The sequence below is a fragment of the Ceratosolen solmsi genome, unplaced genomic scaffold (genome assembly GCF_000503995.2).
Source record: "Ceratosolen solmsi marchali unplaced genomic scaffold, CerSol_1.0 scaffold10, whole genome shotgun sequence".
Lineage (NCBI taxonomy): Eukaryota > Metazoa > Arthropoda > Insecta > Hymenoptera > Agaonidae > Ceratosolen > Ceratosolen solmsi.
The window spans coordinates 22,894,923-22,967,011 of NW_011948412.1; the positions used below are offsets into that span (position 1 = coordinate 22,894,923).

General features: G+C 23.1%; 1 protein-coding gene and 4 non-coding genes across 5 annotated transcripts; 4 read left to right on the top strand and 1 right to left on the bottom strand.

Moving 5' to 3' along the window:
* Positions 1–36,347: 36,347 nt before the first annotated feature.
* TRNAP-AGG (transfer RNA proline (anticodon AGG)) lies at positions 36,348–36,419 on the top strand. The gene has a single exon. It is a non-coding gene; the product is annotated as a tRNA-Pro (tRNA).
* Positions 36,420–38,168: 1,749 nt separating this feature from the next.
* TRNAP-UGG (transfer RNA proline (anticodon UGG)) lies at positions 38,169–38,240 on the top strand. The gene has a single exon. It is a non-coding gene; the product is annotated as a tRNA-Pro (tRNA).
* A 1,612-nt stretch (positions 38,241–39,852) lies between these two features.
* TRNAP-CGG (transfer RNA proline (anticodon CGG)) lies at positions 39,853–39,924 on the top strand. Its single transcript has one exon. It is a non-coding gene; the product is annotated as a tRNA-Pro (tRNA).
* A 1,554-nt stretch (positions 39,925–41,478) lies between these two features.
* TRNAP-UGG (transfer RNA proline (anticodon UGG)) lies at positions 41,479–41,550 on the top strand. The gene has a single exon. It is a non-coding gene; the product is annotated as a tRNA-Pro (tRNA).
* A 17,569-nt stretch (positions 41,551–59,119) lies between these two features.
* On the bottom strand, positions 59,120–60,420 carry LOC105366161 (homeobox protein Hox-B4). The gene is made up of 2 exons (XM_011504493.1): positions 60,090–60,420; positions 59,120–59,730 (listed from the first exon to the last, which is right to left on the bottom strand). Exons 1-2 carry the CDS (start codon positions 60,418–60,420, stop codon positions 59,120–59,122), a joined length of 942 nt encoding a protein of 313 aa, XP_011502795.1.
* Positions 60,421–72,089: the final 11,669 nt, after the last annotated feature.

A 72,089-nucleotide genomic window follows, 5' to 3' on the forward strand; every position in this document is an offset into this window, starting at 1 on the left:
CAGCGGGAGGCGCGTCCTGCAGGATTTCATTGATTCGTGTGCAATGGCTCCTTCCTTCCTCTATTTGCACTTTAACTTCTCTTTGCATTCGCGTTTCCAAGTATCATCGTGGCCTCGGCGCGAAAATTCCGTGTGAATGGACGCTGGAGACATCACAGACTTTGTAATGATGCTCTTGCCAGAATCAATTGTAATTATGTGTAACCGGAGGCTTTTCATGCGTGCCAACGAAATTGCCTGAGTACTTTCCTTTATTATGTATCCTTCACTCCACGTTTTTCACACTGACCTACGCGCGGACTTTCAGGTGGATCTTGACTTTCGAGTGCTTTCATTGCTAGTTTCACGAGGTGTCTTTGAAATTTATTTAAGAGGTTTTTGGGAAATGTAAAGTTTTGGAACTGTGCCACGTAACTGTATGAGTCTTTAAAATTAATAATGTTGCTTACAGCGGGAATTTATATTACTAGAAATACGCAGAAATGCCATGGACATTAATGGATATATCCGGGCAATATTTTCATATATTTTTTTATTAAATGTGGTTCATTCAATATATAAATTATTTTTATTATGACTAGTTTTTGCTAAGAAATTTTCAACTCCACATAGATAAAATAATATTAAAGAAAAAAATATTATGTAAAATTTCTCTAGAGTGATATACAAAATACTCATTACCTGACTCAGATCGAAAGTATCATAAAAATATATAAATATTCAATTAGTTTTGTTATTATTTATAACAATATAGTACAAATTTTAATTAGATTGATTTACTAACAGTTCATCTTCCATTTTTTTATTATTATAAAGAACAATAAACTTTTATAATATTATAGTTATACCTTTTTAAAATTAATCATGCACATAACATATGAAATTAATAAACATATTCAAATGTTATATTTTATACATAAAATAATTATTAAATTTATATCTATAATAATATCAAATGAACAATGCCTTATTTTGTATTTACTCTTAAATACTTGAATATTATATTATATACATAACTAGCTCCAATATTGAAAAAAAATTTGCTAATGAAAATGAAAATTCCTACAATCCAATATAAATTCATACATCCAATTGTGTACTATATATATTACAATAATTTCGCTATATAATTGTTTTATTATTTTGGTTATTTTAAAATAACAAATGGAATTATTTTAAACTAAAAAATATGTATAAAATTTGTTTACATATACAAATATCAGATAAGAAAGAATATATATGATAAGAAAGGTTTTTAATATTCATTGAACTACATCGAATTAATAGTATATTTCATCAGATTCTTCTTCTGACATGAAATGTATCCAGGTAATATTAAAAATTATCCATTGGGTATGTTACGTGTCTACATGTATTTTTTACACTGCTGAATAAGGATAATTTAAATGAATTATTTTACTCTGTCGATTAATGATAAACGTGAAACAAGGAAATCCTAGGGAATGTTTGTATCTTTATATCGGAGATTTTATTTTAGAAGAATTAGGTTTTTACTCACTTCATATACATGATTCATAATACTTTTGCTTTATTTGGCAATGAAATTTGCAATATACACTTTCATATAAATGGAATTTAGCAACACTATATTGAATTCTTGAAAGAGCTTTTACATATTAATTATACAGTTATACAACGTTAGAAATGCTTGATTTTCAGTATTTATTATTATAATTTTTTCAAAATAAATACAATATTTTTTGGTTTATTCCATCAAATTTTTAATTACAATCCTATCTGTAATAATTGACGTGTATTTTATAATAAAATAAATTTCGAAATTAATGAATACCTAATATTTAGATAATAATTGTCATCGATTAATCATTCGTACAAATATAATATATATATATATATATATATATATATATATATATATAGAGAAACAAGTTTTTACATAGATGTTTTAGTTAATTATTTAAAGAATAAAATTAAACAACAAAGTTATGTATATTTAAAACACTGGAAATTTTAAAAAAACCACTCAAATAATTCTTATTTTTGTATATATTACTAATTAGATGAATTATTAATAAGATTATACATTCTCTATTACACACATATGCATCTGTATAATATACATCTATACTACATTATACATAAAAAATTTACATTTTTCGTAATTTTCTTATACATATTATACATGTTATGTATACCTTATAAAAAAGTTCAATATATCTATAATAAAAAATATTAAATAACTATTTAATAAATATGTAGATTTTTATATAAGTAATAAATTATAAAATACTCAATACTATTAAATTTAAGTTGAACATTTTAATAATTTCGAAATATTTAATATATAGTACATAAATTCAGTTTACTTTATTAATTATAAAATTTAATCTATTATTGGGGGAATAAAAATAACATTTTAGAAATCAGAAAATAATCAGAAAAATTCAAAAATACAGAATTTGAAGCAGTACATCACTGTATTTATAAAGTAGATATTAAATAAATATAAAAATTTTTACTAAATTATTAATTGCGTATTTAATAAAGACGAAATAATGAAGTATATCTTTCTTATCTTTAGTTAACTCTCTATTACTTCATTTTATGTATTTTATAATTTTAATTACAGGTAAAAATTAGTTTTTACAAATTAGTTGCAAACTTTTTTTTAAATATATTGTAAAACGTTCGATGGAAAATTGTATCTAATTGAATTGAATAATAATTTTTTAAATAATATTTATTTTCCATCCAAATATCTGAAAAAAGCATTATTGTAATATTATACCAGTAATTATTATATTTTTTTATTTTTTTTTATTATACCAGTAATTATTATATTTTTTTATTTTTTGTTGTAAGGATAGAGAATTTTTTGTTATTATCTAATCTTATAATTTTCCATTGAATCTTTACTCATCAGATTTTCTTTTTTCGATTTCGGTATATTACTTCAGTTACAAATTTCTAGTGTTTCATATATATTTAAGTCAGCACCTAACAAATCACATTTTTTAAATCTAAGTAAATAATACATAAATTTAAAAGTTAAAAATTGAAGGAATTAATTATAAAAATAGGAATCAAAAATTATAAAAAGCTAAGCAATTAGAACCTATTAATTATCGACAATACTATACAATATTATAAAACTATTTACAAGCATCAAGAAGATAATCGAAAATTATGATTTTTAATTATGGTTAATAATTTCTTTAAGTATACTTTTATGCTTATAAATTTATTGAAGTTTATCATCAATTTTAATATAAGATTTTATATATTTTTATAGTATACTATTAAATATTTAGATATTTAATTGGCTTTTATCTGAAAGATATTTTTAATCTTATTTTCAATAATGATTTGCATAAAAAATTAATTTACATATGGTTTAAAATCGCAATATAATAACAAGATTTGTTAAAATTAACTATCTGAGAATTTTAATAAATTATAAAAACTTTTTTTACGAAGATGTGTTCAAAATAAATTTCAAGAGGAAGTACAAAATTTATGCATGAATAATATTTTTTGTTATTATTATAATTCTTATTAATTAATTACAAAGATATATTTATATTTTATTATTTAAATAATAAATAACTAATAGCTTTATTAAGTTTTTACAAATGATTATCTTAAACACAATTATAAATATAGTATTAAGATGTAACAAAACAAAACTACTTGATTGAAACAACGTGTAAGTATTGAAGTAAAAACAGTTTTAATTCTTAGCGTATAAGATAGAGAATGTTAATGATAGTTCTCTTTTATACACCAGTAAAAGGGAAAAAAGTTTAAGCACTGTCTACCAATTATTTGTTTTCAAACAAATTATTTAAGTATATTTACAAAATTCAGATGTTTTAAATTGAATAAATTACCTGCCTGATGCAGAATTTTTTTATTTCAATTTTTTATTCAATATAGAAATTGTTATGTCAATCAACGCACTGAAATAGGATTGAAGCACACAAATCCTTAAGAAAGTATTTAGAGTATCAAATACTATTAGTTACATCTATAAAGAAAATCGATAAAAAATTCATCATTTTTTTTCTTTTCGTTATTAACGATTGCATTTGATAAAACAATTGGTTCAACTCTTTCTTATGTAGTATTGTTATCATAACACATAAAGTATTAATACCACAAGAAATTAAAAAATTTATCTTTTTTTGGTGATATATTTAGGTCATTAAAACAACTAAATTATGATATAAAGATATAAATCAAATATGTTTATTACTCAACAGCCATCTAATAATAATCAAATATAAAATTTATAATGATTTCAATTTTTTAATTTATTAATTTTTAAATAGTATTGGAATTTTAATTTTACATATTATAAACTTAAAATCTACTATTTGATATTCACATTATGCATGGATGATTCAAATTAATAACAATAAACTAATTACGTAATAATCAATAACATTTACTCATAAATAAAAATTTGTTTAGGAGGTTCATAAAATGAAGAACTATACCAGGCTGAAATATTGTATTACTTAAAGATTCAAATATTTATATTACATTATACTATTATTTTTATAGTTTTTATTACACCGAGATTTTATATAATTTTTAAATTTCCAAACAAATCATGTATTGATATATACTTAGTAAAATATATTTAATATACATTACATTATAATTAAAAAAAATTAATACCTAAATAATATCATTATTATTTTAATATTAATATATTCTTATATTGATAAAATACAAAGAATAGACAAATAATTAGATTAATATTTATTCATTTGCTTATTAATCTAGTTATTTGAAAATAAAATGAAAAAAAACTATATATATGTTTTATATATGAATATTTTACTTTTCAAAATTGAGTAAGTAATATAAAATCAAAATATAGATTTAATAATACAATATACAAAAGTAATAAATTACCAAAATATAAAAAATAAATTATATATATAATAAAAAAGATAAAATAACAAATATAGGATAAAAATAAATGTTTCCAAATTGTTTTAGTAATTACTAAAAATATTATTATTGTTTTTAGATATTGCATTTAATTTAATATAATAACCATTTAAAAGATGTGTTATCAATATATATATATATATATAGTATAGTATAGTATAGTAATAATAAATGATAATATATTCATAATAATATGTATATATATATTTTTTTTAATTGTTAGGTAACTATTTTAGAATCGAACGAATTTCATATAAAAATAATAAAAATCATTAAAGACTGAATAAATTTTGACTTTCGAAAAATGATCTCACTTTATATATAAACTAAATTTATCAAATTTTCAATTATCAATTTCGATTATCAAATTATTTTTATTTGGCAATGAAATTTATTAATTTTATTTGTTTTTTTTTTGTAAATAACTTTTTCTTAATAATCTCTGTTTGAATATACTATTTAAAAGCATTATGAATTTGATTGAATCTTCATAAATTAAAAATAAAAAAATAAGATAATAATATATTTATTTTCATTTTTGTACAATAAAAAATTGCATCTAATAATAAAAATTTTGCATTTGTATGGATAACTAATAATGATGGTATGTATAAAATTTTAATAGTGTGAAGATTGTTCATTATAAACAAATGTAAATGTATAATTAATTAGTGTTTTTACTAATAATAGATTTCTGTAAATTATTATACATTTCTGTAGTAATCACAAGAACATTCTAATCTTGTTTTGGAATTCTAATCACAGTTTTGCATATTTACATCTACTTTTACAATTGTTAAGATTTTTGGTCAACCTTTGTATTGAAATAATACACAAATATTAAGCATATGTATTCTACTTTTTAAATTGTATAATAAGTTTTTAACTGGGTAGTTAATTAAGGTACTTAGAAGTTTATTTTGTTTTATATAAAGTAAAAATGAATAGAAACATTTCAATTTACATTAATTCTAAAATTTATATTTCTTTCATGAAATTATTGTAACCATTTTATATAATTTATTTATATAATTAAAAGTTTTACAATATATTAAGTATACTATTAACTTGCCACTTTAGCGCAAATAAAAACGCTGTGAACTTTTAAGTAATTCAATTATAAAGATGAAGATCTTTTTGAAGAAGCAATGAGATTTATATATACAGAAGTGGTGAAATCGTTTTTGTAATTAATAGAACAGTAAATTAAAAAAATATCCGAACATTTAATTCAAATTTAAAGTTAAAATGTATTATATTTTTCATTCGCATCTTTATTTTTGAAAATTACTTTGGATTAATAATGTTCTAAGCTTATGTATATGTAATGGCATTCTTGAATTTAAGTCTTTTTTTTTAAATTGTTCACCTATCTTAGATGAATATAATTTTGTACGTGTTTATCAGTATTTCAATTAATATAGATCCAAGTCATAACAGCTATATAATAATTTATTAAATTATTTAATCTTAATATATGTTTGAATAGTATCGTTAATGCCATAAATTTCAGTGAAAGTTATCAAGCAAATACTTTTTAATTTTCTATATATTTTTAATTTGATACAGTTAAAATGTATACTTCGAAATTTAGTTTTCATTAAACTTTCAATTTTAACTTCAATGATAAATTTTATTTGTAAATAGAAATAATATATTACATGCTCATTTTTTGTAACAGAAAGTAAAAAGAATTTTTAGAAATATATTTAATAGATATACTAGTTATGCAAAAATTTTCAATAATTTCTATATTGTAAAGGTAATCGAATAAAATATTATACAATACTTAAAATGTTACTGTAAAAATAAAATGAATTCATTAATGACGTTGAAATGAATGTAAATGTTGAAATTAAAAATATGTAAGATATTTATATCGAAATTATTTATTATTTAACTATTCTTGTATAAATATATATAAAAGTTGTATTAATGACGAATAAATTAGTAATGAAAATTCATTAACTTACTAAATAACGAAATCAAACAATTGTGTGTATTTAATAAAGAGTTCAACGTAATATATCTAATATTAGTTAACATATTAATAGAATATTAAAAATAATCTATGCATTGACAATTAGATTACATTTTCTTATACTCGAAATCTCATCACTTAAACATGTCGAAAAAACATTCAAAGTGTTGCTCACCTAACTGCAATAATTTAGGTACTAAAGTTCGAGCATTATTTATTACAATAATAATCTTTAAATTGATAAAGTATCTTCCAAAAAAAAAATGTAAACACTGGTCAAATTTTCTTCATGGTTACGTTACGGCTGAAAAGACACCATCTATCGTATTAATTAACGGTCGAAAATCATCCTCCTGTCCTCTTTTCCTCCGCGGCGTCAGTGACCCGGTCTGCCTGGCCATCGCCTCCCATTCCAAATTATGTCACGCCCACCTCCAGGTAGTTTGACTGCCAGGTGTTACCGTGGCTACACGAATGAGCCCGAATATTTGGGCTGGAAATACAGGTTATTTTACTCAACGCCTTTTACCTCATTATGTTTGTATGAATTCAAAGAAAGAGTGAGAAGAAAAGTGATATACTGCATTGCCAATTCTTTTTGACTTTCTGTTTTCCTTCTTCCTGCTGTATCCGAATTTTTTGAATATTCAATTGATTTTTCTTCTTAAATATTTATTTATTTATGTTTTTATCTTTTACATTTCTAGAATTTCAAGCATTAATTAATAACATTAATTAATTGTTTACACAAATGTATATTTGTGTTATTTCTATTTATTTGATATATTTTGTTTTATATTTGTTGAACGGTATAAGTAATATATGACATAATCAAATCATTTCTACTACTACATTAACAAAATATAAGTATAAAATAATAACGATTATATTTGTTGAACGGTATAAGTAATATATGACATAATCAAATACTAGCCACATCTTTTTGCAATTATATAAAGTTTCTAACCTTAATGTTTAAATCTTTATATTTATAAATGGTATTTATTATTTTACTAACTGAATTCTTAATTTACTGTTAATTAATGATACTTGCAAGGAAACTCATCGAGTTGAAAATATTTCTGTGCGTCTATATTCATCGTAATCCGAATTAAATTCTATAAGATATAGAATTTGTAGTAGTACATATTTTACTATTTCATTCTTTAATAATATTTAATTAAAATATTATTAGATATATTATATTATATTATACTAAACAATTTTAGATATATTATTATGGTAATGCACTATTGTTTTATTATTCAATCATCTATGTGAAACTGATTGTTTTAATGCTCTACAAATTTATTGCTTATACAAGATAATTTTATATAGGCTTGGATTGCTAAAGTAAACAACAAATACTCTTGAATGAAAATTGTGCATGACAAGCTGAAGCGACAAATATTAAAGCTTGCACAGCATAAATATAAAATGAGAGGGAGATAGGTATGGAAAACTATTAAAGCTATAAGTAAATATATGAGTCAAGAAAAGAAAAGGAAGAGAATAAGGGTCACTACTAGACTCTTTCCATGGCTTTATTTTTGCTATTAATAAATTGGAGAATAAAAGACGAAATTCGCATGCGCCAAAACCAATGTCCTTTAACAAGTTACGGATTTGTCAACCATCGGCAAATCGCGCACTCATAGTCACCGTCCACCCCGTGGATAATCCGAGGACGCGCGCCTTTATTCGCCACTTGAGAATTCCTCGCATCCATTTAACGACAATATGGCCCGTCACGCTTGATTCAAACCTTACGCGAGTTGGACAAAGTCGCTGAAATATTGCGGCCAACCACCCTGCGGAATTTACCGACAATTACTCAAAGGTGCTCAAGGTCTTAACGAGCAACCGTGTTATTCATGATGCTGTTGCTTTTACTGTTGATGTTGTTCCTTTTGTGGTTAAAATAAACTCGAGTGGCAGCTGGTTGCCATTGATCAATACAAATCTTTTTAAAATAAATAGCAGCGATTAAAAGTATTATCAAGGAAACGGATGCGATATAAATTGTTATGAAATAATGTTTCTTATAATTATCGCGTTGTCTTTTAATTGAATCTCGAATGTTTCATTAATCCAATAATTAAATGTTCGAAGAATTTTTTAAACGACATAAATAAATGTGTTAAGAAATAATTTTTAATGGAAAAGAGAAAATTGAAATTAAATATACTTACAGAAAGTTTTAATTTCGTTGAATAACATCGAAGTTTTAAATGAAATATTTTATGTATAATTCATTTAAACTAAAAAAATTACATTAATTTTAATAAATAATTAAAATTTAAATAAAATATTATAAAAAAAATAAAATATTAAAATAAAAATTTAATTAAAAAATAATTTTTTATAACTTTTATAAAATACCTAGTTTATGTATTTCTGGAATTATATTTTATATTTAACAAGGTTTCTAATAATTGTGTTAATAGAACTTTTTCATAGAATTAATTGTAAAAAAATGTAATAGTTTAAAAATATAAGAGTGCATAATATTTTAAAATAATAAATTTGGATTTTTAAGATAATGCGATAGAAGCAATTGTAAAAATATTCCTTTAAAAAGGAAAATTACAAAAATTCTAATATTACAACTTCCCTATCTTTATTATAAAGTTGACTTTAAAGATAGATATTAAAGCCTATCAATTGCTTCTATTCGAATAACTTGCATTATTATAATTATAAAAATAAGGAAATTTGAAGTTATAAATATATAACAAAAATTTCAATATGAAATGTTTAATTTATCATTCACGCATACTCAACCATCATATTTTGTACCAATTTCATTTAATTATTCATAATAATATCCCTTTGCTTCGTATAAAACATTCAATAAAGAAGTGAGAAAGTTTTGTTAATTGCATTTGGAATTTCTTTATAGATATTATTATGAATTTTATAAACTTGTTCCTAATAGGACGTCAAAAAATCATACAAAAAATATAAAGAGATGTACATTAAAATTTGATCATTTTTTTTAAAATTACGACATCAATTTAAAAAAATACACTAACTATATAAATAGTTTTTATAATAGATATATAAGTATATTTATGATTGAGATATGTACATTCTTCTTAAATTGTCTACCTCGCTTAAACGCTATTAATTTTTTTTTATTATTAAAATTTAAGGTCCGTTTACGTTTCTTTACTAATAAAAATATTCTCTTGATTTATTTATGTTTATGATACATTAATTTATTTTGTATTATAAATCCTTCAAAAAATATCCATTTATATTTTCAACTTAAAATAATTAACAAACACATTCTGAATTTTTGTATGAACTTACTTTATTGTAGCTTTTGACACATAGAGTATGTTACAATATAAATTAATTCATTTCTTCTTAGTTTTATTGCTTTATTGTTTGATAAATTTATTATTTCATACATACTTTACTTGAATACAGTTCCAGATTAGTAAATTATATCGAAGAACATGAAATTTATATTACGAGCAAAATGAACTAAATTGTGGCTATAATACTATAAATTCGATTAGTGCAAGAAATTACCTTGTAATCACTATAATAGTCTGACTTACATTTAATTTTTATTGTTCATTTTTATTTTTATTGATCATGAATTAATGTTATATTTACAGTCAATACCAAGTATTTATCAGACAAAATATCCATATGTATATTTTATCCATATATATAATGTATATAATATATTTAAAGTATGTAATAATCTATACATATTATTTTCACATAAGTCTTTAAAAAATAACTCGACTATTAAACACTTATTTTTGTCACATTTTGAAAAGAAATCAAAATGATTTCAATCCTTATCATAATTTAAACATAAAAATATTCACTTGCTTTATTCATTACTCTATCTGCATAGTCATGCAAACTATTAACTGCTCTATTCTTTATAGTTTTATACTAATCGTTATTGAAAATACTAAATATAAGTATGCGTAACTTTAGTAGAATAATATTATTGAATTTATAATCTACAATAAAAGTATAATTATTTGTATTATACATCTATTTTATTAATGAAATTTGTGGAAAGTTAGATTACCTAAAATACATATTTATACAAAATTTTAAGTATACGTTCTTTATAGGGATATATATATATATAGATATATTACTTTGTATTTTCTATCAAAAATACATATCAATTTTTATAGAATTTTATCAAAACTAAAAAATGCTTATAGATATAATAATTACAATTTAGTAAGTCTATTGCGAAGATTAACTTCATGATCTGTTTAAACTTGAGAAAACTTGGAATAAATTAAGTTAAGTATTAATAATATTGTGAAAAAATATAAGATATACTCTAATAATTATGGATCCTTCCTTATAAATTGTTTGAAAACCAATTTATATAAAATTTGGAATATCTTGTATACATAAATATAATAGTGACATTTGGTATGTAAAAATGAAACGGATACTGAAATATATAGACAATTTTTTTGTTAACGTGCGACGAATCTTCAGAAAACATTACGCTAGTAATGTAACGCGAGTATAGGAATGTTAGTAGAAAATACAAGCAGAACTGCATCGATCGCAGAATTTCAGGTCATATTCCCATCGGCGCACGCGAAACCAAACAAGGAATTCCCCTTCAGATCTGGTTCCCCGGATTCTTGAGTACACAATGATCGATTAGCCTAATAAAACTTTCATGGCGCGCGATCCCCGGCGAAAAATTAGCTGGCGCAACATCTAATAACGTTAATCGCGATGAAAGCGCGCATAAAGGGAAGGCCGGGGGCTAGGCAGCATGAGCGGCCAATAATATCGTGATGCTAAAATCCAATCTGTAAAACTCCTCCCCCCCCCCCTGAAATCTTTATATGCATTATTGCGTTAAGTATTTGGGCACACAGGCTCGGCAGTCGTACACGTAAGCATTATCTTCTCCAGGACAATGGCGGAGGGTGGCCCTGATCAAACAACACCCGTGCGGGGGCTTCTAGGTTCAAAGCTACGTTCTAGCATCTTCGACACCTGGGCGATGTCGAGTTGTGGGATCTTCATTTGTCTTCCAAGGTTATCGTAAGCTTGGATACTAAATCTAGCTTCAACTTCAAGATTGTTTCATGGCAGGCTAATGAACGTGTATAAAGCAGTAATAATCATATTAAGAGTAGAATCTCAATTTTTTTATAAAAGATATTCGTTGTACATATTCTATAGTTTATAGCACTGTTAATTCTGAATGAAAAATAAGAGTAATCATCGGCCCGTTCGTGTATTAAAATGATGCATATATATGCGCACCCTCTTTCGAAACATGTACTCAATTCACATGTGAATGTTTATATGCGAATTGTACCACGACTGTCGGTACTTTAGAAACCCGCTCTGCAGCTTAAATGCTACGTTTGATGATATTATGTGGGGAGAAAAGGATCACTTCTCTATAATAATTAGCTGCGAATCTTTATAACTAATAGAAGCCACATAAGTTGCCGAGTGTGGTCAATAATACAACGAAATCTTTTGTTCGACTGGTTTTTGAACGAACGTGTGGATCAGGATTATAATGATTTTGTATGTTTTCAAGATAAATGATCACTTTTTATTTTTCATCTATAAAGACACCATTTTTCAAAATAAGGAAATCGAAGTTTTATTAAAAATTAGTACTAAAATTTCAAATATTATCCGAAAGTTTTTTTCTAACTTATATGTAAATACAAACACATTTGCTCGCAAACACAGCCACACACATTTGTACATATATGATTTGTTTTTAATTAAAAGCTTAATATTCAATTGTATAGTGGTATATGATATTCTCACTTTTTAACTCTCGAAAAAAATTTAATAACAACAATTATATTTTAATTCAAATTTAGTACGAATATAAAAAATTACTTTGTTTAATTAAATACCAAGAAGTGATACTGTTATAAAATGATAATCAGCAAAATTTTAAGTATTTAATTTAAATAATTTAAATGCAAATTTTTTATATAAATTGAACGTTATGTAGTACATAAATCGAATGGTTTTCTATTATGCCTTAATTAATTTTTAATTTTATTTATAAATTATTTGTATCACAAATGACAATATCTAAATCATAATAATATACTTAAAAGTAAAATTTGATGATACAATTGCATATATAAATGTATATATTTAAAAATTCTTTAATATTTTATTAATACAAACTGTATATTTTTCTTGAGTACATATTCATTTTATATTTGTACGTACGTTTTATTAGTATTAATAAATATATATAAAAAACTATTGAAAAATAATTGCTTCTATTAATATATACAGAGAATTATTTAATACATATTTTTACCGTACGTACGTGTTAATTAGTATATGAAATCTGAATATACTATAAATGATAAAAAGTGAAAATATTTTCAACTATTTGTCTTTGCTTTCATTTCTTATATAATGTCATTAAATTAACAAATTTACAATAAAGAAATACAAAAAATGATTTTTATCGTAGACTATATAATAATAAAATGCAAGAAATCGTAGTAACAAATTTAAAGATTCTTATTTTTAATTATTATTTTTACAATAAAACTAAACCAAATTCTTTTTGATAATTCATTAATATTATATTGATTATAACATATTCATATTAATATACTGTTGTTTACAGTAATAATAAATAAATTTAAATTCTAACAATCGATATCTCTTTTTATAAATAGCCTTATGTCTTTTCAAACAAACTAAAAAAGTATTGAAATAAGTAAATAAAATTTATTAAAAACAAATTGTAAAATTTAAGTAAAATATCTAGTGGATGTATATTTAATTAATGAATATTTAAATTGTATTAATCATTTATAAAACAGTGACAACAATAAAAATATTTGTGTCAGCAGTTTAGTTTTAACATTTACTGTACTCGCTTTTGTATAGTCATTAGTTTTCATTATTATTATCTGTATTATGCATATAATATATGTAGTATCTCTTAATTCTTGCCTAAAATATTATAAATAACTACCACATCTTACAATGTTTAATTCTAATTTTTATGCTGATAAAATAAATTTAAACAGATAAAAGGTCATTCGATTACATCACTACTGCAAGAATAAAAATAAATTAGGGATATTTCTTAATTATTTCTTAAATATGTTAAATGTTCTTAAAATATACTTAAAGTTTAATAAACCATTCATGAATAGTAAACTATTCATTTTATTAAAACCTTATATTTGAATTAAATATAAGGTTAATAACGAATTAAATAATGGAAAACAATTATAAAAGCTAAGCCAATTAATTAAATAAAGATTAATTTCTTTTAATATCCTTCGATTTAATATAATATGAAATATAAATTATGACGTAATTAGATAGTAATCCAGTAATAATAATATTGCTCGGAAGTTCAATAACATTATATTTACTCAGATATTCTACAATAAATAGAGAAAATTCACTTATATTTCTAGACAAACTTTATACAAAACATTGTATAATATAGGCTTTGACCCGCAATTTGTATTATCCCCTTTTATCGACAATATAATAATTCAAGAACGTAATTTTCGTTTGTTTAGGTTTGAATTGCTAGGTCGCTCGTGAATGCTTTCATAATTTTTCAACGCGGAGCTCGTTCGACTTCCTATTGTATGTGAACATTGGTGCGAAAACTTTGATATTACATCCGTATGATTCTTTTGGCCGAAGGCCACCATAAACGTTGATGGCCGCTTCTTATCCTCTAACTATGGAAAAACCAAGAAATATACAATACTTTAGTAGCCATCTAACCACCTTTAACGATTCCTTAAAGGGACTTCATTTGTGGCACAAAACTCTACTGTCGTTAAGAAAGTGCACACCTTTTTTTATAACATTTGTGCATATTTTGTTTCTTTTCGGGTGAATCTGAAGCTCATTTTACTGAAGATTCAATTTAATAGTAACAACTACTGGATTTGCTTTCAATGAACTAGTCTGATAATGATAAATATTAAAAGTGATATGCCTACATAAATACTTTATATAAAATGGAATAAATTTCAAAAACTATTTTATGTACTTCAATATATATATATATATATATATATGTAATATATGTATATGTATATATAATAATTATATATATAATAATAATAATTATATAATTATATATATATATATATATATATATAACATTATAATAAAAATAGTACAGTATATATATATATATATATATATACTGTACTATTTTTATTATAATGTTATTGTTTATAATTTTATTACATATATTTTATTACAATTTTATTATTTTCACAAAATATGAGTAGCTCAATATAATTAGCGAATAATAAGATATAATTTTATAAAATTAAATATAATTAATAAAAATAAAAATCTGAACTATCGTTGAAATAAATAAATATTATTTGGCAATTTAATTTTTATTAACAAATTATGTGTTTGTAAATTTTATAAGTTTAGTTACACAAGTAATTAAAAATTTAATGAAGTAAAATCTATAATTTTGTCATTACAAGTGTTTTGATGATTTTACACACTTTTAATTAATAAATAAATTTTTTTTAAGAAAATTTAATTTTAATTTAATTTCATTGCTATCATTTCAGATAAAATTACATTTTAATAATAATTTAAACAATATTCTATATATAAAAAATATTATTTATTCGTCTTGTTTTTCTGAATTGAATTAACTGCTTATATAATAATTTTTTTATTATATATAATAATAACTATATTTTATATTTATTATATTATAATATTATATTATTATATATTATATATATATATATATATATATATATATATATATATAATATAATATTATAAATTAATAAATATATAATAAAAAATATAGAATAAACCTTTAATAATAACAGTGAATACTATAATACATTTTTAATTTGTATTTTTTAATAAGTATTTAATATCTAACTATATATGTCTATATATATCTATCTTATTTCTTTATAATAAAAATTATTTTACCAATATTAGAAAAATATCATATATTTCAAATATTTCAAATTATATATATTTAAAATAAATTATTTTTAAAAGTTTGATTTTTTATTAATGTATTAAAAAAATTTTTGTTAATGTAAATTTAATATATTTAATAGTTTCCCCAGTTTTCTTTTTATTTTATTTGTTATTGAGTGAAATTAAGTTCATTAAGTTAAATTCAAAATGTTTCATTGTAAATAATTAAATGCAATCGACTATTTTTTTAAAATGTTACGTACTCTTCTTTACACTATTGGTGGTTAAAAGTGTTGACTCTCCTTTATTTTTATACAAAAAATATAGATCTGATAAAAGAGAATCTTTAGATTTTGTTAAAATGATATTTATATGAAAATGTAATGATCAAATAAAAAATGAATTAGTTCTAAAGATAAAATACATGCTAATAATTTTAATATATATATATATGAAATAAGTAACGTAAAACTTCAGTAATAAAACTATGCAGATAATCTTAAAAAATTTATAATAAACTTTAAAATAGTTGCAGCGATTGCACTTTTTAACAGACTAATTAAAAAAGTTGACTAAATAATCTAATATATTTAATTGTTAAAATTAGTCATTCGACATGAATATATTAAAATGCATTCAATATTTAACTTGATTGCTCATTGTGTTAATAGTTACATACAAATTATAAATATTTCTTTTTATGATTTCATTTTTTTATGAGAAGATTAACAAATTTTGTTATTTAAAAGAAACATATTTACTGAGTTGTATATACTATATCCAATTATGTAAGTATTCATAAGACATTAACGAAACTTATTTAAAAAATATCATTATTTATATCTACAAATATGCATATTTTTGTATTCGATTCAATACTGCGTTTGAACGTTTATTGAATTATAAATAAGTAAATAAATAATATAATTTATGTTTCTTAATGCTAAATGTAATAATTTTAGAAAAATTCTAAGTAGATAATTAGGTTATTACATAATTACATTATTATATTAATACTTTTTTGTTAATTTTATACTAATTACTGAAAATGTCAAATAAACGTTATAAAAAATTCCTTTATTCAGTTTCCATTTTATCTATTTAAGATAAGATGAATTAAAAAGGTTTTGCACATTAAATTATTGAAAAAAGGAAAAATATTTATAACGTACGTTGATAAATACAGTTTCATTTTATGTTAAAAGAAAAATTACGATTTAATTTAATTGTCTTCATAACTATTCTTATGAAATATTTATTTTCTCATTGAATTTTCTAAATTTGTAAATTTATTGTAATAATTTATTATAACTATTCCTAATTTTAATCAATTTATAAGAATGTGAATAATATTTAGATTTTTTTACTAAATAATAACTTATCCTGCTCTTTCAATAAATATATTGGACATCATATACTAATTTGTTTGATTTATTATCATCCTTTATTATCATCATATTCTATTGTGAATTTACTTTAATACGTCTATGAAATATTTTCATGAAATACTAATTAATTAATACTAATAATTAATAACTTATTTCATCCTAATTGCATTATAACTAACTGTGCAATATATTGATATAAAATCAGCCTCCCTTTTGTCAATCGCGACGCTATGAATGCTAAAACCGCCTCTTTTTTCTTCAGAGCAAGATCAGGCTCAATACTTCCTAATACTTCCTTTTTGTATCTCAACGCTAAAATTTTTATTAAACATTTTTCGGTTGATAAATACAGAACATTAAATATTTATCCATACATTTTTTGTAATAAATAACTGTTGTATCACTGGTAATGTATATATTGTGGCATTGTTTCATACGAGTCTGCAAAAAAATATGATATTGTTAATACTAAAATTTATTCTTTATTTTAATTCATTTAATAAAATTAGTACCCTTAGTTAGATTCTAATATTTTATTAATAATTTTATTAATTAATATAATAATATTTTTGTAAATATTTCATAAAATAATAAAAAGAATATTTTATAATAAAAATATTAAAAATATAAATAACTTATAGTATAAATATAATGTTATTAATAGTCCGAATGTAAATCACATAATATATTAGGGGTATCCAAACATAGTGCAGTAATCAGATTTATGATTTTATATAAATTCAATTATATAAATTAATTTATCTATATAAATAATACGAAAATCATGATAAAAATCGTACTTCAATTCTTTTCTTTAAGTATTTTCAATGATACAGAAGTATATATAGGATAAGAAAATTTTCTACAATGGGGTTAAATTGCGGAATATAACAAATTCAACAGAAGGATTCACTATTATTATTCAGCCAACATTAGTCGACTTATAGGGATTTTGGGTTACCATCGTTCTACACACTCGTCATTGATGGTATTTGGAACGTGTGCCCTTCCGTGGTCTACAATACATATACCGTTGCCTTTGGCTATGTCAGCCTAACAATAAGATATGTAACGCTCAATAGATTAGGGCTCTTGCGACACAATAAGCGCCTATTTTTCCTTCAACTCGTCCTCGATTGATTCGCACCCCCGATGATACAATTCTAAAATTCTTTCTAAAATCTCATTCCCATCATTCTTTTTTTCGACTAATCACGATCTCTGACCTGAGGAATGGAAGTATAATCATACGGTCTCTTTACCTTTTTATACAGTAACGTGTTTGTCATGCGTTTTATTTTGATTTGTAATACCACTTTCTTATTTGTTAGTTCCGATTGTTACGATTTGCGTTTTAGAACTTAAAGGGGTTCAATTGATCGATACTAATTTCGATATGTAGTTTTCAGTTTATCTTCTGGGAAATGGTGGCACATGTCTTTTTTAAGTTTATCTATAACTAACAATATCCAATTCTTGACGAAAAAATGTAATTATTTTATTATCATGATGTCTTATTTACTTCAAAGTGATATCGACGTGTTTATTTAAAAATTAAAAATTTAATATTCTCTGTCTGGTTTTTTTAACTAAAATAGTTTCAAATGGCACTTTAATGAATAACATTAATGTACATGCATGCGGTAGTTTACTAGTTTTAACAATTTCATTTTACAAGTAGTTATCTGAATATTAACGATATAAATATTTCTTTTAAAAATAAATATGCAATTTATTTAAAATCATTTTCAATTTGTTTAATAAGAACCAATTATCAATAAATATTGTTTTATATTGTAATATTACGAATTTTTTATATTATATTATATGTTTTGTATGAAATTGATAATAAAATATTCAATTAATGAGAAAATGATAAACTGCATTTTTTATTGAGTCATTAAAATAAAAATTGCTCATCTCTATTCAGATATCTTCATATATCTTAAATTAAATTGTTAAAATTTAATAAAGATTAAAAAATGAATAGATATATTAATCATTTATGCAATGAAAGTTAATATGTTCAAAATCTATTCAAACAACATGAAGTATAATAAATAAAATAATCAGAAAATTAGGATTAAAATTCAATAGAAATTACAAACACAGAAGTAGAAAATGATGTACGATTTCAATAGATAACAACATGCCTCGATATATTAATTCAATAAAATTGTACGTATTTATGTGTGTATGTTTTTATGCGTATGCCTATATGTATTTACATATATTTATTTCATTTGTTTCATCAATAGTCGATATTATTAAAAAGAGCTTCTATTTACATTTATATTCAAGTGTATTGCTGTACTTATTAACTTAGTTATATATAAATCAATTGTTAATTTCTATTAGCATTAGATATCATTTTATTGTTTTATAAAACTATTAAATCAATATATATTAGTTTTTTATTTATATAGTATGGTAAAATATGAAAAATAAATTATTGTATGTATATATAATATGTATTAAAATTATTTCGTATTTATGAAAATCAATTAGAAGTATTTAAATGATATAAAAATTATAAATTAAATTAATGTATTTAATTTTTTATAAAAGTTAAATGCAGATCATAATTTATTTCAATTTTAAAAGATGTAGAATATTCAATGTAAATCGGATATTTGTTTGAATAATAAAGTCATGATAATTTTATACAAATTGTATTTATTCAGAAAATTTATTAACATTTACTATATTGACATTAAAAAAATTTTTATGTGTCATATTTATTATTCGATAAATTATAAATATATTATAATTAGCCATATTAGCTTAAATTATTCTCATTAACTTTTTTACCTCGTAGACTAAGAATATTTATTATTCATTCATTTCTTGTATATAAATATTCAAATAAATAATATATATAAAAAAAAGAAAAACTTATATCAGCTTTATAATTAAAATATCTTCTATTAAACTATAATTTTTCTTGAACTAAATATTTATATTAAATTTGCATTTGGTATATAATAATAAATAGTATATAATAATATTACATATTACCACAATTATCACCACAATTATATATAAAATATATTTATATATAAAATTTTATATACAATATTAAACAATAATTTTAATACAATCTTTGAAAACTTATAAATGAAACTTATTAATTCTTTTCTAAAACTTATAATTTCACAACTTATGAAACTTTTAAAATTATTTTATAAAATAAATTCGTTACTATTTGTAACTTATCTTTTTAAGTATTTTAAGATAAGTTTTAAGATTTTTACCGTCAAACGACACTATTGATTAAATAACTAAATATAATAATAATAATATAAGAAATTAAACAAAAATTATTTGAAATAAATAAAATTCCATGTTAAAACTTCATAAGAGAAATTTTAATAATTTTACCCAAAAATAAATACCTCACCTTTATTAGTATCACCTTTAAAGTAATACCTTTCAAATTTTTAATATTCACGAATTATTCCAAGCGTGTTACATCAATTACAATATCTGTTAATAAAATGTCAGGCGTGAGAGAATCAATGACATGCTAAACTTTACATAAAATCGCATACACTTCCAATTGTATGATCTCCAAGGATTGCGGATAGAGGGACGACCGTAAAGGGATAGAAAAACCTATTGATTTAACTTACATGAATAACTTCGAACGTTTGAGTGTGTCAACAAAGTCTAGTTACTGACCTAAAAATAAATAACAGTGTTTATAAATCTGATTATTTTTTATTGGGTATTTTATATGAGCCCTTAGCGTTGAATTACAATTTAATTAATATTCTATTATATTAATATATAATTATAAATTAAAACATTTATAAATTACTTTATAACCCTTAGTAATAAATATATGTATATTTATTAACGCAAAGTGAATATAAAATTTTGATAGACATTGATATGAAGAATATGGAAGCAGAATATAAGTATCAGGAAATTATTCCCGTATTATTATTGTCTTTGAGAATGTTTTATATATAGTGTACAATAAAACGTTGATTTCATAGTTACTGTGATAAAATACTATCAATGTTTAGTAATTTATGCTGTAAATTAATTTAAATTCTGTAAAGTAAAATGATATTTATAAATATATAATTGATTTATTTGACTTTTAAAATAGTTGTAGTTTTAAATTATTGCATTATTCATATTAATTAAAAAATTTATATTGAATGCGTTTAACTAAACATAAGAATAATGTTTAAAATGTTAATACTTTAGATTTTGTTATGTAAAAGATCGAAAAATTAATAACTATCATTAACAATAGCAATCAATAACAATACAAAATCTCGTCCAGTTCTATTTAGTATATAAATTACTAAAATTGGGAAATGATATATATATATATAGACAGAACTATTAGAGTTATGAGAAGCTTATTAAAATAAAATCTATACATTTTGATCGTAGGTGAAGATTCACTATACATTAAATTATTTACATATCTGACATTCGAGATTGAAAATAATATTGTATATATTACTAATGTTTATAAATTTATGAAATTTGTAGAGTTTTATATAAAAATTTATTGAATATTTCAATCAATTATATAAATGATGGTAATACTTATGTAAATTGATTACAAAATAATTTTAATCAATTTCAATTTTACTACATAATATGTATATTACATTTATTGAAATAAAGAATGTGATAAAAAATGTATTTTAAATTTAAAAATATTGAAAATATAATTAAAATTTAATATGAAATATTTTGTAGGAATAATTATGTTATTAAGTTTCTTTAAGCTGAAAGATATCGAAACATTTTAGTGATTTTTATTAAAAAAATTAAGGAAAACAAAAATAAAAATAGAGATATATTACAATATTTTTAAAAGGTATCTCTACATATATATTCATTGTAGATATGTAATAAATTTAAATAGTATAGAAATACGTTTAAGCAAATAATTTACTTATTTTTATTAAAATAGAATAGTTGTCATAGATAAGATATATTTAGTGAATTATTGCTAATTAGAAATTTAAAGAAGAAGTTATATTCAACTAATTTTTACTTATAATTTCGAAAATGCATAGCAGCATTAATCAAAGACGCGATAAAAATTATGCAGTTCGATGACCGTTGTGTTATTTAAAAATTACTTTCATTGTCATTCAAATATTTGCTTTATTGTCATTTATAAACGGCCACACTTCACACGTAAGTATTTATGCAATTTAACTGACACTTCTTACTTATATTGCAACTTATATATTATACGAAAATATAATATTTACAATGAAAATTTTTAGAGAATTATAATAAGACGGTAAGTTAGCTCAAAAATAAAAATGAGTCATCTAAGAATTGCCCAAATAAAAAAGTCCCCGTGTTGTGTTTTATACTTACTTCATAATAGTAGATGTTCGAAGTGATAAGATGAAAATCACAGAAATATTGATGTGACACCACATTGTGATCCTTTTTCACATGTTATCATGTACTAAGTACCGACCTTTATCTAATTCAGGATATACAAGGGAGCAAAGCATAATGTAGGTTGGGGATTCATTCATCAATGTCTTCTTGATTTACACATATATTCGGTATAATCTGTACTTCATGGAGCAACGTATTGCATCATTACGTAATTTTAATATATAGTGATGTAGGAGTGATGTACGAAATCTAAAGATAAATTATTTAATTAAAGGAATCAATCTTCACCTTTTGAATATTGGTTGGTAAGTTATTTTAAATTTTTTGAAGCTCTAAATAATAACATAAATTCAAGTTAGTTTGTAACGGTGTGCGATTACCTTGTGCTATCGTTGAATAAATATTAAATTCGACTATTTGAGATTATATAAATTTTCAACTGGAATACATATAGCAATAATAGTTGAAATTTATTAATTGATTAAACTCTTAAAAGCTATCATTATAGGGAAGATTGAAATAATAATGAGTTTAATATTAACAATGTTAATTAAAAGTTTAATGGAGCTATTGTAGCATATACTTTCTTTTCTATTTCTCCAACTTATTTCAGAAACTGCAAATTTTATTGCTATTCTTTGCAAGAGATCACATTGTTCTTTTTACGAAAAACAAAGAATAAATATTTAATCTTGACGTTCTTTGTAAGAGAATCTAAAGTGTTGTGATATTATACGAATTTGATTTATTATCTCTTATTTTGTCAAATTCTTAAACTAAACTGTATTTAAGATGTAGAAAGTTCGTGAATTATATTTAAAAAAATAATGATAATAGTTGCTGAAATTTTTATAATACTTCTATACTCGAACACATTGAAAATTGGTATACTTATTTTACAAAGTGTAATTTATATATGAAACGTAATTTTACAAAAATATCTGTTAAATAAGAGATTCACTAATTTTATAGTGAGCAATATTATAAACGAATTATGTTCTAAATTAAAATTACCAATCATAATTTTAAATTTGTTGCTAACTTTATTTCTACTAATATTAATTGATTATATTCTATTGATTCGAGATATTTCAGTAAAGAACTATATTTTTGGATATGATAATTTTTTTAAGTTGAATTTATAATTTAAAAAACACTATACGTGTTGGTGTTTATTAAAATGAATGCAAATTTAATATGATATAGACTGATTAAAATGTAATTATGTAGGAAATTTGTATTTTTATTAATTATCTTCTCGTCAATTTTGTAAATTTAAAGAAAAAATTAATCCCCTAGAAAACATGAATAAAATATGTTTTTATTTACTCATAAAAAAATTAAGTAATTTAAGAAATATAATAAATATATATGAAGGTATAAAAAATACATAAAATGAAGAATCATAAATACTTGTGGAAACCTGATACTTGGGCTGCTATTATGCATTTATTTTAAATTTACAATATTAAGTAATTTTATGTAATTTTAATGATTTAGATTTATTGCCATTTTATGATAAATACGAATGAAAGCCATTTAATAATTATGCATTAAAAATATTAATAATAACTGAATTTAAATAATCTACATACATAACTCTTATATCATATATAATATAGATATCAAATAATGAAAAATTTGTAATTTTTAATCTCTACACCATAGTATAATGAACTAAAAAATAAATGCTTAGAAAGCTTCATTCAATGTAATACGACCATTCAGAAGAATTAAATAGAATAAGAAGAATTAAATAGGTAAAACTATAGGAAATAAAAATTTGTACAGTGTTTTAAAGGTTAATCAAAATGTCTATATCAAATGCTTATATACATCCGATTTATATATTCATATTTTCAAATTTTAAAAATAAAATCACTGTGCTGTTTTGAAATTTCAAATTATTAAGATAAATTTGCCGGTATCGATTTACTTTTAGTATTTAGTCTTTGTCACTTTTTTTTATTCCAAACTCTACATTCATATTTGATATTTTAAATTTATTAATCCTCTTGATATGCTTTATTTGCTTTTTGAATACTTTTGTAAAAAAAAAACTCGAATCTGACAAATTCTGCTCCTTATTTAAAGTAATCGATATTTTATACGAATAAAAAGTTCCTTCAAATTGATTATTGTATGTGTTATTTTGTTTTTTTCCTTTAATTTCATTTATTAATATAATTCATCACAATTGATAAAAATTGAAATTAATAAAGTGACGGTCTCACTTTTCGTCTATTTTTAAAAACATCTTATACAATATAATTCCATGATTATTAATAAATAATATAATATAATTGGTATATAATATAATCCTATCTATTATGTTAAGTAAAAAGGCACATAATGAAAGTTTTTTCAATATTGTGAAATATAATTTTTTAATAGATATTTATTTAGTAGTAAAATAAAAAACAACTATTTGTATCAATATTTAAAAAAATAATATTCAAAATCAATAATATAATATATATATAATACATTCATAATACAATATAATACAGTTCTTAATTATACAATAACATAAAAGTTATAAGCATAAGAAATAAAATATTTCTCATAGGATCATTTAAAATAATATATGTATTTCTTCACATCATTCAAAAAATATTTTTAATATTTTATATTTTTAAATATTTAGTATTTATAAAACAATTTGAAATATTCAAAATTGTACAATAATTCATAATAATTTATTGCAAAATATTAAAATTAATTCATAGAATATTGTTTAAAAATTGAAAGCATATTTAATATGGAATTATTATTAATGCTATTATTTATATTTATAAATTATTTTAACTATTTCTTAAGTAATGAAATAATTTATTTGGATCCATTGAAATTAAGTATTGTTAAATCGTATTCGAAAGTTTTAATAAAATTCTATTTTATATAATAATTTGCTATGAATTGTGTATTATAGTATTATTATAAAAAATTTAAATATACTCAGAATGAAATAAAATTAATATTTTAAAGTATATGAGTATTTCAACTTGTACATAAAATGTTCTTGTAGAAAATAAATAAACAATTATATATTTAAATTTTATTTTATATAAACACTTCCATTTTCAAAACCTAAAATTTATGACTATTAAATATTAATTAGATGACAGTGTGATAGAAAAATGAAGGTTTTCTTTATCGTAAATTTGTATTAATTAAAATAAATAACTAAATCAAATTAGAAGAATTTGAAAACATCTATATTGTGTATAATATATTTACTTAATATCACATTACATAATTAATGCTATAAAATAATTTACTGATATATTTCTTCAAAAATTATGTTTTCTTGTACTTCAATTCAAAACAAATGTTAAATAAAATCAGAATAATAATTTCTTGAATAACATTTATTGTATAAAATAGAATAGAATAGAATGAATTCTCATAAAATTAAATAACTGTGATTATTAAATATTTATAAGAATATAAAGTAGAATTTACAAAGTCTCAATAGAAAAATAATATCGAACATCAAAATAAGTATAAAGCTCTCTTTTCCAATACTTTTGTATATTTTTAATTACTACGAAAATAGGAAATTTATCGATTACATTAAAATGATATATTTAGCGTCAATTTAATAAACTTTCTAGTTTAAATAATAATTATCATAATTATTACTCATTACTCCTACCTATATACATATGTTAGTAGAAACAAACATTTTCTAAATAATTTGAAATATTGTAGTAAAACAGTATTAAATGAGATAATAAATTTTAAATCCTGTATACAAAGAGTACTCAGTTATACAATCTAACCAGTTGAATAAACTGGAATGAAATGGAACATATTTGTGAATAAAAAGTAGCATCAGTTATGTTAAGATTATAATATTTAAAGAAATATATAAATTATCGTATAATAGAGTATGTTAATGGAATTTTAAATGTTGTCTTAATTGAATTTATAAAACTTTTTGGTAAAACATCTAATATAATCCTTTTCAAATTAATAAACTGCATGATAATAATTGTTTTACATATACTTAATATTTTTTGAGCGATCTAATTAAATTAAGCGCTAAATTTAATTTAATCATATAAAATTAAGAATGAAATCAATAAACAATAAATATAACGTACACTTTAATTTTTAAATTTATATTGGTATTAACAAAAAAATTGAAAATATCAGACACTAAATACTTACAAATTGGATATTTCAATAGTATTATTGAAATCATTTATTATTTATAATATTTTGAGAAGACTCAATATAAAGTGTACTTAAAATATCAATAATTTTTTTTAGTATAAAAAAACTTACATATGAGAAGCATATCATCGAATCTTTATAGATATCGTACAATTGTTAGATATCATGAAGGTAAGTTTAATGAATAAAACCAAGAAGCCAGTCAAATTCTCACATGATTGAACATCATAGTATACGATGAAAATATCATTAATAGAGACAACATGATCCAAGTTAATAACTAAATGTTGAAGAAGGAGGTTGAGGGTCCGAGGAAAGTATATTCCATCCACTAATTGAATTAAACCGGGAAATAAATCTCTAAACGAGATTCGAAGCCGCTTCGATTAGTTATACACTTTATCCTGGACTTTGGGGACGATTGTGATTGCAACCATCGAAGTGGATTTTTTATTAAAGCAAAATTCTATTGCCACATTTAATTTCATCCCATTCTAATTTAAAAGCAATCAATCACGCATAGAGTTGCTTAAGACCAAATACCGCAAAGTAAATGCTGCTAATTTATACGCTTTCAAAAGAAACTTTTTTCGTAACAATTGAAATTATTATTCTTTGTACTCTTCTTAGCTTTGCATTGCGAGCGATTAAATTAAATGTGACAAATAGTCCATCTATAAAAAATTAGATATTGTATTATTACTACAATGTTAAGTAGTATTATAATTACGTAGATTTTTTAAAGCAATATTATTAAAATTTTATATTAAATTTTTTAAATTTTGATGTAGACAAATATTAACATAAAATAATGTGACCTATATTGTAATAATTTTGTTCATCTTTTCGTACTCAACTCCTCTTCTCTAATTGGTTTGGACCTCTAATTTGTTTGGAACTGAAAACGTTAACATACTGATGTCTCGTGAATATCACCCCTCTGAATTTATATTGCATCCAGCAGGCACAATGCATAACTTATTGTCTATTTCTCTCCATCTTTCTCACTGCTTTCCCATCCTTCTCCCTCCCCCCCTCTCTCTCTTTCTCTCTCTCTCTCTCTCTCTCTGTCTCTTTCTCTGTTCGTCTATCTCTTTCTATATATATATGTATTTAAAGAAGCGTACCAACTGTCGAACTTATGCGTATCTTCAATTTGCCTGGTATATGAATACGATTATTATAATCCCGTACATATTACTAATAGCTCTAAGTTTCATTTGAAATAGAAAAGATGGAGGAACATATATGTAATTATTCAAAATATGTTTTCATAATGCTTATTTTGTTGTTGTGCTATTGCATGTATTAAAAGGGAATATAACGACAAATTAAATAAAATATCATTTATACCATAAAAAAGTTGATGTATAAATATTAATAAAATTTTATTCATTATTATGAATGTTTGAACTTGATATAAAAATAATAATTCTTTTAATAATAACTACATAATAATAAATAATAACTTAATAATCGTGTAAAACAATTCTTTAATGTTTAGTAAACTATTTTAAGTAGCTCCTCTTCCCCTTGCTAATTTACATATGCATCCATAAGTCATTAATTCGTTCAGCAAGTAAAAATAATTACCATGACGATGTTCAAAAAGGTAAAATGATCACGAGAAGTTGTCGAGAATGGCACACTATCTAATGGAAAAAAAATCTTTGATTTAGTGTATAAGGTTGATTAGTCACGAGTTGATGTTAAAAATTATCATACAAGACGAACACAGATACATTTTTTCATTATAAACGCACTGGAATACGCACCCGGCTCTGTCTTTTATTGTATTTACAGCATTTATTATTAATAAGGGCCGCCATATGAGAATATTATATGCAAATCACTTATTAACGCGAACTCTTGAATATTAGTCACTTCTTGATACTTTAGTAAAAAAGAACGAGAGAAAAAAGTAAGTGGAGAATCTCAGTTGGCATTTGTAATGTGATTTTTTTTTTCATCTTTTATTTATTTTTTCATATTCATTCTTATGTAATTAATTGAACTAGTAATTTTTATTTTTATTTTTATAATTTTTGTGTATTTCGTTTTACTGTTTCTCTATTTCTGGTTCATAACATAATGAAAATTCTTAACTATTTTATATTTTGATATGTATATAAATTTTCTTTCTGTATGTTTTCAGTATGGTTAAATATATCAAATAATGTGTAAAGAAAATAAATTTAAAAAAAAGAATGAAATTAAACTAATTATGTGAAATACTAATATGAAATATCCCACATTAATGTAAAATTCCAATTTTATGTTTATTAATAATAGAATATATGCTTTAATTTATAACTAACTATTATTAATTAATTTAATAATATATTTATGAAACTTAGAATTCAATTGTCACAATAATTTTACTTATATAAGTCACTTGTATTTACACCAAATAAACATAAATTCTTATGTGAAATTACGTTCTCATGTTATTCAATTCATTTAAACTTAAGCAATAATTTCTGTCAAAATTATTCAAACATGTTACTGTACGTAGAATATAATATAATATTCATTTTAAGTACTGCAGTTATTATTAGAAAACTTACGTTAAACTACGTTAAATCACGTTATTTAAAAAAGTAGCAGAACAGTTACTTTAAAATATTCTTATTATATTAATTGTATACAATGACAATTATTCATTTTAATATTAAGCAATATATTAATAAGTACGATGTACATATATTTTAAATAAGTATATAAACAAATAAATAAATATATGAATGCATATAATTTTTCTACATATTATAAAATAAATATTAATGAACGAAATAAATAAAGAAATGTGTATATACATATATTTATTTATTTTTTAGATTTTTATTTTGTAATATATAGAAAAATTGAATGAAGTAATTATAATAGACAACTAATCTTTAATAATGCTCCCTAAATAATTAAGCAAAATGAGTGCTAGAAATATCAATTATTTCTTTATTAGAATACATATAAATTAAATAATAATGTATATAACTTGCATAAATTACAATTAATAATATGTTTAAACTTTTATTAAGAAGAATGTATGAATTTTATAAATTATCTATATTTATATATATTGATATTTTTATTTAATTATATTGAAAACATTAATCGTAACTATTATAAAATAATCGTGCCTATTATAAATCTAATCAATTTAAGATTTAAGTAAGGAGTTTAAAATTTATTGTAAAAATATCACGTTTATATATATCCTATGTCTTAATTAACAATGTAGTAAACTCATTATACTGAGTGTTTACTGATTATACTGAGATTATGCTATTTTAAAAATAAATTCAAATATGTCAAAGCTATAAAATTTTGAATGAGTTGACATGAATTGTAAAAAATAATTAAATAAATAAAATATGCATGACAGTATTAAACAAAATCAGAAATAGATCAACCAAATTACTCTTAGGCTTATGAGAATAATATAAATATTAATAATATTGTGGGTGTTATAATTTTTATAAATAAAAAATCATGATCGGAATGTAAAGGCAATATTGAAAAACCTGTACATTGTACTTTGATAACACGAGAATAATCTCTCCATAGATGAATACATATTATTACATTTAGATTATTCTTGGACTTATAATTTTTCTAGAATAATAGAGATGTAGAATATCAGTGTAAAGGATTTTCATTAGATACAAATTTCCTAGCTTCGATTAACAAGTTTTCAATAAAACTTTTCCGCTACTTCATTTTTATGAGAAGTAACTTTGCCTTTGTAGCTTCAATAAAAAGTGCCGTTCAACAAAAATCACTAGAGTAAACTACTTAATGATAATTGGACTAATCATATTCAGCAAAATTTATTTGCTGAATAGATGTTTTTGATGATTTATAATTCTTTTTGATTACATTGCAAATTCTTTCAACGGTTAAATAAATTTATGTGCTGAATTATTATTATTTTTCGCATTATTATTATTACAATATTTTGTATTAATAATTAAAATGATATTTGCAATCTACCTTGGCAATTTGGATTTAATGCAGAAAAGCTTTATATAAAGTTGACTAAATAAAACATTAATAAATAAAATAAGATATTTCAAATAATATATATTAATATTTATAGTTTTTTCCTTTTTCGCATAGCACTAAATTCATACACACTTAATTGTACGTTTTTAATTTACTTAAAAATACAATAAATAAAGAATTCGAAAAATTTTGATTTCAATTGATTTTGTAATTTTGCACTATTAAACGTATTTATTAACACATTTCTTTATAAAGTTTTATAATTTCGTTCAATTTAAAAACCAATTTAATAAATTATCTATTACATTTATTTATATATAATTTATATATTATTATATACAATATATTATGAATTTAAAATAAAATTATATGATATTATTATATATATAATATTATAATTAATATTAATTTCCAAAAATTTTGACAAGCAAAATTATAGCTTATGTGCTTATATTAAAAGATAAAATTTGTATATTTTATTTTGCATTTATTGAATTCTTTGTCAACAAATTTTAATTGCAAAAAATAATTAATGAATATATTTGTTAAGTTTACAGTGAATTTACCATACCATAGTCTATATACTGATTATCCTTTGAAGTGACTAGAAAATTTTAACAAAACGATCGATTGATAACACTCACCTTCTTCTTTCTTATCCTTATTATACAATAGTAGTTCTCTTACTCTTTCTCTCTTACAGCAGTCTGAAAATTTGTACAATCGTGATGAGGGAGAGATGAGTAAGAGATTATTACAGGCGTGATTTTCTGCGTAGATAAAACTGCTACACGCAAAGTGGCATTTTTCGGCTAATCTTCAGCTGCAAACGTCTCAGTTAATCCAGACGTTAATCGCTTGGTGATGGTAGATAATATTACAATATGGCTCTGCTCATTCTTGTAAAAATCGGTTTTTATGAAAATGTCACTCTAGTAGATGTATTTTATAAAATATTTTCATGTAAATAACTTTAATAGTACGTAAAGATAATTTCATATGCATCTAATTGTACTAACAAATTCTGTCTAATCGTCAATTTAGTGTTGGTTATTCAATTAATATATTCAATTTAAATATAATATTTGAATTATTTCATTATTTATATAGCTAAACATTATAATTTATAAATTGATATATAACTGAAGTGTTCTTAAACAATGTACTGATATCTCCATTATATATTAACATACAGATTTTAAATTTGTAGTCAAATTATAAATTTTAAATAACAGCTTCTTATAAGTAAAAAATTTGTTAATTTTTATAGTTCACAAAATAATAAAATTGGTGTAAAAAATTATAGACCAATACAGGTTTCAATTAATAAAATTCGTTTAATATAATATAAGTTTTAAACTTTGAAGGTTTATAGTTTCTTTAACTAAATTTAAATTTAAAAAATAATACAATTTAAAAAAAAAATCATAATTAAATACAAAAATTAAACTAATTCAATTTAAAATAATATGACTTTTTCATAAAATTCATAAATTTCAACTCACTAATTTAATGAAATAGTATTTCATCATATAAATATTAAACTAACTTGAGATGAAGGAGAAAGAAATCTTGAATTAAGGATATACATAATCGCTTTGTGTAAATTTATTTAGAAAATTTGGTTCAATTCATTACTATAAAATGGATTGATCGATATTTTTAAAAATTCTTGCATAATTTTTTTCTACACATATCTGCATTTTATTAATTCTTCTTGTAAAGAAAAGATAAAAGTTCTTTCCTTTAGTAATATAATTCGACTAATATTGATAACTTGGCGGCATTCTTGTCTCTTAAGACTCGATAGCAACACCCTAGACGCCACTTAGCTCTCTGACTGTGCGTGATGTGAATCGAAATCTTAAAGCATTGTAAACGCTCAACGCTATGCATTTATCCGCTTATCCAACGTCACGATTATGATTCGAACGTCCTTTCATAAATTTATAATTGTGCTACTCATGGAGATCTAAAGGTGCATTCGGACCTGCTTTCTCTTGAGATGAGGTAAAAACTATACAAGCCAACTGCAATTTGTTTTAGCGTTACACTACATCTTCTCCTACAATACTTTAAAATCTAAATCTATGTTTACTTTTGAGTTATCGCGTCTCGCTTTTCAGAACATCGGGATGACAAACGAAAATACTTTCATTTGATATACAAAACCGACACTCACATTCTTCTACTATTTTAAAATTTGTATTGTACACACACAATATATACATGCAATTACTACAATGGCTTAAAGTCATTTAATCATCGTAGTCATTTAATAGTGCTTCAATTTACTGGAGATTAACAGGTATTAAGAAAATTCTTTAGTAGCTTTCGCTTTCACAATTATGGTGTCCGTACAACATAATTTTTTTGAGATTTAAATAGTAGCTTCGAAAATAACTAAATATATTTATTATCAATGTACTAATAATATAAAAAAAATATCACCAATATTATAATACAAATATCTTTGAAGTTTTAAAACGTCTTATTTTTTTTATTAAATCAGATTTACATTATAATAAAAATATTATGAATATAATGATATCGAAACAATTTCTAAATACTATGTAATTGTATATACTATTAGATATCCTCAATACCATTATATAATACAATTAAAAGAGTATGTTTTAGTGAAGAATACTTTTAGGTGTTTAACTAGCTAAAACAATATCAAAACGATGAATTTGAAATAATTTACTTAATATCGTGTAATTAATATTTGAAACCAGTAAGAAATTCCCTAATGAGTTACATAAAATATTTTTAAAGAAGTTGGCTGTTTTTCTCAGACTCATTCATTATTTTATAATTAAGAAAATTAAGAAAAAAACTAATTGAGAAAATTTATGCAAGATGCTATAAACAAGGATCACATATCCAAGAATAATGAAAGGGATTTGTAATTTAGATTTAGATAATAATAATGGGATTTCACGGTAAACATGTTTGATACGAGTTCTTGCATGAACTGGAGATGCTCATTGAATAAGTTCTCCCCCATAGCAAAGCATTCAGCAGTAATTTAACCGCTTAAATAAGCACAAGATGCGTTTTCAAGAAAGGAATGGGTGGTATGTTTTGAAATCTATAAGCTATTTCATAATTTGTAGCCCAAGCGATGCTTTCATTGACATTTCAGCAACTCCAACCTTGTCAACTTCTACATCCAATCTTTCGATGCGCCCAAGGGCTTGTATTGTTTCAATTAAATTGAGTAATTGGGTTAAATATTTTACGTACAGCGAGTCAAGTTGGCATCATCGAATGCATTGCGCAGCTTCGGTTCAAAAAATCAGTATTCAATATATTTAAGAACAGCTTCTTCATTTATACGTCCTTCCCAGTTTACGGCTTGGATCACATTTTTATCACTCAGGGCACTTATATATTATATAAAACCTGATAATATGATCATCTTTCAAATCAGAATTTTTCCTATATGTCCAGTTCATTCTGAACAATTTGGTAAATTGTTAATTTGACACACCCACAATTTATACTATCTCATCAACTTCTATTATATATACCAATCAGATTTACAACCCCAAATATAATATTAACAATTTTAATTAAAATCTTCAATAATGAAGACAACAATGTTCCAAAAATAACTAAAATAAAAAAGTAAATACTATAAAAAAAACTATATAAATTACACAATAAATTACACATATAAATTAAAGTGGAGCAAATTAATTATTAAGTATATGTGTTTTTAAATAAATAAGTAAAATTTAAATTATTCGCTGTAGGTTACTGATTGTAATTATTATATGAAGTTTTAAAATAATTAAAAATTAAATAGAGTGTCTAATTTATAAATAGCAATTTAATTTCTTTAACTACTGCTTATTGTATTCTTTAATACTTTCCTAATAATAATAATAACCATATTATTCAATGTATTTATTCCATATATATTTCAATCACAACAGTTTAAAAATCGATAAATTTCATCGTACTAAATATAAGGAAAAATAAAAAATTTTATAAAAAAACAAAAACAAAAAAATTACTTTATTTACGAATCAAGATTTTAAACAATAGATTTAATTATATTACTTCCATTAACAATTGCAAAAAATTGACATCATTTTGTTTTGGCGAAAAGGTAAAATCATATAAATGGTTATCACCATTTTCCCAATTCTGTCCTACATACATCTTTTCAAAAGTTTTCTATAAATTATACGTTGAATGAAAATTTTAATTTTATATTTCCAGTTAAATGTTGCGCTGCTAATAGAAATATATGTGTAAATAATAATGCCTGACATTTGTATTAACGATATTTATCCATTTTTATTATTTATTAAAAAACTAAAGATATAGATTAATGAAGATTAATTAATTTAGATTTTTACATAATTCAATTATTTTTATTAAATTACTTATTATACATATAATTAAATTAATAGGTATATATATAAATATATATTAAAATTAATAATAACATAAAACTTAATTTCCCTACTATATTGTAAAATGAATTCCAAATTGAAAATATTATGATCAAAAATTAGAACAATAGATTTTGAAAAAGGTCATTAAAATTTTAGTAATTACAATAAATTAAAAATTGTAATTAAATACACGCAATATACATTCAAATAAAAAATTTTAATTTGTTTATAATATGTTTAACAGTTAACAAATATAAAATATAATTTTTTACTGATAATTTCACATAATATTTTTTGGTTTTAATTAAAAAAGTAAAATGTTTGCTAAATTTGGAAATTATTGTGATATTCCAATTAATACGTAATAAATGAATTGTAAGTATAAACAAAAATATGTTACTCACTAGTTTATATTTATTAGATATAATATAATATAATATAATAGAAATACAGTTTAACACAAAATTAATTTCATAATTCTTTTTAGTTCGAACAATTTAAAGTAAAAAGTAACATCATGATAATTTTCTTTTAAATGTGTAATTAGTACATTTAACACTTTTAATTTTAAATAGGAAATAAAATATAACTTTATAGTTGAATTGTAAATTTTTCTTTAAAATTTTCATATATATGTAGATTTTCAATAATATTAAAACTTACAAGGAAATTGCAATAAAAGTAAATGCAAAAGAATTAATAAACAATAAAGGATATTTATATATGTATTTGGTATTATTTTATTGTCAGACGTAATTTAAGATATTCTATCCATACCAGTCCCTTCGTTAATTTTAAATATCTTATTTTAATAAGAAAGATATTTGTGTATACGTATGCGTTAGTGTGCAAAATATTTTGAGTAATTTTAATATTAAAAATGTAAAATATATTTTGCATATTAGTAAATATAAATTTATTGAATGATGAAATGAAATGGAGTATATATCGTTTTGCGTCTTAAACAGATTTAATATGTGCATATCAATGGAATTTTTAGAAGTGAAAGGTGTTTGAATTCTATTTCTTCAAAAGAAATATGTTAGTAGATTATAATTCATAACGAAATATATATATGTAAATGGTTCAGTGGTCTAGGGGTATGATTCTCGCTTAGGGTGCGAGAGGTCCCGGGTTCAAATCCCGGCTGAACCCAATTTTTTTTTTCTTATGAAAATATTGACATTGGAAGATGAAAATAAAATTTAAATTATAGTTCGGCAATTTTCAAATTTTCATTCATAATTAATTAATATAATTTCAACTTATATAAAATATCTAGAAATAAATAAAGAAATTTAAATTTAAATTTAAATATATTAAAAAACTGAATGTAAATATATGTACGCCAAATGGATATTGACTTCGTTCTAGTATGTAGTAAATTTATGTATTGTTTACATTTCAACTAAAAAATTATATTGCAAACGAATTGATATCCTGATATATTTCACGCTATAAATAAATGATAATTGAAAATAATAATTGGTAATTATAAAAATAAGGTATAAATAAGATAAAAATAACGTATTAAATAATACGTATTTAAATTAAAGGATATTTTATTACAAATGCATAACTAATTAAAAAACTAATAAAATTATTATTTTCAATTTATTTCATAAGTCTATTTTCATTTTAATTGAAGCAAAACTAATTACAATTGTTTTATAATTCATTTTTACAATCTCTTTTTGTAGAGTTAAAAATAATTTACAAACTTGACAGTATGTTTAATATTATATTTCCAAATCATTACACAATTTTAGGATAAAGTAGATGAATGACAAATTATTCATTTTTTCACTATTTATAGTACTAAGAACGACGACTATTTAATGATTTAATATTCGATTTAATTTCTATTTGTTATCTAAAATTATTTCCATTTCGATACATTTTTTAGTATATTTTTAATGTCATTATAACATCTTTATAATTAAAGATTATTGTTAAAATGAACCATGCTTGATTAATAGTATAAATAACAATATATATAATTATTTTAATAATTATTGGAATTTAGCGAATAAAAAATTTTGTCAAAAAAAATTGTTTGCATATATATATGTTATTTAAATAAAAAATAAAAGGATTATTTATAATGAAAATTTTTTTTATATCATAAAATATAGAATAAATATAAAATAATATTTCATATTTTGAAATATATGATTATAAGAATCTTCATCTTACAAGAAAATAATTTGTAATTTTTAATTTATCTTTAATACAATCATAAGAAGAGATATTTGTGATACTGGTAGAAGTAACGCGTATGGTATAGAAAATAGTCCATAAAGATTTTTTAAAAAGAAATAAAATTTTAAATTACTAGATAAATACTAAATAAACTGTCTTTGACTGGAATTTTTACTAGACAAAATTAGAAAATCGACTGTAAAAATAAAATTGAGTAATGTTCTTTCAGTAATTTTTATTGAGTTCAATAGATGTATTATTCCTAATTTAAATTTAAATGTATTTTAAACATCTACATAAATAAGGAAGCATACAATTATTATTCTCTATTATTATATTTTTTTTTTTTTTTTGATATTATAAAGTCATAATTTTTATTAGATACAATTTTAATTTTCAATTACTGTTCAATAATCCTCATAATTATAATTACATTTTCTTTGATCAAGGAATAAGTACTTGCTATATTATAAAATCTGCTTCGCGTACTATAATCATCGCATAGTAGAATAATTTAAAAAGAATTTATATTCATGATTTTTATTTTGTTTTAAGTGTTTTAGATGTTTGTATTATTATCTTTTATTTTATTATTATCTTTTATTTATTATATATATTATCTTATTTATATATTATCTTTTATTTTATTGTTTAGTTATTTAAGTAAAAGTATATTAATTAATTATTTATAAAAAAACAAGAGGCCCAGTGGTCTAGGGGTATGATTCTCGCTTTGGGTGCGAGAGGTCCCGGGTTCAAATCCCGGCTGAGCCCATTTTTTATTAAACCCCTTTATAGAAGTTTATATTATTTTATAAATAATATAGATAGATACCATTGCATTAATTTACTAATCAACCATATAACTATATAATACATAATAAAAGCATATATTATTTATGTGTATTATCATTTTGATCTACTAGTTTATTTATTTAATTTTATGTATTTAAAACCCAATTTATTTTATAATAATATACTGTACTTGTGTCTTATCACTATAATTTTTTTAATTTAATTAAAATGAATTAATAAAAATGAATTAATATAAATATCAGATTAATTTATTGGTAGGTATTTAATCAGTAGCTGAAAATTAAAAAAAATAAATTATGAAAATGAATTCCCATTTGTTATATTAATTAATTTTTGTTGGTAAACAAGGTATAGTAATGTTATAAAAATGTTCGTATTTGGATGATTATCAAATATAAATCACTATACAAGTTTATAAATAGCTTTCAAATGTGAAAATATATAATTAAAGAAATAAAATATATGTCTTATGGTAAACAAACATAATTAAAATGAAAACATAACTAAAATGATCGAATAAATAATATAGTGTATATTTTTTAACATATGTAGATCTTATGGTAAAAATGATTTGGTGGAAATTATATTTCTCATTATTATAATTGAAAATAGAAGGAGTATTGAATATAAGAATTAGATTGTCATTTGCTTATTTTTATACTAATTAACTGATTTTATGGAATTAACATTGTTAGAATACTATATTTGAATTATGATTATTTTCTTTAAATTTTTTTTATTGTATTAATGAAATTTATTTTAAAAAATAAATAGAAATTGTTTTTATAAATATTGAATGCTAGTTTATGACTAAAAATATATAAAAGTAAAAAAAATTCATATAAACTGAAGAACTAATCTGTATTTTATTGAAATTAATTTGATATAAAATCTAGTATTTTTACTTAAATTAACATATAATAAATAGAATTTTTTAAATAACGTCAGATATTATTTGTTATTGGTTCAAAGTCAAATAATTTACTTGTTAAGAATATTAATATTTCTTATTCTATAAATATTAAAAATAGTTATAAATGAATAATCATGTAAAAATTTTATGAAAAGTACTTATAATATAAATAATAAATTATACACACACACACATACACACACACACATGTATATATGTATATTACTGTAATTTAAATAATGGTAAATTAGTATTGCATTTCTTCGGATTATAAAAAAGACAATTGTTTCTCTTTTTGATTTGCGGGCATTTTAAAGTATTTGTATCTATTGCTACAGCGCTTTTGAATTTGGATGCAAAGCCCTTTTGCCTTATTCAATTTATTATTTAATTATCCCAGCTTAAATCTTTTAATTTACAAATATACAATTAAGTATTAAAAGTCATACTTATACATCTCCTGGACAATCATTTTTATAATCTTTAATTTATTTGAGAGTTATTCAAACTCAACATGTTAAAAAATGCATGGTATATAATTCAATGTTCGTTCTTTTCTTTTAATTAGGAGATTTAATAGAATATTAAATATTGAGGCAAAGTTTATATTAATCAATTAAATTATATTTATTCAACTTAAAATTTATATTAAAAATCGGCTCAGTGGTCTAGGGGTATGATTCTCGCTTCGGGTGCGAGAGGTCCCGGGTTCAAATCCCGGCTGAGCCCTCACCTAATTTTTGTCCTGATCAAACTATTGTTCATATAGAAGTACCTACAAAAATACTAAAGTTATAATCTCTTCTAACATGTATTTGAAAAATTATGTTTATTATCATAATACGAAGTATGAATAAATTTAATCATAAATCATAAAAAGTGGCATGCGCGCACGCACCTATTTTAGAGTACCTATTTGAAGTTAAAATTTCAGACATAAACATAGAAAATCTTTTTCAGATCCTTTATAAAATTTAAAAAAACCTTTATAATAGTGAGTTATATTTACTTGTTTTTTAAGTAAAATCTACAAATAAGTATACAAATCTTAAATAATATGCATTAAAAATATTTAATATATATATATATATATATATAGATTTAAAATTTATAAAACTAATAACTAATAATTCACTTTATAGTGCAGACATTTAAATATTGAATGAAAAATAATATTTGCTATTGTCAAAAGTTTTAAATTGAAACTAATATAAACAATTGTAGGCTTTACTGCTTAAATATATGTGGAAAATTTAAGAAAAAACATTATAATACAACTTGAAATATAGTGGTAATTTTTAATCTATAACTTATAAACTTAATTTAATATATTATTACTTATTAATGGATAAAGTATATAATATATGTAAATGAATCAATGAAATAGTAATGAAGTTATTAAACTCAAAACACTCGTATATGAAATAATTTTAATTATAAAGCTATTTCATATTTATAATATAACATTTAAATACTTGTTCAAAGATAAAATAATGGTATGTATGACAAATTGAAATTGAGTAAACCGAATTTCAAAATACTAATGAAACAGTAGATTAAATTTATAAAGTTATACCGGAAAATAAAAATAAAATTTTTTTTAGAAAATATAAAAAATGTGATTGTATAAAAACTTTGCTTATTAAAGCTCATAAATGCAACTAATATGATGAATCCTATTAAAATTAGTATTTTAACCTATATAATTTAATTAAAAGATATAGTCAGATTTCATTTATATAAACGCTAATGATTCGTATCAATTTATTTAAACATTAAGACGATGATTTAAAAATATTGAGTATATGTTGGATAATGTAAATTGTGAAAAAAGACTAAACTCTTTCTATATGATTTTATTTTTTATCTATTCAAACTTTAATTATATTGTAATGAATTTTTCGTATCCTTATTTCTCTTACAGTAACTATAATAATAAACAAACTAATAAACAATTTTTGTATTAAATATTTGTTTTTACTTCAAAAAGAGTGTACCATATTTTCTTTTAAATTTTATTTACATGTTAAATTAAACTCAAAATTCTATATTATATAAATATAATAGAAAATATATATTGATAATTCGTATTATATTAATTTATTTTACAAAATGAAATAATAGTGATATTTCATTTATTTCTGGTAGAAAAATACGTATTCGGGGATTTTAAATTTCTTATATTATGCAAAATAAAATTATTCAAGTATAATTCTAAATTAATATTAAAAATATTTAACAGTTAAAAAAAGTTAATTAACAGATAAACATTAAAAAATACTTGGCTCAGTGGTCTAGGGGTATGATTCTCGCTTTGGGTGCGAGAGGTCCCGGGTTCAAATCCCGGCTGAGCCCAGTTTTTATCTTTTTAAAATAATGCTTTTCACTTTTTCGAACCTATTTGCACATTATATAATATTAACACATTTATTTCAGAATCGAAAAGGTTTTTAATTAATCCCATTATGTTAAATAATAATTGAAATTATATCAAATTTACTATTGTTGGCTACTATTATCACAAAGGATAAAAGTAAAATTTACTTGATGTTTTTAGTTAAGATTATATTTATTTTAATTCAACGATCTATATTTTAATATATATATTTTATTACATTTTATATGTTTTATTATATATCATTTTATTTAATAAATATTTAATAATATCTAATAAAAAAATAATGAAATTTTGTACAGTCAATGTTTATACTTACATAATTGAAGGTTTTTAATCCTTGAATTTACTTGTAATAATAAATAATACAACGAAATATTTTTAAATAGTCTTGTAATTTTAATGAAAATATGAATTTTTTATTTTCATTACTTTTGAAAGCTGAAAATATAGTTATCTTACGATTATTAAATTGAACTATCATATAATTAAATTTAAAGGGCAAGGAACGAATGTTCATTTATTATATAAATATTTATGTGTATACAAAATCTTATGAAAATTTGGGCTTGAATAACAGAACCACGTCCATTCATGCTTAAACAGTTAAGCTTCTCGCAAATACGCATTCAGTAGCTAGCCAAAATTACATGAATATCATTTCAAGATTTAAAAATAAAATACTTGGACATAAAAAATCTCATGCCAGAATAAAATGGAATTGAGGAATTAAAGAAATTTCATTTCGAAAAGAAAAAGCTAAAAAACTGCCAGCATCATGCAATCACGATTGTATTCGAAGCCAATAATGATGTATAGAGTTCCGTATGTATAATGGATCATGTACTACTTGTTGTCGGGTTATTTTTTTACATAGAGAGTAATTATCTATTTGTGGTGCGTAATCATGTAAAATATGGAAATTATAACTCGCTTGTACGTCGTCATACGTTTTGTAACTGAAATTTATTTATAAAGTAGAGTTATGCATTTCTTTTCCATTCTATTTGTGTTTCAATTGAAATACATATATACATTTCAATTCGTCATTTAGTACTGTATTATCATTTTATGTTTTAGTAATACTATACAAGTTATAAATACTATACAATACAAGTTTAAATTTAAGACTTTATTATGTAGAAAGAATTATATAGAACTTGAGTTTGATGATTGTTTTAGATTAAATTATGTTACTTTCAAGTCATATCAGAAATCAAGTCCATATAAGAAATATGAGTAAATATGAGATTATCCCAATAAATGTATTTTATTTCTTTAAAAGGTAATGATAATTTAAATAAATTACTGTATTAAAATAACGTAATTTAAATAATCCAATGATATAATCATTTCATTATAATAAACTACACTTTATTCAATAAATTTAGCAAATATTTAATAAATATTTAATAAATTACAATAAACTAAGACGATTTATATATATAACAATTTAATATTTAAATTCCATTGTGTAAATAAGTAGCTTTATGTAATTTTAATTGTTAACAACTCGATTACTGGAGAATTTTCTAATGTATCAATGAATTTGTTAATAAGTATATTAATCTAATGTATAATATATGAAAAATGTAATATTTGAATACATTTTCAGAATCAAGTAACATCTTACTGTTAAATGTTTTTAAAAATAATAACTACACAATTTTATCTTTTTTACCATATATAAATACGATTATAATTATTTTTGGTGAAATTATTAAACATAATTTTATTGACTTTAGTATAAGGAAACTTGTTAGTAAACTAATTTTTATAAGATATTTTCTCTTACAAATTTAAATGAAATTTAAATTTATATTTATTGTAATTAATTTCCATTAATTAATGCTTACAGTTTACACGACTTTGCAACCTCAAATATATCTAGTAGATATAACCTATTAATTTAAATAATATTTAAAATAAATACTACAATTGAGAACAAATACTAAATTACACAAATAGTAGGTATAATATATCTTCTATTTTATGCTTTAAATTATTATTTTTTTCAATGAAAATTTTAAATTGAATAAAAAACACTTATGTAAACCAATTATTATAAACGTACATTTTTAAATTGTTTATATAATACAATTTTTATAATCCTATTCATTCATAAATAAATTGAGCTTATATATTACAAAAAATTTATAACTTTAAATTACTTGTTTTTAATATTATTTATTTCATCGCAACACTTTGAAAAAATGATTAATTTATTAATGAATTTATCATATTACTATCATTAGAACTATAACTACATTTGTAGATCATGTAAATATATTTATATCCTAAATTTGGGGAAGAAATTAAAATTCAATATTTTTCAATATTCACTATTACAATTATTTTTTGGATACATCTATCTTTTGCATTATAGCAACAAATTATAAAATGATAAAAATTTAATAATTGTGAATTTGTAATTGTCGATTTAACTATTTCTAAATTAAATTTATATAATTAATAATAATGAATTTATATAATAAATAAATATAGTGAAATAATGACAACATTGATATACAAATATCCTTTAAAAATGGAGTTTTGTTTAAATTTAAATATGTTTAATAATATATTCCATTATATGTATATTTTTATAAAATATTTTTCATAAAATTTTTTTTGAAAAACTCATTGATATATTAAAGTTTTTCTCAAAAATTTAATTAGTTTGTTCTTTTACAATTTTATTCATTTTAAACTCATATTGTTTTTGTTTGATTACAGTATTGAACCTAAATTTCAATAGTTCATTTTTATTTCATAAGTTGCCTTAGGTAAAGAAATGCTATTTATAACTCAAATTATATATAACTCAAATTTATACGTTTAAGAGTACGCTGAAGAGGGAGAGAGAGAGAGAGGATGAAAGAGAGAGAGAGAGAGAGAGTTAAAAGCGCACATATTTCTAAGGCAGTTCTACTTTATTCGACAAAGAATTTGCCGAGCATAAGAATAAAAGTGCAGAGTAATAAAGTAGTAACTTGCAGAATTTGTTAATTCGACAAAGTGTAATGTCCAGGCATAATATAAATTATGTCCAGGCAAGTATAATATTTTTTATTTAACAATACGACTATTATTATATTCATGTATTGTTTATAGTTAATCATTTATCCGTGTAATACATGAATCATAAACAGATAGGTGAATTAACAGTGTTTGAGACAGAAACAAAATGAGTATGATCAATTTATTTTACAGGTAAAAAAATTCTCATTCATTGCTAATTTTAATACTTGTTTATAATTTAAAGATTTTTATAATATGCATAATAATGCACTAGAATTTATCAAATTATTAGTATTTCTTTCATTGAAAATGATATGAACTATTTTTATAAGTATATTATCTATTAACCACTGAATATTAAAACAGAAACATTTGTTTTGACCACAATTATTTTCTTACTAGGATTTTTTAAAAGCATTTTTAGTAGTTATTAATTCGGTAGTTTTTGTATTGTTTATTTCATCAAACATAATTTAATAATTATTTAGAATTTAAATTATAATTTAAAGAATAAAGCGCTTGAATAAGTTTGTATTATTTAATCATACCATGCTATATATTAATTTTAAATTGAATATACCAATTCTTATTATAATAAATTTCTCTCATAGTTTAAGACATGATATATTCTCTGTGACTTAATGTTAATTAATATTCTGTTAAGAGTATCAATTTTAATTTTTAAATAATATTCATAATTTTTCAAATTAAAAAATTTAATAAAGTGAAAGTATTGGTTAGATAACTTAAAATTTTATAATTTTAAATACTCGATAATAAAAATAAATATTATTTTGTTTTTAAATATTTTTTAGATTTTAAATAATATGAAATATTTTTTTTATCTTGTAAAATCTTTCTCGATTTAACGAATATTGAAAGAAATGAAGTACAATTGTTTATAATTGAAATAATAATTTGGATTTATATCTTAAATTATAATTGATAATATAAATTACTGAGTTTGTAGTTTATCAGTATTTTCATTATTATGTATTTCTTCCTTAATTTTATTTTCTTAATAATTAATCTTATTATAATTGGTTATAATTGGCTTTTAATTCATGTATTGCAAATAAATCTGCTAATTACGGGGTAGCAGCAACAAAATTATTATATTCTTTATGTACTATATTTTTGTTACTGTCTTCAGACAACAAAATGCATCAATATAACAGTTGAAGTACATTAAAGTATATCAATGTTAATATCTATACATTTTTATATTAACAAAATTTTTACAATAATTATTGTCCTGTATGTATTTTATAAATAAAAATGGTATGAAATTTAATATTGTAAATGAAATCAGTCGACTTTTCTAAAAAAAAAAAAATGATCAGATATACTGAAGAATTAAAATATTTTAAACTTATATTTCATTTATCTTCATTAGTATGTTCATAAATAATATGTACTATATTTAGTGACATTAATAGCTTGTTAAACAGATGAAGTTTTTTAAATAGTCAATTAACAGATATTTTTGTAAATTGAAGAATAAAATATTTCTCAAAAATCATTTTAATAACTATTATTAATTATAAAAGTATAACATTTTGAAAAAAATATAACAATAATTAAATTAATTTTTTTAATTAGATGATATTATATTTTCAAGTTAGATATAAATTATTTGATATGTAAAATCTTCTATATTTATAATGTATTGACGCAAATAAAATTGTTTTATTTTTCTATTAATATTGAATATTCTGTTAATTGCACTATTTCTTAAAAATTATGATAAAACTTTTTAGAATAATTCTTATAAGTCGATTTTTAAAAACATTAAAATAAAGTTAAAATACTTATTTAAAACATTTTCAAGATATTATGATAAATGTAAGTCATTTCCTCTAACTAGTATTAAAATAAAAAATTTTTATTTGACTGATGATCTGAAGTATTGTTTATTACTAATAAGATCTATTTCCGAAAACTGTAGGGATTGCATATCGAGCTATGCAAAATAATCACATAGAAATAAGTATGCGAATGCTAGTTAGAAGAGTTGCGAATGCTAGATAAAAGACAAAAGTTCCAAGAAGCAAATGTTTAGAATCGTTAGGCCCTTACGTCGAAACTTCTTATGCAAAGCCATTTAAAGTTAGAAAACATCCCTCTGTCGGGATCAATTATGAAAAGAATCGTCAATTTTTCACCGGCACCGGCTGCACCTTTCATTCGTGCATTAGAAACGTTAGTTTGCTGTCTGACAACGATCCACCCTTAATGATGATACGCTTGAATGATTTTTCAGTTTGTAAGGTTAAGCTGGCCACTGATAATTTCCTGGGCCCAGAGATATTGAAATGGAATAGCATCTAAGATTAGTAATTGTACAGGTTGAAAATACTATTATATCATTTGAGCAATCAGATTTCAATTATTTCTATTTTAGGTTTGAATGCTTTAATTTTATTTCTTTGTTAAAATTATGATTATTTAATGTGAACGAATACTTTTCTATTTCTGAATTAATAATAAATATTAATCTAGGAATTGCTTCGAAATTATAAAATTAATATGCTACAATAAATATTAATTAATGTATAGTACTTCAATGAATCTCAAACAAATTGTTATATTTAAATCAATAGTAGCTTATTACTATATTTTTATAAGTACAGTAATGCAGAATATATAAATTAAGTCTTCTAAAAGCTTGAATATTAAAATTATCAAAATACTAAATTAACTACACACCTAGCGAAGGTAGTAGGTATTAAACAGACTAAACATGTGGCTAACTTAATTTAAATATAGCAGAGAACTTTAAAAAGGTGTATTATATTTAATTTTAACATTTTCTGAGCAATGGACAATTCATTATATACATAATCGAAGAGTAAACACAAATTCTTGTCTGAGTGGTTGCAAAACTAGATCAAAGGGATGTCGCATGCGCGAGTAATTAACACATTGGTGATCGGCAAGAATACGAGATGCAGCTATGACTGGATCGGTCAGATAATGCGATGGGCACAGGTGCAGCTCAACACCTGTCTAGCTGAAAAGTGGGTCGTGACTCGTGGATCGATTCATGAGAAATGAACTCTGGGCGCAAGGTGCAAGGATGCTGGATTGCATCCACAAACGATGGAGTGCTTACCCCGGGGGTGGGCAACTCTAATAAGACGACTACAAGAAATTTGCGAAACGGCCTTATGGGGATCGTTGTCTTACGTTTTAAAGAGTTACACCCTTCGGAATAGTGCATTCTCAACAGTGCTTAGTTCAGGTTGTAATTCTTAAATATCGTTTCCTGGTACAAAACTGTCTTATTTATTTTCACGCATTTTAACAATATATCATTTACAATTTATCAAATTAAATATTTTAATATATTAATTATGTCAACAATCAAATCATCAATAAATAGCTGATATTACAATACGTATTATATAATATAATAATACAATATAATAATACAAATTGCTGTAATAAACAAGCTACTAAGTAATACATAATATAAAAATTATTCATGAATCTGTCTGAATTTTTTTTTTAAGAAATCTTAATATTTTCCCTTAAATTTTTCATTTAATAATATTATTTTTCTAAGTTTCAATAAACTATAGTTAATAATACAAATCAATAACATTATTATAGAATACTGAGATTACGTACAAACTTTACAAAAAATTCTTTATTTCATTTATATATATAATATTTATCTGATGTAAATGAATGTTTTATTCAATTTATAAATCATATATTTTTTATATTATTATTTTATCAATATTAATATATTAATTATATTAATTAATTAAGATATTAATTATGAAATTATGATGATCGTTAACATAGTTAATAATAGATTACAAAAAATGTTGCAGCCGTGAATTAAAAATGAATTGCTTTAATTTATATCCAAAAGTTTAAAAACTTAATAACAATTTTATCCATAAGTCGCTATGATGGTTAAACGAAAGCTTTACAAACAATCGCCATTTATTAAAACTTTCATTCATTTTGTTTTATTTTACTTTATTTTACTTTACTACTAAAATATTTACATATTTTACTAAGGATATATATGTTTATTGTAGATTTTTTCAGAAGGCAGGAAAACTGCAAAAAATTATCTCCAATACTTGTATATAAAAATGATAAAATAGAATTCTTCATAACAAGAGACAATTACTTGAAAGATTAATTAATATCAATTTATTATGATAATAGTATATAAAGTAATTCTAACTGAATTGAGAAAATGAATTAAAAATTAAAAATGAAAATGGAGAATCATTTTATTATAAAGTTCTACAACAAATAATTTGCAATGCAATAAATATTTAGAAAATCATTTAAAAAATCAAAAAATTATAATGCATGGGATAAAACTCTTTACTGTAAAGAAGCTATAATTATTAAACATAATTATAAGATATTATTAGACAACATTTTTTAAACTGTAAAATCAGTTATACATTTTCATTACTAATCTTATTAGTAAACCATTAATGTATTTATTTGAAATAATTTATGTCATATATATCAATCAATAGTTCAATTAATTCATTTATCAATCATCAATAAGAAAATGTCGTATACAAAGTCTGCACGTGTAGAATATATGGAATTCTTAATAATAATAATGACTGATTTAAAAATATACTAAAATACTTTTATTTATATATAAATATATATATATATATATATATAACTATATTTATTATATTTATTATATATATAACTAAAATATAATTAAAATTATAATATACAATTAAGTAACTTATTTTCTCGTAATTATTTTTAAGTTTATCACTCTGTAAGACTTCAAATACAATTTTTTTAAATACATTTTGAAACACTATCTAGACGATGGTGACAAAGTTATCGTATGGATTTATTAATAACTTACAAACTTCTTGTATCAATACTTCAAAACTGATAAAAATAACTTTTATTGTAATTACTATTTTTTATTTTTTAAAAGAAATATAGCTTTTGTGTTATGTTTTATGTGAAATTTGGATATTTTATTATTAATTTCTACCACTTTTATTATTAATAGATATTAAAATACTGAATAAATTTTCATTCAGATATTAAAAAAATATTTAAATAACCAAATAGTTTTCGTATGATTAAAAATAAATTTCGAAAGAATAGTATTTTGAATATCAACAAATGGTAAAATGACGATTTTTTTTTCATTAATACTTGTTTATTTAAATTTTTTTAAATACAATCTAGATTTTTAAAGATTTTCAGATTTTTTTAAAGTATTTTTTAAAATATTTTTTAAGAAATTTCAAAGCATCATTTGAAATAATTTTAAACATTATAAAATATTTGCTTAAAAATTCTTTTTAGTTTGAAAAAAATTTAATGACCTTACATTAACAATATATTTTAATTATTCAATTAATTAATTTTAACTTCAGTTTATTTATTTTAATTTATTAAAAATACAGTACAGTTAAATTTTTTCAATTACATACATTTAATATAGCGTTGCTTTCATTTTGGTACTCTGAAATATTTCTAACGAGCAATACTATATTTTCTTCTAGATATTGATTTTATTCATTATTAAATATATTAAATACATGTATTTGTTATATTTAATTAATTGGTAAATTATTTTTGTAAATTACATTAATAACAGAAAATATGTGTACTTAAGTTTGAAAATTTTGTTTTACTAATATTTGGATAAGTAAATTAAACTGTATTATATACAAATTAATATTAATTATATTTACTATTTATAAATATAAATAGTAAAAATATTAAAACTGAAATAAAATTATAACTGTTTCATGAATATTGATAAATTTCAAATTAATTCCGAATTTTAACAGATTTATCTACTACATTAAAAAAGTTTTCTAAATTGTTTATATATAATATATTCAAGATTTCATATATATTAGCCAAATGTAATAGATATATACTTAATTGGTTAATATAATATTCTATGAATATAAATAGATATAAAATAAGAAATAAATATAAACTATATCTATTTATATATGAGTAAATATAGTAGATATTAATTGAGCCTATGATTATATTCTTCACACATTAATAATATAAATATAAGTTAATTTAAAAAAAAATAACAAAGAAAATATTCTCCGTATATTTATTGTTTGTACGATCTTACAATTACATTGTCATAAAAGATTAAAAAATATATTCCAAATGATAAAATGAAACATTCTAGTCGAACAATAAAATACTTTTTTTACAAATCCTGTTAGTCAGCTATTTTTATTTTATATAGGTACTCAAATGTACAAAACGCGTGCACGAAACGAAAGAGGCAAGAAAAAGCATGAAACTTCCTAAGCGAGATGGAAAGTCGCAACTTGAGCGGAATCGGTCATATATCAAAATAATAAGCATCGTGTCTCATTCATTTGTAAACAGCAGCGTTAACACGCTCTTAAGGCCCGTCTGACAAATGGGCATAAAAGCGCGTCCCCGGCCTGCCTTCGGATAAGTGTCACGCTACGACTTGACATTGTCAGGAAAAAGTGCCGCCACGAGGAAACGAAACGAAAATCTGATTTCACGTGCTGGTGGCACAAAGACGGTGCGGCTTTTTCCGGAAAATCATCATTTTCTCTCTCCGAGTCGCTCCTTTGCGTTATATTACTGCCATTGCCGCTGGTTGATTTGATGCATCGACTGCTTGTGTCGGCGACTGCACAATGATCTCCCCCCCTACCCTTTTCATCCCTCTGCCGTAACATTCACCATGTACAATTTGCTATATAACTTTGAAGACTGAGAGAGAATATGGAATTCGAAGATTTGAAATGGATCGCTGGATCATGCATTTTGCATCTCCCAATTTAACTTTTTATGATATTGAATGAATATTATTTTATGAAAAGAACGACGACATTGCATTTAAAATTTTCAAACTCGCATTTCATTTTACATTTTCAAATTAATCGACTGTATACAACTTGTCTAATACTGAAATTGATTTCTGATGATTCGTAAATAAGAAAATATTAAAAAATTTTATTGAAATAATAAATAATAATTTTCATTAAAAATTTATTAAGCTAAATAACTACACTTTATTTTATATAAAAATGAAACTACAAATATAATATTTATATATATATATATAATTGATATGTATAATTCATACAAATTTCAAATGATTATAAATATTAAGTAAAGAAAACTACTTTTAACATCTTAATAATTAAACTTCTATTTTCAATTTAGAATACTTGTAATTTAATTAAACGATCCAATCACAACAAAAACATATATGTAATATTTCCGCAATACTGGTATATAAAAATTAATCTATTATACAATTCTGTTTTCATAATTACTATACTGCATTTTCTTAGGTAATCTGCTTTAAATGTTTAATATATTTTGACTTTTATATTCTATTAAAAATTCATTAATAACGTTAAATTTCTTGAAAATGATTGAAATAATGAATAAAATATTTTATTCATGGTACAATATTGTACCATTTATTATTTTCATTTTTTAATTAAACAAATTTAATTATCATGTAAGAAAATATAACGAAAAATAATTAAAATTAATTTTTAATTTTATTTAATACACATTAATATAAATAAATAATGATAGGAACATGAATATGGCCATAAAACTAAAAATAATCGAGGTAGCAAAAATAATAAATCTTTGAATATAGTGGGTTAATTTTGGTGTTATTGTGTTTATTTGATCTATTTGACTTTAATCGCGTATTGTACTCGCGATTCGAAGGGAAGCAACTTCCTTAACTGCTACAAGCTTCTTTTAATGCAAGTAATTTATTCTCAATGTCAATTCTAGATGTCGAAAAGGATGTGAGATTTCAAAACAATTTGTAAGCACAAATATAAATCGCTTATTTTTTAAACGTTTCTTAGTAGATTTCTTTTCAGTTGTGTTAAAAGTTACATCTAAATAATGAAAATTATTTTAAGGTAAATAAATAATAACTTGCATGAAATTAGCAAGCTTGATAAAATTATAGACTTATCAATTTGTATTACTTGAATTTAAAAAGATAATATCAATGTTTTATAATAGTAACTATTATACCAAAATTGATTCAATAAACTTTTTTCCAGTCTATGCCATAAATACATATATATAAAATGAGATTTGATGCTTTGTAAATTTATATATAAAAGTTTCATTTTAATTACTTAAAAATTATATTTGTATATTGTGTTATTATTTGATATGTTAGGAATTATTTTGTGTATGCAATAATTTTATGTATTAAATATTTATGTATTAACATGTATTAAAATTCAAGCAAAGCCTAATTAAAATGTAGAGATAAGAAATTTAAATTATTATTCATGTTAGATATCATCTAATACATATTTCTAACAATAATATTTTATTTAAAAACACAAGTGTGGTTTGCAAGTTAAAATTTTTAAATTCTCATTCATTTATGTTGAATTGCATCATTTATGTTGAATTAAATAAGGTTGAAAAATAAAAATTTATATTTAAAGATTATTATTATTACATAGATAAAATCAATTTGTTCTTTATATAGATAATATTAAAATTGTCATTTCATCAGCATTAAGTGTTAAATACTTTTAAACTTCATTGCATAAATATCATACACAATATTATACATCGATTATTATTGCAAATTCAGTTCCTATAAGGTATTTAACTTAAATTATATCACTTATAAAAATATATATATATAATATTATACAAACAAAGAGCTCGACTAATCATAATCTAAGGCTATTATTATTCAACACTTGCCAAATGACATTGAGCAACGGGAAATAAATAATTATTAGCAGAAAGTATTATTGTAAGTGACGGGTAAGATGAAATTCGACGAGAACGGTTGTAGTAAAAAAAGCGGCAAAGAAATCAGCGGGTGCAATGCAGTGAAAAAAAGCAGTTGCTTGTTGAAACTACTAGTGCAATTATAAAGACAAGTTTGAAAAGGAGAACAAATTCCCTATGACACGTTGACACTTCGCGAAATATCTGGTGAGCCGAGGCGATCGAGGATATGAGTGGCTCATATCCCCGTCGGCAGTTAACTCTGTCGAAGGTAAAGGCCAGGCTCTAGAATGGACTCGCGGTTGCTCCTCAAACGTGTCAGCGCCCCTCACGACGGCTTTTGATTGAGCGCCACTCAAGAGCAAACTGGTTGCGTCCGGGTTCTTGTCGTCACGTTTTTCCCCGCGATCTGCCGAGTACTTGGCCCGCATTTTCTCTCAGATCGACGTTATCCCTTAAACTTAGTATGTTATATAGAACGTCAAATTTCACTTGAATAGCCTTCAACCTATTATTTCACTTATGTATTACAAGCAATGAACAATTTATGTAAACTTTGTAATGAGGAGTTAGTAGTAATTAGGTAAGAAGAAGTGATAAGCATTGAATGATTAGCGGCGACTGTGTGTTCACGTATTGTTATATGTTAATACACTCACTTACATATCTATAGTAAAAATTATTATTATCATTTAATTATTGATAAAATACAAAATTTATTAATCTCTGCAGGTTCATTTGTTATATAGTCATATATAAGAAATAAAATAATCAAATTTTTTTATTAATTTCAATAAATTGTAATACAAAAAAAGATGCGCTCGCTTTCCTCTTATGAAGTGTTCAAAATAGAATAAAGCAGATTGAAATACCATGGGTGACGTTGTTTTCAGCTTTATCACATTTTTTACATAAATCTTTGTCTAGAGATTTTCCACTTCGCGTGATTCATTGACTGTGCTAATTGCCCGGGACCAACTCGAGTTTAATCGGACGGAATCAGCGGAGAACGGTATGTGCGTATTATTCTCGCTCTCCTCTCAGAACAAGCTTATCGCCTCGAGTGACCGAATTCTTTTCGGTAGCGACTACTTCATGGGAGTTGATTGCCAACAGCATACATATTATTTTTTTTATGAACAATTCTACGGACATTTTTTTCTTGAGATTAATTAATGACCGTCAAAACTACTCGAGAGTTCAATAAAGTGTGCATGCCTTTATAGAGGATTTTAATGGCAAAAAGGAAGGGGGAATAGGCACTTTATATTTTTGATCACTGCATATATGCGTTATTATTTAAAAATTTCTTTTCTTTAACCACCTTTTAGATTTTATAACTTTTGAGTATTATATAAACAAGGAGAATTAACAAAATGTAAATATTTTAAACAAAAACATATATTTAATAAATATTATATAACATATATTATATAATAAATATTATAAAACATATATTTAAACAAAAAAATAATATATATATTTATATATATATATATATATATATATATACTCGCACACATATTAGTTATTTATATATTTTATATCAATTCAGTGAAATGGTACTCAAAATATTAATACAATGAATATAAAATACTTTTTACGTAAAAAATTTGTATTTATAACGAATAATCTTGTGTAAATTATTAATACATTTTTAAATGCTTTTTGGATATTAATTCATAAAACAGGAAAATTAACATTATTTGAATGATTATTTAAAAAATAGAAGGGAATATATTAACTTCAATTGCATGTAAGTTAATAATTTTAAATACTTGAAATAAATAATTTTAAATAAATAAATACTTGAAAAAATATATTATTTCTAAAATATATATTTAGTTAGAAACACAATTTTATTATGTATTTGTACAGTGTAATCTTTGAGTTTTATAATAAGTTTTACCGGCAGTAAAATTTGTGCATTGAATCTGTTTATTGTGAAAGAACTGTGATTTTATAACATAATATTTATCAAGGAATGCTGTAAATATTTATAGAAATTTTTAAAACAAGCTTCTTTAAAACATACATTTGTTTTTCAAAAAATTACAATTTCCTTAACTACAAAATTTTGTTCTTAATATAAATATTTAATGAATTAACATCTTAAAGACTTATGATAGTATTATTTCAATTTTTTATGCAGTATTATAATATATTTTAGCGTGTATTGAAACTAAATTTTTAATCATTGATTATTCAATTGATATTCACTAGTTACACAGTAACTATATTTTTGCTAATCTACCTATAAAAAAAATAATATAAATAAAAATATGAAACCAGAGCCCCAATGTTAATTAAATTCCATATAAATCAAAAATAGAATTATGACAATAAAAATGAACTACTGGATGTATTAGCAGAATAAAATTAGCAATACATTCAAAATATATGTTGATGCGACTAAAAATTAATTTTTAATTTATATTAGTTATACACAAAATTATTATCTATAAAGAATTTAGTATAGGTTCAACAAAACGTATTGCTTTTTAAACATTTTGTTCTTAATAAAAATCATATCAATTTCGATTACTGAAGTGTATAATCATATAGATTTAATTTGAATAATTAAACGATAATACTTTAATTTCTGATATTAATTATTAGATACATCATTAAAAAAAATAGATAACTTATTTATATATATATATATGTATAGCTCGATTATATTTTATAATAAAATTAATTAAAATCTGTTCCTATTGTTCATAATAAGGTAAAAACTATTTAACTTTGCATAAAACAACAAATAATAAAAATTTATTTATTTGTTTTATTTTACAAAGATTGCATTAGTTTAATCATATATAAATTCTAAACTAAATCACCGAACTTATTATGTTACTAAACAATAATGAACATTACTAAAAAATAATGAATTCACGTTTTTGTCGAAACAACGCATTCACAGAACTCTTCTTTATAAAATGTAGTGCTTTAATGTACAGTTATTATTATAAGTTTGCAGATTTAAATTGAAATTTGAACAGATTTAAAAATTAATACTAAAGGAAATCTCTTAAGTGAACTTGAAAAACTATTCAGATATAGGTTCATTTATTATATTATAATTATATCTTCATGTTTGATAACGATTAAAATGTACATAAACGTAAAATCTATAACAAGCGCCTAGTTTTAACGATAGAAGTACTTATAATATATAAATTTTTCTTTTCAATTAAAGTGTATTGTTTATTGCTTACAGAATAATCTAAAATGTTGTATAAAAGACGAGTAGGACAAATACAAACTGATATTGAATTCGCACAAAAATATAGTATTGAGATACGTCAAATTGACAAGTCAAATAATTTTGCGACAAATTGAAGTACAGGAATAAAAATTTCAATTTAGCTGCAAACAAATACTTCGGAGAACTTAATCATTTTCATGAATTATACTTGAAAACGCAAACAGCAGAATAAATTGTGCGGCCTACAATAACTGCGATTTATTCTATGTACGCTCGAAGTTACAAGTGCAGTCAAAAGTCTTGATCGTGCGCATACAAGAGTGTGTCCTTCTCTCCCGCGGTTGCGCCGGATTGTACGATATAAGGCGTTTTCATGCTTCCTACAACGGGAGAAACTACAACGGGTCTTCTATGAGATGCTTCGGCGACACGGGCGAATAGGAGAGAAGAAAAATAAGTCGAGAGGGAGAAAGGTGCAGACCCCGGGGTCCCATAAATTCTGGAAAATTTGTCAAGAGGGCCCCCACTTTCGGTCAAATTTAAAGTAAAACGTAGTTAATGGCATTGATCGGCGGAGCGGACCGGTGCGACAATGGCACACTTGTATCGTAAAGGAACCCAGCGGGTACCGCTCCTTGGAGCAGACTCCTCGACGCTGCCAAGGTATGCACAATGTTCAGGGAGAATTTCATTGAAAGCAAGTTCGGCGAAAATGATTCGAGGAGCCATTTGCTACGACGTTTAAAGGACGTTTAGCGCGACCGAGGTCTTTGTGTCTCGGTTTTTCCGTACCAGGAATGGAAAAGTGGGCGTCACGCGCGTGTGTGACTGCTGTCATTACCAGCAGCGTATGTGGCCAAGGGCGGTGGAGATGGAGGAGGAGGAAAAGATTTTCGAGGCGACGCGCAGTCTGGCATGTCATGAATGAAGCTACTTTACTCATTCATCCCCGGTGGATATTGAAATTTTTGAAGATCTACCGTGATTTAAAATGAATTCCAATGCGTCTTCTTTTTTCCAAACTGAAATCGATACATAGAGAAGTAGATAAATAAATATAGAGAGTATGTGTGTGTGATAGGCGTGGGAGAAAGAGAGAGAGAGAGTGAGAGAGATTGATATTGTAAATATTTACTTCATATGTGAGTTATTTTGAATGCTGGCCAGAACTGTTTATATCGAGGAATCAGGGCGCTTGCCATACTTTAGGCGCGTATGAGATTAGAAAGCGAAAGCTTAGTGGATTGTAACAATTGTTTGACAATCACGTGTTTCCGATTCTCCTAACAGCAGATTTATATAATGTTATTTATGGATTATTTTAATGATAATATCATAATTCTCTTTTCGAATTTTAATTTTTATTATTCACTTCATGCATTTGTGGTAATAATGTATTGTTATAAATTAATTATATTTTGTTAATTATTATTTAACTTTCATGTAAAAAATTACATTTATCTCAATTTTACTATATATATTTTTTTATCATACATACACATATATATATATATATATGTATATATATATTTGATTATGAATATATTTCTTAAATATTTTTTTGTATTAAGATCAAATGGTTATTGATAAAGATTTATAATATTTTTGCATGATTTTTATCTTTATAGAATCTGTTTTATCATAACATGCATAGTATTTTTATTTTCCATAATTAGTACAGAATCAATCATTAATAAATACTTTATCTGGTTTTAAATTATAATAAATACACAGTGTATACAAATTTATTTACGAATAAATAGTATTTAGTATCGAAGTTTTTATATGTAATATATATTTATGCATACTATAATATATACGTATGAGTATAGAGCATTTTAATAAGATCATTATATTTGCTTATAATACTTAAAATAAATTAGCGTTTTCAAACGTATGTAATATAGTGAATAAATCGAATAGGTGATAGGAATGGAATGAACAAGATATGTGTCTATTTTAAAATATGTTATTAATTTAAAATCACTTCAATTGTTTGAATATCCTTTGGAAAAAGATAATACATTATTTTATATATAATAAACTATGTATAATATTTACAATAAAATTTGGCAGCCTCACAATCTCTTGGTATTATCTATACATATTTACAAAGTAACAATAAAAATGGTTAACAAAGCTCTAATATAATAATTATATCTTTATCGCTGATTTACATTCTTTTTATATTGATATAAACGTAACTTATTGTAATAGTATTAATTAGAAAAATGGAACTTACAAGCTATAAGGGAACTTGTAAGAATGTCAGTGTAGCATAACATTTATGACTCGCATAAGATTCTATGTCTCAATGTAATAAGCTGTAACGATATTTCATTGGTTTCATTGGTTCCATATAATCTCTAAAAAAAATCCTGTTTGCAAAGAAACTGCCCAGTAAATGGCGTAATTAAAGTAGGAAGCCATTAATACTAAATTGAAGATTAGGCTTATTTAGCACACGAGATCCCCGGCGAAGTCGCGACCAAACTACAGCGAGAGTCGCGAGTCCCTCAAGATATTCAAGAATTGACGATATGCTCGACGGTGTACTTGGTACAGGTAAGAGTCCTCAATCCGCTGATAATAGGTGGGCTCTCGAACTTCAATCTCTTATTTTCGCATTGGCTCTGCTCTTCGTTAATCCTTTTACAAGGTCGGGAGAGATCGTGAGGTGCTAGATTCTTGTCGTAATCTTCGTAAGGCTGCCGCCAAATGAGGGGTTTGATATCGGACGTCTTGTCCTCGATCGGAATTTCCTCTTGATCGCTTTCCTCGCACTTGGCGTCTTCTTCCTTACGCTTGCCGCAAGTCCTCAAACAACAGCACTTTGTGGGAGCTGCAGGTCCGTCCTCCTTCTTGTACTTCACTCGTCTATTCTGGAACCAAATCTTCACTTGTTTCTCCGAGAGACGTAAACTCGTCGCAATCTCGATGCGACGTAGCCGTGATAAATACATATTGCTTGCAAACTCGCGTTCTAGCTCCAGCAACTGGGTGCTCGTGAACGCGGTGCGAATGCGTTTGGAGCTACCGGTAATACCCCCAAGGATGGAGTCGTTTGGCGACTGCGGCGGTGGCGTCGGACTACTGCTGTTACGTGATGGTGAGTCAGCCTTCATGAATGAACTTTCTGTGACATTTGACAATTTTTAGTGAGCTTTAACTAACTTCTTTCTTCTCAAAAATAATTTTAGCGTATAAGCATAAAAATGGGCAATAGCGCTCAATTCGTCATAAAATTTTTGTAAGAATTAGAATTGACGAATTATGCGACATTTGACATAAAAATCATCAAATTATCCTTTTTCTGTATAATATAATGATTTTTTAGACAAAGTAGTTGAGTAATATTGAGTGATCCGACCATTTTGCTAAGATCGGAGCTGATTCGTTCGATTATTTATATTACTTCATTCGATCAATTCTAATTTGACGCTATCAATCATGCGCGTTAATTAAAATTTAGTTGAGTGCAGAAGTTGCCCTTACTTGATATATGATTGGCTGAATTCCCAATAGGTAAGGGTGGACTTTGTGTAGGTATCGATGCTCCCGTAACGACGTTAGAATTTTGAATTGGCGAGCCGAGTTGCGCCTGGTTGACGTTAGCGAGCATTGGTGGAGGTTGTCTAGGTACTGGCCTCGCAAGCTGTTGTTGATATTGCTGCTGTTGCTGTTGCTGTTGCTGTTGGTAGGCCCCAAGTCCGAAGTTGAAGAGATTGAACATGTAGTTGGGCAACTGGCCATTGTAATAAGGTATCGGATATGTCGGTGGTGTGTTGTTGCCGATAAGAGAATCTACCAGGAAGTTGCGTGACATCTCGACTGGAGGTTGGAATCTAATTGTGTTTGAACACTCAGCGCGGCACTGGACTACACATCCAAACTCAAACGTAGCAGTATTGAAAACTAACACGCATAAATAAACGACGCGACACACTCAGCTGCTAGCCGAGATATGAAGTGTCCCTTGACCGCTTCATACCTATATACGAGCTTGACTCCACCCTACAACCGAGGGTTGGTTTTTCAGCTGTAGAATCCTCTTTTGTGCGGAGCTCCGCCTCCTCTCTCTCTCGCTTTCTCTCTCTCGCTTATTCTTACTCTCTCTCTCCCCCTCTCTCACACACTGTATCTCTCCCTCGCTTTCTCTCTCCCTAGCTCTCATTCTCGTTCACGTTCTCTTGATCTCTCTCACTCACTTTTTCTCTTTTTCTTTTTCAGCACCCAGAACCCTATATTTCAGAACCCGAGGGGAACGCAAATTCCCCCTCCCCGACTAGAGGATGTTTTCTCTAATGCGTTAATTCGACGGGAGGCAGTCAACGGCTCTCCCCAGCACTCAATGGAAATTAATATTTTCTGAGGGAGTTAGGAGAGTATGTAATTAGAAATGCAACTGTGATAAAACGAGCTTTTTAGTTGCTTGATCGAAGAGTATTATCGGTGCCATCGCTACTTTCGTACTTCCTTGAATACACCGAGCACCCAGACTTCTAATATGATCCATGAATTCAAATAAATTTATGCATTTTTATTCTTATTCGCTGCAAAATTCGGACACAATATGTAAGCTGTATATATATATATATATATTATCAATTCGTTTTTTCAATTTTTCGATAATCAAAAACCATTTTATTGGGAATTTTATATCGCACTAAGATACCGAATTCTTGTCTTGTACTTACACGTAAAATAAAAATTTAATCGATTGAATTTATGTATGAATAAAATATTGTACTTTCATTAAATCAAATATACTATGTGTTAAAGTATACATAAAGATTCAGCTAGAAAATGTTATTAAATGTATTATACACAACATTATTCACATCTTTTTCTTCCCATATATTCTTATTGCACAAAGCTTACACAGATTTCAAATTAGCAGTAAACAGTGATATTATCTACTTTTAACGTCAACGGCTTTTATATGTATCTATAATGGCTTAATTCTGCTTTTATTCAAATTTGATATTACATAAATTCATTTGAATCTTTCTGTATATTTACCTTCATAATCATATTATCTTTATATATAATTTTATATATTAATTTTATATTTTTATAAATGTACTATTATCAGTGAATTTAATTAGAATTGAATCATTTATTATGATTAATAAATTCAAAAATTATTTTTTTCTTAAATTTTATAAAGAAATTAAAGTAATAAATTTAATAAATTTAATAAATTAAAAGTTAAAATAGTAGTTTAAACGCTTTTTTAAAAATATTTCCAAAATATTTTATGAATCATCACTTAGAAATACTTAAACAAGAATGTTTGAATAAGAAATAATTCTTAATACAACTATAAGCAATTAAACAATTATTATATACCGTAGAACGATAATATTTGACATAGAAAAAGGCCGACATGCATGATTTCTATAAATTTTAAGTGAATATTAGAGAAATATAAATATTCGAAAGGAATTATTTATTTAAGAATTGTAAGATACCTTTGAACAAGTTTATCTAAGGGAAGTGGGTCACGGACCATAATGAAGAATTTTTTGCCTGTTCAACTACCACTGCCTGTACTTATCGACAACTTTATATTGAAATAAAATTTAGTTAAACTCTATAATATTTAGTAATAAATTACTATTAAATATATTACGTAAAATATAACGGTGTAGCTTATAGTATAGACGTCAGTAACTCATTTGTATATCTTATGACACGTCCATTATTTTTATAGTAATTTTCCTGTGTAAATTATTAGTTACTTTTAATGAAAACGAAGTATTTAAAATCCTAAGATAGGCTCAGAATATCGTAACATTCGGCCGAAGAATAATTTATAAAAGCGAACTCATTCATGTAGTATTACTACACCTACATTGTAATAAAGATAGCAGTTAGTTTAATGATGCGTAACCGAATTTAATTTATTAATGATTAATAAATAAAATATTAAACATTGACCAACTGTTAGTATAATTCCAATTTCCGCAAAATAATTTGATAATAATAATGAGTTTAATTACTTGATGAACATTAATTATAGCCTGAATAAATTTAATTGTACTCTGTAAAACTTGTGAATAGCGTTCATGTAACTAAAACATGAATGCGATGGTATTTTGTAATATATTTATATTAAATCGAATATTAAATAAGAAATAACTATTATATTATTTAATTTTTATGTTGAAAATTATGTTGCCATTTAAATAGTTAAGCCTTAAAATTTTTAAGTTTTGTTAGTTTGTAATTTCAACCTTTCATGAATTTTTCAAGGATTTTATTTTTAATAATACAGATATATCATAAATAATGAAGCAACATAATGAAAATAACAATTTTAAATCAAATATCTAATTGAATATCTACTTCGCAATCCAAAGATGCATTTTGTATTTTTTTTGTTATTAACTCAATAAAAAATTTAAGATTTAAATTAAACAACTTATAAGAATTAATTGATAAATATTCTTTATGAAAAACTTGGTTCTGTAACAAAACATCTAGTTGCAAATATGAGCACTAACATATAAACTAGAATTTAAGATTTGGTAATCAAAGCTCATTTAGTTTAATAGAAAATGCCCGTTTTAATTTAGTAAATCTTACAGTTTCGCATATATCAGTCACTAAAACTTGAATTACGTATAATTATTAACTCGAACATTATTTTAAAAAATTCACCAGATTAAATAAAAATATTTTCTACACAACTTACAAAAATGAGTTGTAAAAATTAATATAAGCTTAAAATATAACAATATAAATCTACATTCAATTAAAAAATAAATACTACATGTGTTAGATGTTAGCAGGATTGAAATATAATTTAAAGAATTTTACTCAATTAAATATGTAAATTTAGGTACTTTTACAATATTCCATTTTTTAATGAGTATTACTTAAATCGGTAGTTTAGTAAAGGAATTAGTCAAATAAGGTCAGAAAATAGTTCGATACGTCGTCTTTATATACTGAGAAAAGTTTAATAGGACTTTGTTTCTTTTTGATTGATTTTTCTTTCCTGAGCTAATTGGTACTATGTAATAGTTTTTATAAATTCTATTTTAGAAAAATTTTAAAATTATATTGTCGCAATATTTTTGAAAACATGTAAAATTTTGATTACACATTTAATTAAAGATAATTTATTTATTTTGAAAAAACATACTTGATTTATAACTTTTTAAATAGACATTTATTATTCTTAACCTAATATAAATAAATAAAAACCACTATGAGCAATGAACGTCAGCGTAATAAAAGTATTATAGATTTAAACTATAATTAACTTTTTATTTTAGGAAGATTACAACGTTATTAAATTTTAGACATTTGTTTTAGTTTTTTCTTGATATTTTTATTTTATATTTTTAATTTTTTTTTCATTTTGAGTTTATGTCGATAAAATAAAAAAACAGTTAAAAAACTAGATATGATATGAAAGTACATTTCCCATATGAATAATAGTAATAATTTATACTGAAATGACATAAAAAGAATCTACTTATAAACAAAATCAGAGCAAATGATGCATTGATCAATCGAATAAGTGTTTATAATAAGACCACATTTTAAAATCTAACATTTAATAAACAAAATTTGTCATAAAAGCAATCCTATAAAAATGAACTAGCAAAGATAACTGAAAAATTTCCACTATTTTTATAATGCATTTTAGGTCAAAAGTAATCGCTTGTTTCGAACTTAAAGACTGATTTCTTTATAAAAATCAAATTAGATTGGGAAATTAAAAAGAAAATTTATCGAGTTTAAGGAATTTATGAATTTTTGTAGTGTAAATAATACTTTCATTCAGGAATTTGTATCATTCGCAATTGTCGGCCTACATAGTTCTCTGAATTTTTATTACATGGGTGATTTTTACACGGCTTTTCATAAGTAAATAAATCAATAAATGTTATAAATAAGAAACTTCGTCTTATTTCTATTTAAATTCGTACTTTGAAGAGGTTTTAAAATATAATCAAAATTAAGAGGAATAGCATCATAAATTAATCCTTATCAAAATAAAAAATTTATAAATATAATTTATAGGATGTATTAATATAACATATTAGAAACTGAAGCATAGATGTTTATATACAGATTTAAATATTATTTAATTATTAAAGTGAATAAATATTAAGTACATATTAAATTATTTATCATAATAACATATATAATTTGTATATAATGTATCCCTTAGAAAATATCAGAATATCTGAATAAAAATAATTTCATAATTTTCATCGAATTCTGTTTATGAATGTTAAATGTTCAAGATAAATAAATAGTAGTTTATCAATATTTTAGAATTAACTATTCATATTTTACTGTAATAAATTACCAAGTTACTGATAAATTACAACTTGAAAAATGTTATTTCATATAGAAATAATTTCTTATAGAATCTAATTTCATATAGAAAACCATATAGAAATCCTTATTAAAAATTTTTTCTTGTACATAAAATATTCTAAATAAATTTTATAAAAATAATATAAAAATATTTAAATAAATAAGCTTTCAATTAATGCTTTTTATAAAAGGAAGAGAATATGATGCATATATTTTTTTTAAAATTACGAAGTCTATGAAGAAAATCTTAATACAGTTTTTATTATGTAATACAATCATAATTAAAAAATATTCCTCTATATAAAAAAATTAATAAAATATATTCTTGAATACTGTAGATTTATATCAAATTAAAGAATTTACATACTTTATTTGTAAAGATAAAATTTTTTAAAATAAATATTGTAAGAAAATTTTATTATTTTATAATATAATCATAGAAACATATTTCATTATTGTAAAAATTTGTAATATTAACAAATTTCGTAAATTTTAAATAGGTAATTAATTTTGAATTCAAATAAAATTAAATTGAATAAAGAAATTACAAATAAATAATTATATTAAATTTATATAAATTAATATTGTAAAGAATATGTGCCATTAATTTATTTGACGATTAAACAGTGTATCAATTTATTAAAAAATTATTCAACCAATCATTAAAATGATAATTATAATGAATATTGAAAGATAATATCATAAAGCTAAAGAATATAATGCTAAAAGAATTACATCTGGCAGACATCATTTTATTTTGGTGCATTCAGACCTTTGCATTTTAAACCATTTAAATTTCTGTAGCGACAATTTCTTGAAAAAAACTGTACTCTAACTGTTTTCGAATATTCCGGAAATTAAAATTTTATTTAATTTTATCCATTTTATCAGTGCTGAAGGAAGTCGAGAATATAGTTTCTGTGAAAAATAGCGCAGCCTTTCAAAGCCGTTAAAAATTCGCATGTCTGATTCGCTAGCTTTGAAAGCTATTTGCATCGCTATTATTATGTTATTATTATACTTTCACCACTATTCAAATTCGACTTTGCTTTAACCACTTATAACTTTAAAATCAAATTTTAGTGTTAAAATTCAATACTGCTGGAATATTCAATTGTACATATCCACTGATTTCTTAAATTTTTATGATGAAAATATATAAAAGATGAAAAGGAAAAATAAAATTTATTCATGATAATTTAAGTTTCCATTAAAAAAATGGATTATAGTTTGAATAATTAACTTAGTTAATATGGAAATATTATAGTATAAAAATATTCAAATGTTCAAAATTTATAATTATCATACACAAATACTTATTTTCATTGTGAAGAATTATACAATAAACTTACACTATAAATCTTTAAATATGTTAAGAAAGTAATTAACTTGAATGAAATATATAAACGATAAGGTGAAATATGAAAAAAGTCGATCAAATCTACAAAAATTTGATTTAAATTTAGCCATACCATTATATGTATCAATGAAATTACCGTACAATAGTGGATAAAACGACGATGAATAAAATGATCGACGGAGATTAAAAAGGAAACTATATTTCTGAACTTATTTCAGAATGTAACATTATTCATTTCTGTGAAAAAAAAATTTCTCTAATTTACTCTTTTTAATTACTTATAGAAGTAATTGAATATTTATTTTCTACATTCTTATGTATGTTAAAGATAGTTTATCAATATGAATCATAAAAAAACATATGAGTATTAAAAATTTCGCAATACATATAGTATTTTCATTTACTTACGAAAGAGCTCTATTTCATAAAAACTCTTTAATTATACAAATGATTCTTGTGTAGCTGAATAATGTTATATGAATTTATAGTTTTAGATTTTACTTATACCCATAAACTTAGTATTATAAGTAATTATTAAGACTGAGATAGTAAAATACTCATACTAGTGTAAATTATGTACAATATTAATCGTTATGGCTTTTAAAAAGATTTGTATATTCAAAAATAATTATAATTGTTATCAATATTAAGAATAATAACATATTAAAGTTATTTGAATTAGTTATCTAGGAAAAAATACTATCGCATATTGGTGTACTATAGATGGCATACTATCGATGCAAAATACATCGCATACTATCACAATTTTTAAATAAAATTTTTCAAGTAATTTAAAATGAACCCTTTGATATCACCTTCCGTTAAAAATTGCTTTTAACACTGTAATACATTTACAAGTGCATCTTGCTTAGAGAAAATGAACACGAAGATTGCTTATAAAGTTAGGGTAAGTAAATAATCGAATTGTGTCGCAATAAACAACCCTGTTATTTTTGCGACAATTTAAATTACGCTTTTAGATGATGTTCATGAAAAGCACCAGCAATTTCCTAGCGTTCGAGGCATAGTATAAAGCATGTGTACACATACACGCGCAAAATCATAAGGCGTAAAATTAACGTTTACAGTATGTTATACGACCGTTTTTTAACTGCGTCATGTCGTGCGCGCTGGAGCGATACCTCCGTTCCCTTTTACTTACACCTGTTTGCTGTCCGTCTTATTTGGAGGAACTATTTACTAGACTATTTTTATTATTTCAACATTTTCGAGTCTCAATCCTATCTAAGTGGATGGCAACTTTAACTTTCCCGAGTATTTATCCAGTATCACGAACAGATGATGTGGGAAAATATTAAAATGAAATTATAACAAAGTAATATGGAGAGGAAATTAAAACTTGCGACCAAAGTTTGAGGGCTAGTATAATACGAACGATGCGCTTCATCGAGGCTGCACAATAGAATGTATTAATTATAAAACCAAGTTTTATTCAAGTACATTAGTCATTTATGTATTTATAAAAAAATGGATTTATTTTTTAGCGATAATACTTAGTATGTCTTTATATGAACTGTCAATATTTTCTGTCAATCTTAAATTAATTTAGTATTTTTATCATTTTCGTACGGAAATATTCAAATGCTGAATAATAATTTAAGGAATAAAAATATCTATATTTCTTTTAGTTTGATTGAATAAACTTAAGTATTTAATAATGATGAATTTCTGAATTAAAAAGACTTGATATATCTATTGAAATAATAAATTTTTTAAATATTCAAATAACATTTAGTTTATACGATTTAAAGTTTAAATAATAATATTTATACTAAGATTTACATGTTATAAGAAATTTTAAATAATGATGATAATCTATAAACTACAACAGGTTGCATATTATTAAATGATTTTCCCCATTAATAGAGTATAGTGAAGACAATTATGGATTCGTAATTGCGGTTTAAGTAAATATAATAAATTTAATATACGAATGAAATTCATTTCATATTGAATGAAAAAATAAATTATATATTATAAAGTTACATGAAAATATAAACGTATTATTAAAACGATTATTTTTAATGTCGTCTTTATTCATTAAAATTTAATAAAGTCTCCAAAATTAAATCTATAGCTATTCTTTAATTTTAAAGTATCTGATTATAATTTTCAATCTAATAATAGTCATATAAATAATATAGACTTTAATATCCAACTAAATCATATGTTATAAATTACGTAAACTATCTAAACTGAAGTTATTTTCTAATGTGGTATTCATAAAATAGTTTTGAAATTTAATTAATCCTTCAGCTTTGAAAATTAGTCCTATGAAAACACTTGAACATTTTTTATTTCCAACAATATTTAATATGATTTACAATATATATAATTACAAAAATTAAAAATTTAAAAGTTTCCACAGTTTATTAATAAATTTAATTTATTCTTTATTAAAAAATATGAATGTTTAATATAAAATTTAAAATATCCTTCATTTAATGTTATAAATTAAAAGATAATATTTCTTGCATGTGCATCTATTTTTTTTACTTACATCCTTTTTTTCTATTTGTACTAAAATCTATTCTATCTTACACTCGTATATAAATCATCATTTATAGAATATTTTAAATTAATAGTAATACGCATGGTAAATTCTTTTATAAATAATTTAGTTTATTGAATTATAATACGAAAACAAAATTAATTGATAAACCTTTTTTAAGTAGACATTTTTTTTAATCTACCACAATTATTCTTTTTAAAATACTCACAATTTTCGTAATTTCTTTAAATAAAAACATATTTTTAATTTAATGATATTTAATTTATGAAAATTTCAAAATTCATTCTAATCAATTAAATAGATCCATAATTAAACATTATCAATATTAAGTAGCTAACAATTTGACTGCCTTACTTAATCAAGTCTCCAATAATTTCATCAAATCAATTTTAAAAGCAATTATTTTAATCTTTATAAGATTTACAATAATTTATTTCAATTAAAAAATTCCATTTCTTCATCATGTAATATGAATTTACTTTCAGATCATAATATTAGTACTAAATTTCTAAATAGGAGTTCGAAAATAGGAGTTAAAATAAAATAAAATTCCTTTTAAATGTAAATGAAAAGAATAATTTTGTATTTATTTATATAAATGATATTATAATAAATTACTTATAATTAAGTTCTATGTGAGTGTCTATTGATATGCTGTTACGAATCATTTTGGTAAATATTTCATAAAATGAGATAATTTTTAAGATATACAGGTGTTCGTAATGACCATTAAGGATTGGTTTTTAGCGTTTCTAATGCAATGACAAATGACACACTATGATGTATTATGATTGTACAACAATGATCCCTCCACAATAACAAATTTTCTATAAAAAATGAAAGTCCAGAAGTTATATCACGAATTTACTCCTGAAATTTTATCAAACTAAAAGAAAATTTATGTAAATATTTGAATACTTATTCAATAAATTTCCAAAATTGAAACGCATTTTTCATACTTGAAAGTTCTTCTGGTATTATTTGAAAGCACTGATAATAAGCTTTAAGTATAATAGAAATTACTATTGAAATTTAATTATAACAAATATATTTTCAGAAATTTTAAAATACTTGATTACTATTGCAAAATCTATTAACATTCTACGGACATAAATCTAATATTTCTTTATTGTTATTTAATCCAAATAAAATACTGATAATTTATTTTATTTCCCGATAAATTTCTATAAAATATAAAACAAAAAATTTTTATCACACTTCAATTTTTTTTATAAATATATAGTTAACTTTATAATATAATATGATTGGACTTTTTACTTTAATTAAACTTGAAAAAAATGTATAAAAGCAATTAAAGCGCGTTCACTTATTCATCCTTTAGCTCATTTTACTACTAAACTGAACCTCGAAATTGCTGTTGTCATACTATTTTTACATAAAGAGAAAATAAATATATGTAAGAATAATGAAATAGTTAACCAAAAGAAATTTTAATTTTTGTTTTTGTCTGAAAAATTGATGGTTAGTCGTCTTACATCATATATTTCTATATTGACAAAAATTATTTATACAATAAATTGAGAAACTTAAAGTAATTTAATAGATACTATGGCGGTATAAATTTCATTTTATATAGCATTTTTTCCGCACGATTCAAATAATTAAGTAATGATTTTTCTAATAGACACTCATTCTCATGAATTTCACGTATGAAACTACTCGTATTTATCTGCTTAAATCATTATAAGTAGACGAGACACACTAATGAAACTTATCCAATAATTTGCCTGCCACCCTTTCAAAAAGGGAGACAAGTGAGAGAGCCAATGCGCATACGTGCGTAGCATGAAGGGGAACAATGAACGAAAGAAAGTCATGCGGAAGAGGAAGCTCGTATGAGTGAATGATTATTATACTTTAGAATTAATGTATTTTTTATTTGTTTTTCTACGCTTTCATCTTATTAATTTGCGTTGTATAAAATATATAATGGGCTTGCTTGTACAAATTATTTGTTTTAATATGAAATTATTTATAGTCAATAACAAACATATTTTTTTATGTACAACATATGCGACTTACTAATATTATTTATAAAAAAATGTATGGCAATTAAATTAATGATTACGATAATAAAATTACGATAAGTATAAATCATTATAAATTTATAATTAAAATAATTAATTAAATAAGTATACATTAGATCAGTTCGACAAAATTTTATTAGCAGAATAGAATATAATATTCAGTTATTTAAATTAAAGCAAGTAATTCTTCATAAATTAAATTTTTATATTTTTTATTTATTGTTAGTACTGTATGAATATTAAAATTTAATCTAAACTTTTTCAATTTAAGAATAAATTATCATTAAAATATCAGATAAGATCTTATCAGAATAATAAAGAAATCTATATTATATATTATATATAGAAAATAATCTACATTATTAAAAAATTTTTAAAATTGTAAAATAATAATATTTCTTACTTTAGTAAGATTATTATTTTTCATTTTATTAGTCATTGTCTTTATTATATATATTGTACAGTTCTTAATTTATATAATATTTTAAAAAATAAAATTCATTAACATAACTGTGTACGTCACTCGTATATGTGTAGCTATCATAAATATAATCGAATTGCATTTTGTATTATTAAAAAAGAACCCCATCTTTAAACAATCAGCTATATCATTGATAAATTAATAATATTAATAAAATTATAGAACATCTATTCTAATGCAGTATGATTATAATTTCAACTCAAATTTCACGGGACTAAGTAAATATAATTCCGGATAAATAAAAATACCACTTATTTATAATTCAAGAGGTCTTTTTAATAACCAATGGAACACAATCACTCGAAGAACCTACAATGGAACGCCTCGAACATAATATTAATTCACATTGTAGAGCCACTGTTGATGAACTCGTTTCAAAACCAAAGAAACATGGCGAGGCAAAAGCAGCACCAAAAAAATCAGCGAGCTCCACTGCTCCCGAGCTTCAGTGTTTCAAGCCCCACTGCAGGAAAGTTGGTCTTCCCCTACCGCCGTATACATCTACGCTAACATATGCCAAGCCAGAAAATGATGGCCATTGTATTATTTATAAGCGCCCGTAAGATATCTTCCCCATGATTTCTAATGCGCCCTCTAATGGGATTAGCGGTTCGCACGATACATTCATTATTTTTGCAGAAGCGCCCTGTAATTATTGTACCGCTATTTACGCGCCTTTTGCGGAATGTGTTAGTTTCTTTAGACTATGTTTCCAAGTATTTTTCGTCCT

What these genes read in the sequence shown, in the direction of transcription:
- LOC105366161 (XM_011504493.1), bottom strand. Translation starts at nt 60,420, where the DNA reads ATGTCACGCAACTTCCTGGTAGATTCTCTTATCGGCAACAACACACCA. An exon ending in TTCAGCCAATCATATATCAA is followed by an intron (nt 59,731 to 60,089) that starts GTAAGGGCAACT and finishes CAAATGTCACAG; the next exon opens with AAAGTTCATTCATGAAGGCT.